General features: G+C 41.3%; 1 long non-coding RNA gene across 2 annotated transcripts; it reads left to right on the top strand.

Moving 5' to 3' along the window:
• The first annotated feature begins 20047 nt into the window (after nt 1-20047).
• LOC115651542 lies at nt 20048-61621 on the top strand. Of its 2 annotated transcripts, XR_004000383.1 has the most exons (6): nt 20048-20128; nt 37945-38037; nt 39006-39089; nt 45276-45411; nt 46710-46816; nt 61174-61621. It is a non-coding gene; the product is annotated as an uncharacterized LOC115651542 (long non-coding RNA). The 2 variants fall into 2 exon arrangements; XR_004000384.1 differs by lacking the exon at nt 45276-45411.
• Nucleotides 61622-72089: the final 10468 nt, after the last annotated feature.

Here is a 72089-nt window from a genome sequence, read left to right as displayed (position 1 = left end):
AAGTTAATGGGAACTACAGCTGGGCAGCACTTCTGAAAATGTAAGGCCATGGAAATAACAGATTTTGGAAGTCCTCACAGCTGATGTGAAAATGGGGTTTAGATTTGGGTACTGTGTTCACACCATGTGGCCCGTACTAACTGAGCTGCTTTGAATATTAGTCAGAGTAGTTTTTGAAAGTAGTCAGAGAGTTGTTATGGGAATAGGGCCTCCTCCCCCACAATCACAATGTGATGGGCTCTTTGGCAAGGGAGTCAGGATTTCCTGCCGATAAGCACAAATACAAAAGCCATTGGTGTTTAGTAGTGGAAGAGATGGACCCTCTAGTGCCAAGTGGCATTCTTTTGTGTGTGACTTTTTTCTTTTTCTTTTGTTTCTGTCTCAGAAAGCCAGGACTGAGTGTTTGCTGAGTGGCTGCATTGTTGCCAGGGGCCTTTGTGTGACAGTGGGGCTCCAACTCTGTAATGCAATAGTTCTGAAAAAAGGAATAATGGAACAATTCTCCTGGGGAAGGGTGCTCCATATAAATTATTTCCCCTGATGTAGGGGTATGGTTTTGCTGGATTGTGACTGGTTGCTTCTCTTCTTTCAATATTATCTCGGATGATTTCAGATTATGCTGTCTGTGATATAAGGGGGAAGAAACCGTGCGTATATGTTTAATGTGCAAATAGGTCAAGAGGACAGGCATATATCTGTAAATATTTTGGCAGATATTCCCTTAAATTCTGGCATTTATTTACTTATTTAGGCATTTGAGCAGCAGCAGCTGACCATTTTGCCAGTCTCCACAGCACATGTTATTTTTTGGTTATTGTTTGTATTGTGGTGGTGCCTGGAAGCCCCGCCTATAATCTGGGCTCCATTGTACTAGGTGCTATCTGTACACGTAGAAAGAGACAACCCTTTCCCTGACAAGTTTACAGTCTAAACAGGCAGGAGAAAGGGTGGAAGGAAGGAAGTATTATCCCCATTTTACAGATAGGGAACTGAGTTACAGAGAGAGTAAGTAACTTCCTTGAGGTCGCATAGGAAGGCTGCGACAGATTTGTGATTTGAATCCACCTGTCTTTAGAATATGTTTGTACAGCACCTGGCACAATGGGGACCAAGCGTGGTTGGCTGATAGGAACTACAGCAGGATAACTTTTTAATAATAATCTTCTGCATAACTATAAGTTCCATCCTATATTCTGGTTGGCTTTCATGGGTTTAACATGTAAAGCAGCAGCTGTATCTAAGGAACAATTCAGTCAGAGAGATTCAGAGAGAGAGGGCCGACTCTCATTCTTACAAACTCTTGTGATATTTATTGTTTTCCTTAAAGTCCTGGGTCCTGGAGCTAAGAAGCTGAGCTTTCATTTTTTAAAGGAAGTTTGTCTTCCTCCTGGTTGCAGAAAAAAGCCTGAAAACATGACCTGAATGTAACCTGAAGGTTCCCAAACCAATAAATGAAATAAAGAGAACCCCAAATGTATTATTTTTAAAATTTAATAATTTCTAAGCCATTCTCATGATTTTGTATAGCCTGACTCATGATTTTGCGTGTCTTGGGCTTGGCAATACTGGACCCTACAGTTAAATATGGTAATAGTTTATAAAGAGAATTGCACCACAGCTAAAAAGGCAGCATTTCTTCCCAGATTTAACTGTCAATATATTAAGTTTATCAAAACTTCTTAGACCCTCTGTAATAGCACCATCTGGTGTCTCAATATTCACTTCAGTTTTGATTTGCACGGATTCTAACAATCCTTAGAACTCAAAATGAAGGTCAGACCCATGGTTTTGTGCTGAAACCATAAAATCAGGCCAGATTCACTGAAAACTGGGCTTGGGTTTGCTCACGAGTTTGTTGAATTTGAACAAATCTTGAAATTGCTAGCTTGTCACAAAGCTTGAAACTAGATGAGTTTCATGTGGTTTTGTGCTTTGTTACAAACATTTGGTACAGTTCTAACAGTGTTCAGTTAAAGTCAAATAAGCCATCTTACATGTCTGTCTTCATCACAATGAAAAGAATGTGGGCATGGTCCAAAATCCATGGAAGTCAATATAATGTATTCAATTCAAAGGCCTTTGGGATCAGTTCTTATCAAGGCCGGCTCCAGGCACCAGCCCAGCAAGCAAGTGCATGGAGCAGCCAATGGAGAGGGGCGGCAAGTCCAGCTCTTCCGCGGCAGGTCCCTCACTCTCTCTCGGAGCGAAGGACTTGCCGCCGAAGACTGAAGCTGATTACGATCAAGGCCTTTTTTATTTATTTATTTTTTTTTTACTGCTTGGGGTGGCAAAAACCCTGAGCCAGCTCTGGTTCTTAAATAAGTAGTTCATTCAAGTACTTGAATTCTAACTTGCATATTGCATTTCATCTCCTTAACGCAGCGTCATTTCGTCCATGTTATCATTTTTCCTTGTTGTAACAGATTTCAGATGGTTTCTAATTGTGGATTGATTTTCAGATAAACATTTTATGCTCATTGTGCAACCATATTTTAGAGATATTATCCTCACTCTCAGCTACAGCTTCCACATCATGAACTGGCCTCTGGTTTTCATTATCAATAGAAGATGGCATCAATAAACTTGATGGCACAGGCCACATATAGTTTTAATTAAAATGGCCTCTTTGAGTAGACGGCTGAAATCGCAGGGCTGAAAATGTTCTGTTTAAAAGTTTGTGTTGAGACAATGAGTAAAACTAATATTTTAATGTATGACATCTATATTGTTTAAACAGTGCAGCTCATATTACTGGTACTAACCTAAATTCTAAAACCTAACAGAAGAAAGCAAGTGTGTTATATTATGTAACCCATGTATTGGATTGACAAAAAGAGGAAACTGGAATAGATATCAAGTTGTTAACCCCAAGGCAAGGCTCACCAGCTGTCTCTTAATTCCATAAACTATTCACTAACAAGGACAATTCCCTAGGATACTTGGTTCTGGTTTGTATCTGCTATTGCTACTTAGATCTTCCTGTGCACAAATTCTGTACTTAACTCAAATATGGTATGTCTGTATAGCAGCTGATTTCCATTGAGGATAGGCAGACTCGCACCAACTAAGCTTTAACTATCATGCTAAAAATAGCAGCTTAAGATGTTGCGGCACTGGCACTAGTTCAGGCTAGCTGCCCAAGTCTGGACCCTGGGGGCCAGAGGGGCTTTGACTCGGGCAGCTAACCCTAGCCACACGTACTGCCATGTTGCTATTTGTAGTGACCTAGCTCAAGCTGAGCTGAGCTGCCATGAGCCTGTTTGCCTGTGCTGGGAATCACACCTCCCAGCTGCAGGGTAGACATACCGATAGATTCCAAGGCCAGAAGAGACCACTGTGATCGTCTAGTCTGACCTCCTTGACAGTACAGGCCATAGAACTTCCCCAGAATAATCCTAGATCACATATCTTTCAGAAAAACATCCAATCTTGATTTTAAAATTGCCAGAGATGGAGAATCTACCAAGCCCCTTGGTGATTTGTTTCAATGGCTAATTACCCTCACAGTATATTGAAGTATATTCAGTGTATGATAGCCTTTTTTAAACAGGCAAAAGAGTAGAACATTTGTATAAATCCTTTGATTTTTCTGGTTATATATTAAGCTAATACACTCTATTTGGCCACATTAGTAATTGAGATGTGGAATAGGAATAAGAGTATGCTATCAGAATTGATCTGTAGTGCAGGTACTTCAAGTATGTGAGATACAGTGTATCCCATTATTATTTCGTCTCCCTAGGTATGCTGGCAACTTCACAGAAGACCTAGATAGACACGGTTCTTGCTGAAAAGCAACTTATTCCAATCTAAAACCTGGATCCTGCAATGTGCCTTGTGTGGGTATGCAGTGCACCCATGTGGAGCTAGTTGGCTTCATGGCTCCAGTCCCACACATCTACACAAGTAGCCTCCTGACTTCAGTGGGCATCCACATAGGGACAAGGGTCTGTGCAGAGCTCCTGTTAAGATTGGAACCTAAATTTTAACACATGAGTGTGACAGTATTGTGGGGATGGATTCAAAAGGATGAAGATTGCAATCGTACAACTATGCCATAATTCAGTGTAGATGTGAAAATCTTGATAATTCAGTTTACTCTCCTCTCCATAAGGAATGGTGGTGATTTTTCACAATGTGCTTGATTTCCATTTTTGAAGAAATATGCCATACTCCTTTTAATCGGGATCCATGTAATCAGGACACCTGCATTCCTGGTATGTTGCCCAGGGAACCAAATTTACCCTAATGATAGTGCAAATGGCATTCACTGCTGCTTAGAGTACTGCTTAATTAAAACAATATTGCATAAGCAACATTTCACTTAATGGGATATGTTTGGCTAGTGCCAATGGGTTAAGTGGGTTTCAACCAGTTGTTAAATAGGTAGTAATATAATAGTACTTTGCACTTATATAGTGGCAATACTTTCTACCTTAAAGTCACAAAGGACTATAAAATATTGAAGGACTGAGCTCACAATACCTTTGTTTGGTAAGGGTATGCTATTGTTCCGATTTTACATATGGGGAGCTGAGGCACAGAGAGGCTAAGTAACTTGCCCAAGGACTCACTCAGGAAATTTGGAGCAGAATAGGGACCAGGTCTTCCAAGTCCTAGGCTAGTCCCTTAATCTTGTCCTCTCGAACAATGTAGCCAAGGTGAGTCTGGGAGAGAGGTGGCTCTTGGAGATAGATCACACAGTTCCAAGTCTGTTTTCTTAACCATAAGATTTCCTGTTCTTTCAGTATGAAAGCTGTAAAAATTAAGGGCCAGCTCCTCAGCTAGCATGAATCAGCATAGCTCCATTGAAGTCATATCAGCTGAGGTTCTAGCCCATAAAATCATAGGTGGATTCTGTAATGAGAAAAGCTCTCCCAAGTGTCCCTTTTGTTGTACTGAGAACATAGTTCAGATATTGTTCTATACAAAGGCCACGTTCCATCAGAGCTAGATTTCAGATTTTTGCTTAGCCCAGTTTCATGAAAAGCAGTTTTGATCTTTGTTTAATCATCTGTAGCTTATCAGAAGGTCTAATGTCAGATTGTTGGGGTCCTGGTGAATAAGAAAAGCTGGACTAGAATTTGGAAACAGGAGCCTGCGTTACCACTATGCTACTTCAGTTCTATGCAGTGGTGATGGAACTGGGAGTGCTCGGAGTACTGCCATGCCACCTGGCTTGAAGTAGTAATAACAAATACCATGGTTTCCATCATCAACACCCCCACTATAAAAATTGTTCCAGCACCCCTGGTTTTATGCCACTGCCACCCCTTTGAAGTAATTGGAGATTCACTGGATTGTGTTTATTGAAACCTAAGAGCATTTTAAGTAGAGATGGGCTGAAGGCATAAAGTTCAGTTCTGGGCTCTCCAGTACTTGGAGTGTTTTGTATCTGGGACTCTGGTTCAGCTCATTAAAGAGATAAAATACAACTGCAAAAAAAAAAGAATTTTGACTAAGAATTTCTCAAGATTCAGGGGTGTTTGGGCCCATCTCTGCTAGACGGCATAATTGTGGTTTTGCAAAACCTTTTAGGTTGGCTTTTGCTTTTGAATGGGGGTGACCTGAGTTCAAATCCCATTTTATCCAACTCCTCTAAGTTTGGTGGGTGATCAGATAAATGATTCTAGCCATGGCCCATCTGTCATGGATACAGCTATGGGTTTGCTGCATTAACAGAATTTCCCATACCTGCAGATTTCTATACAGTGGGCCTGATTCTTCTCTCACTACACTGAAGAAGTTAAAACTGTAAAACCAGTTGAGAGGAGATTTGGATCCAGTATCTGCTCTTCTTTTAGCCATGGTATCTATGATTCTTTGCTGTAGTTCATAAAATTCATTTCTTTTAGCAGTACATACAATCTTGTCTCAAAAATCTTGCTTATGTCAAAATCTGGCAAGACTGGAATATTGAAACAAATCCTTTACACCTTGATGTTTTGCCTTTCTAAACAATATGCCATCAGTCTAATGCTTTGTTTTATTTTCTTGCTAATGCCTGCCTGACCAATGCCGTGGTGGCAAGAGGTACATATTAATTAGGTTTTTGATTGTTTCACAAGAAAGACAATGCAGTAATCAAGTATTTAAAATAAGGCTAGTGAAATGGAAACCATTAAACTCTCTTGTGTGATAATTGTGCCTGTCCATTACTATTTAAAAGAAACCATTTTCTAAATAAGTCATTATAAAGAAAGGATTTATTACAATATAGGACCTTGGACAAATATCCAAGGGGAAATGTATTATGTTACATGAAAATCTATGGAACAATGAACAATTGAATGTTATTTTGTACTTGAAACTTGCCATGGAAGCTGAGCTTATAGACACTGAAATGTAGTCTGCTTACTTTTTTCAGACTTTGACATTTATTTTCGATGGTTTAACATGGAGAAATATAAAAGCTGAGATTTAACATTTGCTACAATGGTTTTTATGTTTCATCCTTCTCTTTTGTCTAGCCATTTGGGACTTTTGGCTTCTTCTTTACTTTTTCTTGGCTGGTTGTCTCCACAAGTAATATCTGGGCAAATAATTACAGATCGTTCTTATTTTAGTTGCAATGAGAAGCTGATGTTTGTAAATGTGTTTGCCTGATGAACTTCTGAAAGTAAATAGGGGAGGCTCTTTGCCAATCTGAGCTGCTCTCTTTTACTCTGAAAGATTTGGGCTGATGAGCTGCTGTGTTGGATTCAAGAAAGGTCTAGAGGACTGAACTTTCACTGGGCAAAAGTACCACTGACTTCTTCAGTGAGGGGAAGATCAAGCCCTAGATTTTCAAATTTTGTTCACATTGTGCTAAATTCTGCCTCCTCTCTCCAATATCTATGTAAGCAGGCTCTGTATAGAGGAACCTAAGAGGAATGGGGCGGGGGAATGACTCCTTCCCTCCATAACTCAGCAGCTCGGTGGAAGGTGGCTAAACAATGCTTCTACTGCCCATATTCTCTAGGAGCACCTGGGGCCACTGTATACCCCATATATGAGGGAGTGAGGGGTTGAATCCAGTTACTTTCCCCCAGCTTGTCTGGCCCTGCATCAAGTCCTCCTCCATACTGCTTTAGAGAGAAGCGTAACGGAACACGGATCCACAGCAAGGTGTTTAAACACCCTCCCAACAACCCACTTCAGTTACCACAGAGCCATGGCTGCTCCACTGTACGCAGGACCTGCTGCATCCACAGTGGGAGCCCATGCTGCACTCTTTATCCATGATGTAACAATGGATGCTCAGATAAGAACAAACATATGTTCACGTTAATATTCAACTTGGTTTAAATATGTACACACATCTGTGCACAGACAGTTTCCATCCTCCCTGAAAAGATGGGCTGAACTGAAAGTCGTTGCATAATTGTTATTTGCAGTGGGAAATTAATGGTGACAATTCCCGTTTTGGCTAGGTAAATTTAGATTAATTAAGGCCAGATTAAATAATCATTTTTTTTTGTATTCAGTAAAGCATGAACGCATTAGTTACTCATTTTAGCTTCTCCAGACATTCATCAAAGAAATGTGGAGCCTGATCCAAAACCCATTGCTGCCAATGAGAGACTTTCTATCTAGTTGGCTTTGGATCAGGCCCTAAATGGATAAGAAGATTCTCTTTCCACAGGGAAAACATACAGAAGAACCCCGTTTTTATGAGTATAATATGGATATAATATTTATTCATATAAGCGGGGATTTGGAGGAGAAGTGTTTTCCCTCCATAACTGAGATCTATATCCAAATACCAAGGGCTTTTAGATAAGAGAAAGAAAGAATAGGTAAAAGTAATTTCTCTTTGGGCAAAAGGCATTTAGCAAGAGGTCTGAAATTTTGGATTTCTGCAAGGATACTTGAAAAAGTAAGCACAAGATACATGGCAGTAATGGTAAAAATGACATAATCTGTCGCCTTTTTAGCAACAAACATATGCCAAGCAGTGGTAGCTAACAGAGGCTTCTCTTAGGAAAACGACTCAATATATACAAGCCATGGATGAATTTGATTAAATCTTAGGAATTTTCAGTACATTGAGCAATACATGTTACCCATAGTGAAATAGTAATAAAGAGTCAGACAAGAAGCAGAAGAGCCATTTGTTTCTTACTATGACATCAACATGTGATACAAAATGTCCTGTTTTTGGAGAGCATAAAAATGCTAAGAGTTAATCTGACAAAAATAACTTATTTAAAAATTATTTCAGAGTGAATAAAGAGAAAATATAATTTAAAAAAATAATTTTAAACAGCCAAATTTTGGCTTTTTAATGTCCTTTGATATGTAGTCTGCTTATGTCTTGTGGAGACACTTGTTTGTCAGTCAGCTCAACTTTCCTAAGTTAGCTTCCAAAGAACGGGTATTCAACAAAATATAGACTGTAAGAGGTTTGATTTCATTCATTCTGTTTGAACTGACAACATCTAAAGTGGGGGTCGGTGGGTTGTTTTTTAAATGCCTCATCCTGGATTCTATGCATCTGTAATGGGGTGTACTCCTCACACTGGCCCTGAAAGAGTTGAATTAGACCAGGTGGGCCCAATCAGCCAATTAAGCAGCTAACAGGGGAGATGTAGGCACTACAAGAGGGACAGGAGGCACTAATTAGAAGGAAGATTGCCTGTAGACTGGGGTTCTATAAAGCCAGGACGTTGGCAACAGGAAGAAGCCTGTAGTCTCTCTCCCAGAGACAATGGATAAGGAAGGGGACATAGGAACTCATGAGGAAGGGTTTACCTAGTACACCTCAGAGAAAGGGGACTGTCTAGGAATAGGAAGTAGTCTAGGGAAGAAAGCAGCGAGGTGAAGTTCCAGACCTTAACTGCTTGCAATTGGGCCCTGGACTGGAACCCAGAGTAAAGGGGAGACCTGGGTTCTCCTACCATCCATTGCTGTGCGGTCTTTCTTTGGGCAGTGAGTGGAAAGACTAGCTGAGTCACTGCAGGAGTGATGTATTTGGGGCAGTGGGTATGAGAACTCTCTGATGCTGCTTGGGGACTTGGAAGGACTCCCCTGGGAGGGGAAATCACAGAGTGACCTGACTGGAGGGCTGAGTCATGAAGCAGCTGTAGTGCAACTCCATGAGAAGGTTGATAGCTGTAATGGTGGAGGAAAAGAAAGGGGGTGCTGAATCAGGCGGAACTAAACCCCAGAACTGCCAGAAAGGTGCACTTCCCAGCGGTGAGTAGAGCATCCCATGACAGCATCCCAGGCAGAACCTATAGAAAAGGTAGTTTGGGTTTTTCTGCTCTCCTTGTCTCATAACACAAGAAAAATGGGACAATCAATGAAATTGAAAGGTGGCAAATACAAAACTGATAAAACACATTGCTTTACTTGTAATTAACATGCAAGTAGACTGTGGAACTCATTACCATAAGAAGTTGTTGAGGTTAAGAAGTTAGCAAGACACAAAAAGGAAAAGAACATTATATGGATAATAAGAATATTTATATAGAAATTGCTAACAAAAATTTGGCAGGGCTTTTAAACTTCATGCCTCAGGATTTAAGACCATATCTAACTGTTTAGGGATTAGGAGACCTAATATGGGGGCAGATTATTCCCTTACACCTCGGTTTTTACACTTTCTTCCAAACCCTTTTGGAGACAGGATACCGGACAAGATGGACATCCAGGCTGATCTAGTATGGCAATTCCTGTGTTCCTATTCCTTTTAGAAACCATATCCCCAAGGGACTGATGTTTCAGAAGAAAAAATGATTTGGAGGCATTTAATTCTTAAAGTTCAGATTTGTTTATATGTGCAGTAGGCTCCATTTAACACTCAATCTTTGTAGAGCTGGTTACAATGTTTTTTTTGCAGACACTTTCACAATTCTTTCCTCCTCATCCCCTTTTTGTTGTTGAAGATTTAGAAATTTGCTGCTCATCAATGACTGCAGTGCCATGATGTCCCCTGTGCAATTATGGGGGTTGCTGCAGGAACATGGCTTGTTGAATTTTTAATGATAGCTATGCAATGGTATAACAGGGTTCAAAAAAGAACTAGATAAATTCATGGAGGAAAGGTCCATCAATGGCTATTAGCCAGGATGCACAGGGATAGTGTCCCTGGCCTCTGTTTGCCAGAAGCTGGGAATGGGCAACAGGGGATGAATCACTCGATGATTACCTGTTCTGTTCATTCCCTCTGGGGCACCTGGCATTGGCCATTGTTGGAAGACAGGATACTGGTCTAGATGGACCTTTGGCCTCACCCTGTACAGACATTCTTATGTTTAGGGTACCTGGTCTTCATCTATTCTGGCTTTGTCATTTTTTTTTCTCTTGGTCAACCATGTTGACAATTAGAAACTGTGACTTTAAGACACACTTTCCTCTTGTAATTCTGGACAAATCGTGTTCAGTTTTTCATACCTCCTTGCTATTGACAATGCTAAACATCTGCTCCTTTACCCCATGTTAGACTGTGTGTGTGTCTGCATGGGTGTGGCTGGGAGCACATTAATGTGCTGGTAGAGGGAGAACTGTTGAAACCTAAATTACCATTGATCAGTTAAAATACAATTCTGTAGCCCAAGTGGTCATTTCACTGGATTGTAAAGCATTGCTTAATGGGACATAGCTGCTGGAGTTCAGGGTCTGAGGCAGAAATTGGTACCTGTGCATCAGTAGTTTCACAAAATATCTCTCTTCCATTAAGAATATGAAGAATTAATACTTTGTTCCCATTTAAGAAAAATAAGCTAGTTTTCAGCAACAGTCTTGCACTCCAGCTGGGACTACTATGGGCGGTGTGCAGCCCAGAAACTTAGTGTGTTCAAGTGTAGCTTTTTAATGCCTTGAGTCCTTGCATCCACACACACGTCCACAGCTTTTCATAACATAATTCAAGAAGTAAATTGAAGAGAGAAGAAAAATAACCCAAAAGTTTAAAAAGTGAGTTTAGCATAATTCAGTATGGCCCTGCGCCCAACTGATACGACAGATGTTGTTCAGGAGACACTTCCATTCTACGCTTCTGGTTTTCTCTCGTTTGTAATTATTGGGGGGAGGGGAATTACCCGATGGCACAACATTTTTTCATATGCATTCTCAGTCCAGTGCTGAATTCCTGTGGGATGTTTGATTAAAATTATCTTCATGGTTTTTTGAGAATATTACTTTAAACCAAAAGTTTTTTTTTTAAACCAGTTAAAAATTCTTTGAGGAATATTTTATAACTCACAGCAACTTGTTTGAAAGCAATAATTGTAGCAATACCAGGATACTTCCGTTCTTCAAATCTGTGGTAGGATAGATATGTATGACTAATGTGGCTGTTCCCATTGAGCTCTAAAAAAGGGTTACCTTATTTCACTAAAAGTGGGAGGTTTTCACACCATCCACCAGTTGTGAGTATTCGATTCTAACACTAACTGATCAGAAACCTAGTTTATTAGGATACTATGTTCCATACATAAGGGCTTGATCCCATTGACTTATGGGAGTTTTCCACTGACTTCAAAGGGCTCTGGATCAGACTCTAAATTACTAGAGTAAATAGATGTGGTGTATAGAGTGCTGTCTGTTGACCTGTGACTCTTTATTTTTTTAACATCCTTTTCCAGCTGACTTGGATTCAAGTGCTTAATATGGCACAAAGGGGCACCTTGTTGATTTGTGACACTCACTGAACTCTTCGGATGAAAATCCTAGCTTCATTGAAGTCAATGTCAAAACTCCCATTGATTTCAGTGAGACCAGGATTTCACCCTGAGGACATGATCCTACATTTTGATGGGTACATGTGGACTGCTGTGCTTGCATGGAGCTCCATTAACTTTGCATGACTGCAGCAGTTGCCCCATCTGACTTACCATGCAGGATCGGGGCCTATGCAGCTTGTGCTGTGGCAGTGGAGGTCTTGAAGGAAGATGTGCAGAATATCACAGAATGTGATCCTGTTCTGCATCTCAGTCCTGTAGTGAAAACACAAGGGAAATCAGACAGAAACGAAAGTGGGCTTCTGTTTGTGTTGGCTACAGTAAATATGTTTGTAAGATGTATAGTGTTTGCCAGGGACATAGGCTGCTATGCTTCCACATCAGCTTAGCATGTTCTAGGAAACACATGCCTGTTAGCATAATCATTTTTATGATTATAATCAATCACCTTATGAAACTTCACAGCAGCATCATTCTGTAGATCAATTCACATATGTGCACAATTCATGTTGGCTTATCAGGTACTGCCCACTCACCGCCCTCTGCATTTTTTCCAGTTTCTTAATTCTCATGTCCCCCCTTTAGCTTCATAGCTAACTAGCTTCTTTTGAGCCAGGTGAGAGTGATCCCAGGGAAATGTATTTTTCGTACATAAAACCCTGAACTGTATAAGAAATAGAGAACTACTCTGTGTAAGAGGCAGAAATATCTTCATTGTCTGTGACAGCAAGGCCCTAATATCAAGAGCTATGATGTGATTTCAAAAGCTTGAGTTTTTTCCTTTATCTGTATTTGTCTTTGTTAGTCTAGTTGTGCCCTTTTAAAAAAAATTAAAGAGGGAGACACAGATCTAACTGTTCCCTTCAACAAGCTGCTTTGCTGAAATCATAGCTAAGTTTAACAAAGCTGTGCCCAGGGTGGGTATGGGTGATGCCTAAGGAGGATGTATGCTACACATAGGCTAAAGTGTATATGGTGTAGGAGGGGAGGGAAAGAGTTGCTTACCTTGGGTAAGCAATCCTCCCTGTGACCACTATCCCATCACCTTGAATGATGCAGAGAGAGCTCCCCCTCCTGTTTTAATCTGCTTTAACATTAGTGCTACCTCTGAGCTCCCTTGAATTTTAGGATTGCTGACTTGCTACCCTCATATAATTTAGAGCAGCATCAGAGCTGCTCTAACGTACACTGGCTTGTAATGGCTCTCTAAGCCCAACCATAACCTGTGACAGAACAAAGTGGGTATATTGCAGGAAAGGATCTGGCCTCTGTGTTAAGATTCATCACTGGTAGAAAGCAAGTTCCAGTTCAATGGAGTGATGCCTGTGTATGCCGGTGGTTAACTTATTCCTTGAACCCAAACACACACTGTCGGTAGTTTCCCTGAAAAGGTCTCTCTCACTTTGTGTCAACTTTCACAGGCATACATGTACATATACAGTGAAGATATAAGAGTATGTAGCAAAATAGAAATCCTTTTTTGGTGTAAAAAAATGGAAGAACCTCAGGAAACCTGAGGCCTCAGGATTTTTTTTTTTGTTTTTTGTTTTTCTTTTGTTATGGCTGGCAATAAGGGGGCTGCAGAAAGGGAAAACGTGGTACAATATATGAGTATGAAATGGCCTTGGTACCATGGAGCTCTAATAACTCCTGGTCCAAAGGAGGGGGAGAAAAGTATCATTTACTAGGTTTTATTTAAGTTGTTTCCCCTCTTCAGGCACCAAGTTCCTGAGAAGAATACACAGGGATGGGCTTCAGCTGTACTGTATCCATTTTCTTGGCAGATCTTTTATGCTGGTTAATATTTTTGTAAAATAACTGCTTTGAAACTGATAAGGAAGCAGTCTGTCCAGGTCCTTGCCTCCCCTGCCTGCAGCTTTTTTTTAGAAACAATCAGAATGAAAGCACTCATGGCCATAAAACCCATTCAAAGTTATGGCCGAGACACCAGCGGCCTGATCCAGGTTTCCCTGAAGTCAGTAGGAGTCTTTCCATTGACTTGTACAGGCCATGGATCAGCCTGTACAAGAATAGCAAGTCTTATGGGACTTTTGGATCTGTTCAACCATATGCTTAGCAGTTTGAACATTCCACAGAGAACTTGCTGATAGAGCAGTAGGAAGAACAGTCCAATAGATGTGGAAAAGCCATTTGTTCTGCAGGTAAACACTGACAAAGGAAAGAAAGGCTGTGAGGAGAAGAGCTAATGTAGACATACAGCACAAGCAAAAATACTCGCTCCATGAAATGTTGAACATAAGGGAACTTGCAGCTACTATTCATTGTGAAGAAATTTTGGTTAAAAAGATTGACATTTTAATAAACTGATCTTAATTAACAGTACTTTGAAATTCTGAGTTGTACGCTCTCTATCTCAAAACACTGGAACCGGTGGCTTTTTAAATAATTTGCTGCTTGTGGGTGATCGCTTTTTGAAACAAATCCAGACCCTCCAGTCACAATTTATTTTTTATTTCAAAAATGATTTTTACTAGCAAATTTTGCTTTGGTTCAAGAGAATTATAAATCATTATTACACAGCCAGAAACTTCAAACATTTTGTAAGAGCTTTGTGCCCAATGAAGCATCAAAGGCAACACTGAAATTCATGATTACAGCATGGGCGCATGTCGATTCATTAATACATTAAAGTTCAAGACTCTAACGTTATTAACAGGGTTTCTAGACTGATGTACATTTCTCCCTTAGAGAAGGTGGCTCTTGCTCCCATATAAAGTAAAGGGGTGGTTCCTTATTAATTCCGATTTATGGAAACTTTTTTTGTAGCCAGTTTAGTGCTGTGGTGGTAAAGTTTAAAGACTGGGATTTCTTAAAAGCTTTTACATTATTATTTATTGAGAAGGGACAGATTTATGTTTTCTACAGTGGAAAAAGAGCTATCAATAGATATTTTTCTCAACCCCGTACATGCCAAAGCTAATCTGTTGTCCAGGGCCACAAATCTTCATGTAGCACCTACTAGAATAAATTCTAAAGGACTTCGAGACAGGCATACATGTATACTCTGAAAGGTGTTCATCAAATGCCTTATTATATCTGGTATAGAGACAAGGTGGGTGAGGTAATATTTTTACTGCATCAACTCCTGTTGGTGGAAGAGACAGGCTTTCAAGGCAGACCTGAAGAAGAGCTCTGTGAACCTTGAAATCTTGTCTCCTTCCACCAACAGATGGCCCAATAAAATATATGATTTTGCCCACCTTGTCTCTCTTATCCTGGAACCAATATAGATACAACACTGCCAACAACATATGTATTATCATAGCTCCTAGATGCCACACTGAGATAAGGGCCCTAATTGCATTAGGCATGGTACAAACACAAAGTAAGAGCCAGTCCCTGCCCCCAAGAGTTTACAATCTCAATAGACAAGATAGAGAAAGTACAGAGTAACTGAAGTGTTTCACAGATGGGGGAACTGAGCGACAGAACAATTAAGTGATTTTTCTAAGGTCATGCATGGAGGCTGAAGCAGAGGTAGGAAATTAACCTAGCACCCCTGAGTCCTAGTGTAATGGCTTAGCCACAAGAGCATCTTTCTCTTTGAATAAAATATATATCCACAGGTGAGAGAAGTGACTTGTATACCTTCAAATTCTGAGCACATTCTGTGTTTTGTAGTTTCTGAAATTCCTAGTTAGCACTTTCCTTTATCATTGACATTAATAAGGTGGCATAATAAGAAAATGATTCCATTCTGTTCCAAAACAATAGCCATGGGTTACCTAAGGGTCTGACAAACTGTTGTGAGATGCCAATTCTTACCAAAATCCACTTGAACCGTCTGTTTTACTTTCATTTTAGTATTCATTCCACCTAATGTTTCATTTTTTTTAACCTTGCATCTTACTCACTAGGGATGAGCTGTTTCTTTTAAGCCATTGTTGCCGAGGGAAGCAAGTGACTCTTTAAATGCTCTGTTCTTTGCAAGACCCTCCATTCTTCTATGTTCTGTATCTCTCCCTGGCTGACTTCCACGACCATTTTATCTCTAGCCTCTTTATATAATTATAGACATGTCGGACTCACCCCTGCGGCGCCTCCTGCTGGTGACTTCAGGGAATTAGCTCATATTCCAGCCCGAAGCGCCCTCTGCAGGCCAGTGATCCACCTGTCCGCTGCTGGCCCCCATGTCCCTCTCTGGACCCCGATGCCGCTTTAACTGGGTTTGCCCCCTCCCAGGGGAACCCTCTCCCCACTATCCCCTCTTCACCTCAGTCGTGGCTACTGCCAGTCTCTGTTTAGCCCCCATGCCCTGGGGCAGACTACAGTGTATCAGCCGATCATCACAGGCAACAAGGGGTTTGAACTGGCTGCCTTTACCCACTCTCTGGCTGTCCCTCTGCAAGCCTAGTACCTTGGAGGCCTAGCACCAGCTCTGCAGCCTGGGGAGTTGCTGTCCTAGGGCTTCCCAGCTCCTAAGGCCTTTCCCCAGCCCTGCCTTCCTCTAGGTCCCCCCAGGTGAGTTCCCAAGCAGCCAGGCCTGTCTCCCTCCCCAGTCAGAGAGAGAGACTGCCTGCCCTTGGCTTCCCTGGCCTTCTGTTATAAACAGATAGTTAAGGGTTAATAGAACAGGAGTACTTCATGTCTCTTTTGCCTGTAAAGGGTTAACAAGTTCAGTGAGCCTGGCTGTCACCTGACCAGAGGACCAGTCAGGGGACAGGATACTTTCACATCTTGAGGGAGGGAAGCTTTTGTGTGTGCTGTTAGTGTTTGGTGGTTGTTCTCTCTGGGGGCTCAAAGGGACCAGATGTGCAACCAGGTTCCTCTCCAATCACTTTGATACAGTCTCTTATATGTCCACAATAGTGAGTACTATGTAGATAAGGTGAGTTAGGCTTATGTTTGTTTTCTTTATTTGCAAATGTGTATTTAGCTGGAAGGAGTTCAAATTTGTACTTGTGTACTTAGGCTGGGAGGGTATTCCCAGTGTCTATAGCTGAAAGACCCTGTAACATATTCCATCTTAAATTTACAAAGATAATTTGTACTGTTTTTCCCTCTTTAAAAACTTTTCTTGTTTAAGAACCTGATTGTTTTTTTATTCTGGTGAGACCCCAGGAGACTGGGTCTGGATCCACCAGGGAATTGGTGGGGAGAAAGGAGGGAAGGGGGAGAGAGAGGTTAATTTTCTCTCTCTGTGTTAGGATTACTTTCTCTCTCAGGGAGAGGGAGAGAGAAAGAGGGGGGAAGGTGAATTTTCCTCCCTGTTTTAAGATTCAAGGAGTTTGAATCACAGTAATCATCCAGGGTAACCCAGGGAGGGGAAGCCTGGGAAAGGCAACGGTGAGGGAAAGCATTTACTTTCCTTGTGTTAAGATCCAGAGGGACTGGGTCTTGGGGGTCCCCGGGCAAGGTTTTTGGGGGAACCAGAGTGTACCAGGCACTCTGGTTGGTGGCAGCACTACAAGTACTAAGTTGGTAATTGAGCTTAGAGGAATTCGTGCTGGTACCCCATCTTTTGGACACTAAGGTTCAGAGTGGGGAATTATACCATGACACCTTCTTATTAGGCCCTGTGGCTCAGTTTGGTGTGTGGCCCCAGCTGCAGCCACTTCTTCAATCAGCCCAGCCTAAAGGCTGCTTTCTCCAGCCCCAGCCCTTTCCCAGGGCTGTTTTTAACCCCTTCAGGGCAGGAGCAGAGGTCCACCCTGCTACACACCTCCCCCCTCAAAACCCCCACCCCTAGGGATAGGGAGGCTTCTTCCCCTGGACCGGCCGCCCATGTGCCTGCAGTGCCACTCGCTTCCTTTCCGGTTCTTCTAAACACTTCCGCAAGTGGACGTCCTCCTTGACGACAGCTGCATGCTCTTTAGTGAGGTCCATCGCACTCGCTTCAGACTCATGGAGGGCCCGCTCTGCTTCCTCCAGCCGTGCCCTTAAATTTGAGTCCCCAAGGCCCTCTTCCCTCAGGGTCTGGGTCCCCTTGGTGGTCTGTCCCACAACCACCTGGATCCATTTTGTTTCTCAGATATGTCCGCTCGGGGCCCCCGTCACTTGCTGGGCCCACCTCGTCTGGGTCTCTCTCTCCCTGACAGGTGGGGCGATAGTCTGGGTCCCAGCCTCCTGCGGGATCTCCTCATTGGCAACAAACCCCGGCCAGTCTGGGTTCCTGCCTCCTGCAGGGGTCTCATAATTCCAGTTGCCACTTCCAGCAGCTTTAGCCCTTCTGGCCTCACAGGCACCTCCTCTGGCCTCTCCTCAGTTCCTCTGAGGGGGCAGTGCCTCCTAATATGCCCGGGTACCTGGCAGCCCCAGCAGGCATCCCACCTCTGTGCTGCACCAGGCCTCGGCATCTTTCCTTCATCCCTCATCGGGCCAACCCTCCCTGGGTTGCCCTGGGTCTTGTTCCTTGGGGCAGGGCACTCCCGCTCGCGGTGTCCTCTCTGCCCACAGGCCCAACATGCCTGCAGCCGCCTGAGTCCCCTTACCCAGCGGATCTCTTGAGAGGTTTGCTGCTGTCCCCATTTGGGGTGAGGTCTCCCACCTCCAGACCCGTAGGGACAGTCCTGTCTCACGTGTCCTCTCTGACCGCAGGTGTAGCAAGCCCTTGCCATGGGCCTCCTGGCCCTGGTAGTCTGCAGCCCATGCCCCCCACGGTGTCTTCTAAACTCCCGCCCAAGGAGTGTCCACAAGACCTCTTCCTGCTCCTCCTTCATCAGCTGGTTCACCTGCTCTTGGAGGGCCCATAGCACCTCCAGCAGTCCCTGTAGGTCATCATCCCCCTTCTACTGGGGCACTGAGCCCCTGTACCCAACTAGGGACCACACCTGAGGTCTCTGAGTAGTAAACCCCTGCATACACAGGATCCATCATCCCTTCTTGTCTCTCCACCTCAACATCCAGGCAATAGCTCCACAGTCCTTGCCCTGACCCCTTGTATCAGGGGTGGACCACTATGCCTGCATTCTCTACCATATGTAGACATGTCAGACTCACCCCTGTGGCACCTCCTGCTGGTGACTTCAGGGAATTAGCTCATATTCCAGCCCGGAGTGCCCTCTGCAGGCTGGTGATCCACCTGTCCGCTGCTGGCCCCCCATGTCCCTCTCTGGACCCCAGTGCTGCTTTAACTGGGTCTCCCCACTCCCAGGGGAACCCTCTCCCCACTATCCCCTCTTCACCTCAGTCATGGCTACTGCCAGTCTCTGTTTAGCCCCCATGCCCTGGGGCAGACTGCAGTGTATCAGCCAATCATCATAGGCAACAAGGGGTTTGAACTGGCTGCCTTTACCCACTCTCTAGCTGCCCCTCTGCAAGCCCAGTACCTCAGAGGCCTAGAACCAGCTCTGCAGCCTGGGGAGTTGCTGGCCTATGGCTTCTCAGCTCTTAAGGCCTTTTCCCAGCCCTGCCTTCCTCTAGGTCCCCCTGGATGAGTTCCCAAGCAGCCAGGCCTGTCTCCCTCCCCAGTCAGAGAGAGACTGCCTGCCCTTAGCTTTCCTGGCTTTCTTATTAGGCCTTGTGGCTCAGTTCGGGGCATGGCCCCAGCTGCAGCCACTTCTTCAATCAGCCCAGCCTAAAGGCTGCTTTCTCCAGCCCCAGCCGCTTCCCAGGGCTGTTTTTAACCCCTTCAGGGCAGGAGCAGAGGTCCACCCTGCTACACAAATCAAAGGGGGAAAGTAAATGATAATTTTTGGCTCAGTCCACTTTGTTACTCCTCCTCCAACTCAGTGTTCATTCTTAACCACTACTACTAGCCTTTTACTATTCATTAGAAATGCTACTATTGAATCAATAACCTACGTACTTGGTGATGTGGCTATCCCTACCCAACAAATAAAAGTATCCAGTTAATTCCTCTCCCTTCATCCCCTTCTTCCTCCTGCTGCCTCTGAGCATAACTTACTGGGACATTCCACTCCATATTCCTTATGAAAATATGCATATGATATGAATATGACATAACTGAGATGTACTTTGTGCAAGATGGGTCTTGTAAGGTATCATTGGAAAGGTTATGTATTACTGAATGTGATTATCCAATTTGCATGCCTGTATCATTTCTGTATCTGAAGTTAGGAATATTAACTATGTTTTTGTATTTCAAATATGTTACTTTGGTTGTCAACCCCAACCAGCCCTTCAGGTACAACAATAGAAAAGCCAGCCAGGGCTAATGAACCATTAGCAGAGACAATGGACTGTAAAAGAGCTTAATCTTCCTGTGGATGCTGGAGACAGCCTAAGAGCAATGGCTGCCACAGCCCTGCAGAGACCGGGGTCCAAGTCACTTGATACTGGATACCCCTCCTCCCCTTTTGGAATGCCATTGGTTTTCCACTGGAAGACAAAGGGTTTCTGCCTTACACAAGAGCTGTATAAGGCAGGAGAGTGACATCATCATTGTTCTCTCTCTGCCTCCTCACCCAAAGAGACACTGAAAAAAGATCTGGAAGCAAAAACTGAACTGAGAGGAGAAGGGTTGAACCCAAGCTGGAAGGGTGAGTAATAGCTTGTGAGTAATAATACCTGGGGTCTCAAGAGGGAGACCAGTGCAGCAGCCTTTCAAGATTTTCTATAACCTGCATTCAATGATATCTAGGGTGAGAAATACTATTTGTAACCAATTTCCTTAGTGAAATTAGCTTAGTTTGCATGTTTGGTTTCATTTGCTTAGTAATCTGCTTTGTTCTGCTTGCTACCCCTTTTGCCACTTAAAATCTGCCTTTTGTAGGTGATAAAATTTGTTTTGTTTATTTTATAAACCCAGTTTCTATAATTTCTAATGAGGTTGGGGGGGGGGAGTGGGGAAAACGTTCCCACACAATAAGGGAGGAGACAGATTTCATAATATAATTTTGGGTCTGCATTCTAAGGGAGGTGGACAACTGAGTGCTGAAGCAAGTCCCTTAAACTGAGTCTTCCCAGAGCTGATCTGAAACTGGGTGTGACCCTGTGGTGTGTGAGTGTGTGTGTGTGTGTTAGAGGAGGCTTTAATAGCCTGGCTTAGCAAAACAGATTAAAGGGGGCCCATGCTGGCAGAACAGGTAGACTCAGGGGTATCTCAGCAAATCAGGTGGCTTCCTAAGAGGCATAACCCGTAACAGACCAGTCTTCATCCCCTTTTTCCTGCTGCCTCTGAGCACCTCTTACCACCCCAAAATGTTCTTTTAAGTCGCTTCATCGAGCTCAGTGTTTTTTAAACCCAGTACTGGGTCGTGGAATGAAAGGCACTGGGTCATGGTGGCTCTGGTCAGCACCACCGACCAGGCCATTAAACATCCCATTGGCTAAGGCAGGCTAGTCCCTACCTGTTCTGACAAAGCACTGTGCCCCAGAAGCGGCCAGCAGCAGGTCCGGCTCCTAGGCAGGGGGGCCACGGGGCTCTGTGCACTGCCCCAGCCCTGAGCACTGACTCCGTCAATGGAAGCTGTGCGGACGGTGCATGAGGATGAGAGCCGCACGGAGCCATTTGCGTGCCTACTCCTAGGAGCAGGACCTACTGCTGGCTGCTTCCAGGGCACAGCATGGTCGACCGTGCCAGGACAGACAGGAAACCTGCCTTAGCACTCCCTGCTGTGCCGCTGACCGGGAGGTGGCTGAGGTAAGCTCGCACCCCAATCCCCTGCTTCAGCCCTGAGACCCCCCAAACCCAGAACCCCTTCCTGCACCCCAAACCCCTCATCCCTTGCCCTACCTCAGAACCGTCACTCCCAGCCCAGAGCCCTGCCCCCCTCCTGCACTCCACCCCCTGCCCCAGCCCAGAGCCCACCCAAACCTGGATCCCCCTCCTGCACCTCAAACCCTCATCCCCGGCCCCGACCCTACCCCACTCCAGAGCTAGCACCCCCGGCTCAGAGCCCTGACTCCCTCCTGCACCCCAACTCCCTGCCCCAGCCCAGAGCCCTCTCCCACAACATGAACCATCATTCCTGGCCCCACCTTGCAGCCCTCACCCCCGCACCCCAAACCCCTCATCCCCAGCTCCGTTGGGTGGCAGACATCAACAATTTACCTCAATTGGATCGTGAGAAAAAAAATTTGAAAACCACTGATATACCTACTTTTATCTATCTGTCAGTGCTCTCCACAAAGAGTATGTCTCCCTGGACAAAGCCACTCAGCCGCTAGACTTCTCTCTGTCACACACTAAGAACTTCAAATCTGTAATATTCCTGAAATCTGGACCCCCTCACGTTAGGCATGGTACAAATGCACAGTAAGAGTTAGTCTCAGCCATAAAGAACTTAGTCTAAATGGATGAGACAAAGGGTGACAGAAAGAAAGTCACCTGGAGTCTGTAGTATAGCTGGGAACTGAATCAAGATCTCGTGAGTCACAGTTCAGTGCCTTAGCCACAAGAATACCCTTCTCCTCTGCATTGTGTGCAAAAGAAAACAGCTGTGCCTAGGAGGCTTAAACTAAACCCACATGCGTCAGATGGAAGAATATGGTGGGACTGGAACAGCCGTCAACATGATCATGGGATAATGTAGCTTTGAGGGGGAAAAGAAGGTTGGCTGATGCCATGGGCAGTTCATTTCAGGAGGAAGATCTTAGGTACAGTTTATCAGAGCAACTAAGTGGATTAGTCTTGATCTAGGGTCAGTTCTCTTTTGAAACAATTTTCAAGTGCATAAGGTAGCTAGACTGCTTGTTAGGGGAGAGGCTGAGAGGACTTGAAATGGTTCTTTCTTCAGACTTGTCTGACCCTTTCCAGTGTTGTGGTGACGGGAGAACAGTACTGTTTGGGCTGATTTGTGCTATTTCTGAAGCAGTTCACCCAGCCTCAAAAACTAGGGACGATCGTTGCAAAATCATTGCTTAGTCATTCTTGAACATGTGCTTTATGCTAACTGAAATATAAAATGAGTTTTAACACTTTGCCTTTGAGTCCTACAGGAGACTTAAAATTTACTTGTAGGGGAAGAAGCTTTGATCTGCATATTTTCATAAGTATTCATAAAGAGACAGAAGTAGAAGCTCCTCTTTATTTACCTTTTCATGTCTGCTGGTTTTAAGATGCATTTGAAGCCGAGGAATTGATTGGAAAAAAGGCTTCACTGAAAAGTTCAGAGATGGGCTGGACTGAAATGCCTGGCATCCCTGGAGGCAGCCTGTATTTCCCGAAACACGGCACCTCCCTACACTCAGATGGTGTAATGGACCCATCTGTGGCCATGTATATACAGACACCACAGTTACAGCTTAACTGCACACATGTGCAATAGGAACAGAAGGTATGTGCTTTCTAAGTGCAGGCCTCTAACTACCGCATTTTAAGTACTGGCTAGTTTAAGTACAGGCTTATGGGCTTGATTCTCCAGCATCTCCAGCATCTCTCACTTTGTGCAGTTATTTATACTTGTGCAAAGAAAGCTGCCAAGCTCAAAACATCAATATTTTACATCTACGTTGTGTTCAGTTATCACAGGGATAAATGACTATAGAAGGTGCAAGGCAGTAGAGAATCAAGCCTTTTAAATGTAAATACTATCAAGAATTAGCAGATTCTTCTTTAACATTAAATGTAAATAGCAGAGGCCAGTGACTGGGGAGCAAATGTTCCTGACATAATTAGAGCTATTTGACATTTCAAAAAGAATTGTTAGGTTTTATTTTCCCAAGCAGCTTATACAACTGATCAAAAATATTGTGTAAATTTTTTTAACCATTTTAAAATAGCTTTACTTCTACTTTCCTTTAACTGATAAGAATATTTGATATTTATAATGGTTTCAATAATGTGGTAAGCAGTTTATGGTCCGGTATGGAGACAAGGTCGCTGCCTTGAAGAGCCCTCCAGTGCTAAATAGATGCAATACACATGAAGAATGGAGGAAGGAATGCCACAATGATGTTGATTTCAGTGGGAGCTAGGTGCCTAAATCCTCTGAAGATCTGGGCCAAAGTAACTGAGTTTATTTAGTGCCTAGGTGTGATTTGACTGGAGATGGTAGTGGCCTTGGTTCTTTATGATGGTATGGTGATATCCATCATGTTTTGTTTAGATCTCTGACTGGCTTATGCCATTCTCTACATCAGTTTCAAATATATTATATTACCGCCCACCTGAGGATCTCAGAACTCTGTCACAGAATCCCTGTGTGACCTTGGTCAAGTCACTTAACCACAGTTTCTACCTGTAAAATGGGGATAATAGCACTTCCCTACAGAGGATTGTGAGGATTAATATGTTAATGCATGAGATGCTCAGATTCTACAGTGAAGTGGGTTGTATACAGAGCCATTCTGTTCATAGAGGAGACTGGGACAACTGCCCCAGGCCCTGCACTTTGGGGAACTGACATAACCTTATTCCCAGATTCTGGACTTTAGCGTCCAAAATTTGGGGGTTAGCATGAAAACCTCCAAGCTTAGTTACCAGCTTGGACCTGGTACTGCTGCCACCACCCAAAAAATTAGAGTGTTTTGGGGCACTCTGGTCCCCCTGAAAAACCTTCCCTGGGGACCACAAGACCCAAATCCCTTGAGTCTCACAACAAAGGGAAATAATTCTGATTCCCTTCCCACCTCCAGGTGCTCCTGGAGAGATACACAGACACAAGCTCTGTGAAACTACGCAGAGTGAGTCCCCCTCTCCGTTCCCAATCCTGGAACAAAAGCACTTTCCTCTTCACCCAGAGGAAATGCAAAATCAGGCTAGCAATCCAACACACAGCTTTCCCCTGATTTCTTCCTCCCACCAATTCCCTGGTGAGTACAGACTTAATTTCCCTGAAGTAAAGAAAAACTCCAACAGGTCTTAAAAGAAAACTTTATATAAAAAAGAAAGAAAAAATACAAATGCTCTCTCTGTATTAAGATGATACAACACAGGGTCAATTGCTTAAAAGAATATTGAATAAACAGCCTTATTCAAAAAGAATACAAATCAAAGCACTTCAGCACTTACATTCATGCAAATACCAAAGAAAAGAAACCATAGAACTTACTATCTGATCTCTTTGTCCTTACACTTAGAAAACAGAAGACTAGAAAATAGAACTACTTCTCCAAAGCTCAGAGGAAACAGGCAGACAGACAAAAGACTCCGAGACACACTTCCCTCCACCCAAAGTTGAAAAAATCCAGTTTCCTGATTGGTTCTCTGGTCAGGTGTTTCAGGTGAAAGAGACATTAACCCTTAGCTATCTGTTTATGACAGGAACCCTGAACTTCAAGGGGATGTAGGGGCAGGGAGGGGGCAGGGCATCCTGGGGGGTAGTGGAGGGCCTGGCACCAGCATCAGGAGTCAGGCCTGTGCCCCACACAAACTGGCCTGGGCCCAGGCTCAGTCTCTGTGGCAGCAGCAACGAGCAACTTGGCCCCAGTCTGCTCCACTGTGCTCTGCCGGCTCCTGGTGTTGCCTGCTGCCACAGGGTCCTAGTGCACCTAACCACAAGTGCTAGGGCAGGCTGACCCTGACTCTGCCTTTCCACCTCAGAAGGACCCTTCCCTTTTCCAGAGGGACCCTCCACCAGCACATAGGGGGGCCCCTGGTACAGGTGAGTATCAGCCAGTAGTCTCCCTCGTCCATTGCCCCACACCGCCCCCTTCCACTGCCCTCTCTCCCCTCTCCCAACACTGGGTGGGGTCCTCCAATGCCACCTCCAGGCCAGGGCTAGCCCTTATTACCCCCTGCCTGAGGGTCCTCCTTGCCTTTCAGCTCTTCAGCCTTGGGGTCCCCCTCCCCGCAGTACTAGAACTTGGGGTCCCACAACTCTGCTGTCTCCACTACTACTGGGGTCCTCCATCCATCTGCTTTTCCACCTCCCTCCCGCCGCAGTTCCCAGAGAAAACAGCTTTTAGAGTCCATCCACCATGCTGGAGGGTCCTGGGGTTCCAGCACTGGGGGCCACATAAGTCCTCCAAGAGCCACCCAGTTCCCAAGACATGAGCTCTCAGTGTTGCGAATGTGTAATTACATTTTAAAAAATCCACTGAGAGTAGCAAGACCATATGCAGCTGGGAAGTGAGTTTGCTGCAAGAAAGCCCAGGAAGGAGGATTTCAGAATGTAAGCAGCGTGATCAGTGAGTTATTTTTTAAATATATGAACTTCATTATAATTATAAAAAAGAACTACAATATAATATAATAACATTATAATTATACAGCTGGGTGCTATCAATATTTAAGCTGCAGCCAGCAGCTGCCCTTGAAGTTCACTGTAACCAGATTTCACCTGTATAAAAATGTTAAGGGAGCCTCCATACAGACTGATTTGCTCCAGGTCCCACAGCCCCGCTAGGGACGGCCCTGGTTGTATAAGTACTTTAGGTAAACAGAACTCTGACAGAGCTCCTGTAAGGAGTTAATACCATCCCCATTTTATATATTGGAAGAGCGAGACACTACTCAAGGTCACGGATAGCAAGTTAGTGACATAGCCAAGAAGAGACCCTAGCTCTCTTAACTCCCAGTGCTATGTTTTGTGTTACTAGATGATGCTTTTCAAATACATTCACTTACATTACTTTCCACAGCAGCAGTACGGCAGACATGCTTTTGTTTACTTTTTTGCTTTTTTCTTTTTTGTTTTGTTACTGCCCGAATCAATAAAATGTTTCATTACAATAAAAATAAATGTTTATTATAAGGCAAAGACCAAAGTACACTCTTTAAAAAAACAACAACCCACAGATCCACAGTGAAAAATCTTACTCCCAGGTGCTTTCTTGATGCCAACCATAAAAGCTGGAAAAGTATTCATTATAAACTAGCAGATGTGTCAAGATCAAGGATGGATTCCTGGAGTGAACAGCACAAAAGGCAAAATGAAAGGACCTCCTTTGCTGTTTATAGATAGTTCTAGATATACATAAGTATATGCTGTGTGTGCATGCACATATGTGTGCCTTTGCGTTTGTTATATCATTTTCTGATTGAAAATATTCACAGAAAGGTTCTCTTTGAAATGTGACTATCAAACAAGTTCTTCTTTTCTTCCTGGGGTTCCCAGAAGAAAACAGCATTAGGGAGAATTTGACCAGTCCATCCAGGTTAATGCCTCTTTGAATAGCTGGTCTTTAATCTCCATGGTATACATGACACCTTTGGTTCCCAGTTGTGGCCGATTTCCCGTCTCTGTAGTGTAAGAAACCTGCTGTGTGTGCATGGGGGGGGGAATTTGGAAAATCATCCGTCTGAGAAATTTGGTAGGTGTCTCATCAGTAATCTTCCACTAGACACAGCTGCCTCATTTAGTGGCAAGGGCAACTGGTGCTCAGAGTGAGTCATAGATGTAGGACATTTAATCCCCTCTTCACATCTTCCCCATCCACCATTAACCCTCATCTACTTCAATGGGCAGCACAACACAAGCTCAGGGCCCAAAGGCTTTGCTAGACAGTATCTTCTCACACTGTCTGCTGCTGGTTCCAATAACTCACTGTATGTCCTTGCATAAGTCATGTGATTTCTCTGTGGCTCAGTTTCCCTAGCTTTAACACAGCGATAATAGGGCTGTTCCACAGGTACACTGGAGTAATTCAATTGGCTTCATAGTGTAATTGAGAGTAGAATTTGGGCTTTGATATTTTTAAGCGTTTTGAAGATGCAACATATTATATAAATATTAAATGTTGCTAAGTACTGAATAGATTTTTAAAAGACTCAATTTATTTTTTAAGTAGGCATAGATTTCCAAATTATAGGTGGGATTTAGCTGTGTTAACCATTTATGATTAGTTACCACTGTTTAAAGGGGAAATATGTCCCAGAAGCACAGCAGTCAAAGTTGTCAAAGGAAACAAAGATCACTGTGTCTTCTGCTGCTTCTAACATGGTTCCTAGCAGAAACCCTCACCTTCCCTCTTGGATGTCGGTGAGTGCTATCTATGCAGAGATTTGATTGCAGCAGATCCTAGTACTAAACTAACTAATGCAATAATTCCAGATGCTATTGCCAATGACAACTTAGTTTAAAAACATGAGGCCTGATTTCTTTGTTGCCCTGCCTATTGCAAAGTCATTTTCACAAGTGGGTAGGGTGACCAGATGTTCCGTTTTTAAAGGGACAGTCCCATTTTTCACAGTTGCTATCTGGTAACCCTACAAGTGGGCGTACAACACTTCTGTTCTGAGCTGGTAGCATTTTACATCCACTTCACATCCCAGGGGTTGGGTTAATCAGAGGGCTTGACCCAACTTCTATTGAATTAAATACTAGAGAAACTTTCCGTTGACTTTAGCTGGAGTTACAGCTAACCTGTATATAGTTTTCTTAAGGTTAAACAAATCCTTAGTGTTCCTAATTACAAAGATAATGAAATGATTAGAGAATTTAAATCTTTGTAAAAGACCAGCAGTTGTGCTGCTTGTATGTACTTGTTTTGTTCAGTTTAATAAATTATTATTAATCTACATTTAGGCTCCCTTTTCATACCAACCCTGATATTTATGTTGCTGCATTATAGCTGCAACATATGCCATGTTCCTCTCCAAACATAATATGTTCCTCTCAGTCCACTTCCTAGGGGACATGTGTACGTCTCACAAATATCACCATCTCATCCAGGACCAACTCTTTGATACTGACAGAATCAACTGTCACTTGGGACAGCAGAACTGTCAGTAACTGTGCGTGTGAGAGTAGGCTAGTAGACAAAACATCTATTGATTAAGCTAGTGCAGCAGTGTCTCCACAGCCACAACTGACTGTAATTGACCTCATGTATTTCCAGTCTCCAGGGAGAGACCAAGAGTTGAAAGTGTGGAAGGGGGGCACCCTAGAAATGGTCTCTCAGGTCAAGGCACCAGGCCCTGCCACTGCCCGTGTTGTACCTCTTCTGTGGCTAGAGGACTTCAGTCTCCAGTATTGTTGCACCATTCTTGTGCCTTCAGCTCCCATGAGAAAGTGATTTTTTTCTTATCATATAAATACAATAAAATCAGGCTATCTTTCTACTTGAAGTTCTGCCACAAATCATGAATAGCTTTCACACCATAGAAAGAATTAAAACAAAATTAACTGGGTAACATAGCACTTCACTATTAGGAATTCAGATATAGTTTAATGCATTTCAGTGGAAGTTGAGGCTGTTGAGAATCTGTCAGGATCTATGATACTTGGTCACAGCAGTTTTCTTTTACTACTGCTATTTTACCCATCCCAACATCTGCTCACCTGGTAGGATTACTACTACTGTTTCACCCATCCCATAACAATCTCACCTGGTAGGACCCTCCCCTATGGATAAGGCAATAGAATAAAACTGCTTATAGATTACACATCCCTGGCAATAGAAAAGATTGCCTCATGGGAATCTCCCTAAATGGAATTTCTGTGTGTCTTCAGGAGAGATGAGTTTTCACTAAGTGTGTTTTTAAAATCTCTAAAAAGAAGGAGGAGTACTGGTTCGCTATCTCTTCATTGAATGTTGCTGTTGTATTTCTCAGTGGGGGGCTGCTGTGTTAATTATACAGCCCTCTGTTCCCCACCAGGAGTCAATTCTCATAATGAGAGCCTAAGATGGAGATATTCAGGTTCATTCAAATACCATTAGAAATCAAAGAGTTTCAAACACTAGTCTGAGATAAATTTTAACATTAACTTCAAATATTTTTTCTTTTAATGAAACAATAGAACTGCCTAAAAATTACTCATAACAAACAAAATCAACAAAGCTCTAAAATGTATCTGAAAACAACTTTAAAAGTGTTTGCATGTCAGTGGTTTCGAAAGGGGCCTGTGTCCTCTCCAATCTAATCTGCCTCAGGATGTCAGCTTCCTCTTTGATTGTTCTCCTTCAGAGGCTGAAACATTTGCATGTGTGATGTACTCCTCTGTGTAGCTAGATGCAGTAGTTAGAACTTCTCCTTTAGTTAGATGCAGTAGTTAGAACTTCTCCGTTCATGACAGGCCTCATTTCTCCTCTCTAATCCCCTCCCACTCCTTCTGGGGATTGTTGTCACAGGGCACAGTATTAGTAGGGTATCCATATCCCTTGATTTTTTTTTAGTAGGCAGGCAAAGCTGAGCCCAAAACCATTCTGGTGGCATCAGGGAGGGGCAATTTGCATTAGGTACCTAATCTCAGATAATTACCCTTTTGAAATGGAACTCTCACATTGGGAAAAAAGTGTTCACACACGATACAATTTACTTGGCTTGCTATAATGTTAGATACTGTTTGAATGTCACTATGTGACACCTCGTCTCTACGGCTTATCCTTACTGTCCAGTCTCTTGTCCTAAAGTCGCCTTTAGGACTTCACTGAAAGCCAAGAATAATAGAAGCTGGGCTTGCTTGCTTAAACACTAAATAGAAAAAGTGTCGAGGAAAGCTGTGGAAATGAAACACTCTGCCTAGTGCAGTGGGGCCTTTATCCAGGATAGGGGCCCCATAGGTGCTCCCACATTATAATAAAATAAAGGTAAAATAGAATTGCCTTTGGTTTGAAGTCATAAAATTTTCTATTTCCCCTGCCTCCACCACTTTCCACGGCACTGCTGTCATAACATTTCTCCCAGATCTAGACCTTAGCATCCAAAATATGGGTGTTAGCATGAAAACCTCCAAGCTTAGTTACCAGCTTGGACCTGGTAAAGCTGCCACCACCCAAAAAATTAGAGTGATTTGGGGCACTCTAGTCCCCTCAACAACCTTCCCTGGGGACCCCAAGACCTAAATTCCTTGAGTCTTACAACAAAGGGGAATAAACCATTTCCCCCCCTTCTCCCTTCCAGGTGTTCCCTCCCTGGGTTCCTGGAGAGATACACAGAAGCAAGCTCCGTGAATCTAAACAGAGGGACTCCACGCTCCCTATTTCCAGTCCTGGAAACAGAAGTACCGAGAGGTCTAATCCCCCCCCCCCCCGCTTCACCTAGAGGGTATGCAAAGTCAGGCTTAGTAAATCTAACACAAAGAGATTTTCCCCCTGACGTCTTTCTCCCACCAATTCCCTGGTGAGCTGCAGACTCAATTCCCTGGAGTCCCCACTAAAGAAAAACTCCAACAGGTCTTAAAAAGAAAGCTTTATATAAAAAGAAAGAAAAGGACATAAAAATGGTCTCTCTGTATTAAGGTGACAAATACAGGGTCAATTGCTTAAAAGAAAAATGAATAAACAGCCTTATCCAAAAAGAATACAATTTAACACATTCCAGCAACTACACACATGTAAATACAAAAGAAAACAATATAAACCTATGGTCTTCCTATCTTTGTACTTACAACTTGGAAACAGAAGATTAGAAAGCTGGAGATAGAAAAATCACTCTCATAGCCGAGAGGGTCAGACACAAGACAAAGAACAAAGAACTCACACCCAAAACTTCCCTCCACCCAGATTTGAAAAAGTCTTGTTTCCTGATTGGTCCTCTGGTCAGGTGTTTCAGGTTACTCCTTTCCAGGTGAAAGAGACATTAACCCTTAGCTATCTGTTTATGACAACTGCACTCAGTGTATTATCTTGCAACCTCAGCTTGGAGTCTATGGCCTTTTTTGCTGGATGTTAGAAACTGAACAAAAGCCTCTCTTAAATTGAGTATATTTAGGCAGCCCTTATACAGGGTGCCCACCATGCCCCTCAGTTTTATTATCTGTTTTGGGCCGGGACCATGGGTCAGATCTTTAGCTGGTATAAACTGACATAGTTCCATTGACTTGAGTGGAGGGTCACTCATTTACACCTGCTGAGGATCTGGCCCTATTTTGTGCTTGTTTCTTGGAGGCACCTAAGAAATAATAAAGGATAATAATGTTCCAGGATTAGGTTGCAAAAGATAGGGGTAGAAACTTCTTTTTCTCTTCCTTAGGCACTTCTTCCTCTTCCCTCACTCCCTCCAACCACCCCTTCAAGGGTCTTAGTAATAGTCATTCCCTTCAAAGCAACTACCAGGTAAGAGATGTTCTAACAAGTTCCTATCTTTGATTTTAGCCAATTGCACTATTCATCTACCGCTGCATTGGATATCTCGGTACAGAGGAGCTGGCTGACAGCATCCCATGTAGTAATGGTATGTGGCGCAGCACAATTCAAACACATTATTATTACAGTTAAAGTGTGATGATAGCATCTGTGAAATTGTAACCAACCCATCAAGGAACGTGCAGAATTGAAGTGAACAGTTACACTGGCTATAGAGACTAGTGCTCATAAATCATCTAACAAGCTAAGTATAGACAAAGCTGAGGATTTATAAAACATCCCAAATGCAGTCTTTCCTTTCCCCTCCTGCTATACTGTCACCTTTTCCACGACTGGCTACCAGAGGATGGTATTCTTCCTCTGAGTTTGTTGCCAGAACATCTCCAACTGGTTACAAAATGATTTTTGGTGAGAATCTTGTCACCTTGTTTGATGCTTTCTTGAATCTTTATACTGTTCAGTGGAGTAATGTAAACTATATCTGAGTGGTTCTCGCATTGGAATATATGTGCCTCAAGGGGTATGTAAAGTCATGAGATGAAAAAAAAAATGAAAGCAGTAGCAGCCTGACAGTGGGGTTGTTTTACTTTCTTAAACTGTCTTTAGTATAAGCGAGTTCTGGGAGCCACTGAAAACTGGCAAATGCCTCGCTAGTGATGGTATGCAATAGCAAACTCGCAGCATGTCTGAAAACCAATGCATTGTGATCAGTAACTTGTTCTTTCTGTTAATTTTACTGCAACCCAATGAATGTAGAAAGCAGCCTAGGGAGATCTCAGGAAAATATAAACATCCTCAGTCATCATAGAACAATTGTCAATGCCAAGTATAAACACTCTCACCCCCCCCCCCAAATCATTAAGGGGATGGTGTGGGGTAAATCCCCCTTCGCATGGGCAGTCCAACCTTATCTGATGTTCCTTTGCATTGCACAGCAACTTCACAAAAGCATGGTTAATGACCAGTCTTGCCTTTTGAGGTCATGTGGTGGTAGGGAGTAGCTTTGGGCTAGGGGTTTCCAAGATTAAAAACCCAGGGGTTGAAGGAGGAACAAGGAATAGTAGCTCACATCCTCATAAGGGTTTAGGGTCCTAACCTGGGCTAATGTGTTTAATCTGTGAGATTCCAGGAGAGTCCAGAAGAGACAGAGGCACAGGAGAGCTGCTTCTTTGTAAATAAATTCCGCTAAGAAAATACTCTGACTCTGTATCATTAAGCTCTCCTCCAACAGCAAATTGACCTGCAAGGCCTCAAAATCTGCCACAACTCTGCAAAGGGGAAACAGTAAGAGGATACTAAAAAGAAGAGGAAAAAGATAATATGGAAGGAAAGACCTATACTAGTAAGTTTTTAATTTAACCCGCAAAAGCTAAATTCTGCCACACTTACTCCCAATAGGTAGCATCTTACTTCATGAACAACCCCAGTGATTTCAGTGGCATTACTTGAAGAATAAGGTATTGTGGGTAACAGAGGCAGACAGAAGTCTTAAAGATGTGTGTGTTGAAAGGAAACAAGAGGTAGGAGCAATTTAGTCAGGTCTGACATACGTACTGATTTTGGATATGTAGCTGGAGAATCACCACATTTAGCTGTTAACTCTTATTTAGTGGTATATATTTTAAAATGTATTTAAGATGAAATACAGAATTGTCTGGTCCTAACTGTTTTGGGTTTAAGTGTTCTATGCTTGGCATGACTCATGACACACCAGAAATGTTTTTGGAGCCACAGCACTCCTGAATGCAGCAGGTGGGAAATGGTGGGAAATTATTTATTTTAATTGAAACAGATTTAAACTCCCCACCGAAGAGCAGCCATCTGCAGTGGCCATTTGAGCAACCTGGGCCTAAATTTACAAACAAGAAGAGGTCAAACCAAGCAGCAGCCACCGTTCTCCCTCCCACAACACATCTTACTGATCAGTAGTCACCAAACCCAACATAGATTAAAACTCCCACCCCAACCTCTACTTTTCTCCCATTCACAAATCCCATCCTCTGTGTGCATTAGCCCCTCTCCCATGACTACTCAGTGTGCTTGGAAAGTCAACATATTCTGGCTCTGTGGGACTGGGGATAGATGGGAAAAGGGGAGAGTGCACCTTTGCAAGATGAAAGATGTATGTCTTGGAACATTTAGGAGACAGGCCGCAGTTCTCTTTAATTTCTTCCCCGGTTTCTCTCCTCTAGAAGTCCTTGTTCATTTCTTTAAGTATACATTAAATGTATTACATAAGAAAGTCAGTAAATGGGCTATGACAAAAAGAACCATAACAGTTGTGTTGTTTTGTTGTTATCTCCACCGTGGCTCTACCTCTACATTATTTCAGAGAGGGAAAGAGCAAACTAGCAAGATGTACATCTCTGGACATAGATGCACAGAGTTGTATTCTGCATCTCACTAAGGTGGGAGCAAAGCCCTGACAAACCAGCTTTGGAGAGGGATGGAAGAGCGATTAGCAGCTCAGCATCATGCTCACCTCCTTCCCCAAGACTTTCAGAAGCCCCTGAGATTCCATTGTGCTAGGTTGGAATATTAGGGATGAGGGAGGGAGATGAAATGTGGTATCATCCCAGTGGAGATTTCTTTGCAGTGAATAATGCTGGCCCAGGATCCCCACTCTTCCTCCTTCCCCCAGCAGTGAATCTCATATGTGTATGTGTGTAATTATATAGATATACCCACACCCACACACATACACATACATGCATCTTCTTGAACAGCCTTTAATAGCACGTCTCTGCAGAGAAAGCAGTGTGAAGACACTATATCTCTGTGTTACGGTCCCTGCTCTTTGTCTATCTCATGAGTCACAGGATTTCTCTGTGGATCTCAGCACATCCAAGATTTTGGTGGGTCTCACCTCCTGCCAGTTCTGTGAAATGGAGGTGAAAACTCCATTCTCAAAGGGAGCAATAAAATGGAAACTCCATAAATACACATTCATGGAGTAACCCAGCCATTGGGCAGGTTTTCCTGTGCAGGGCTGCATCTGGTCAAGAGTGGTCATTGTCTGCTATAGATCTTAGTTTGGATGGGAACACATTTCTGGCTCCCTTCCACTGCACTTTTAAACAATATATCTCATTTCATCAGTAGGCACGCAGACTTGCTTTCTTACCATTTAGATTAGGCTAGCATGACACTTTTGATGACACTTAGGAAGAGATGATTGAGCTACCCAAGTAACTAGTTAAAAAAATTCCTGGGAAACAAAATACTCAGCTAAAAATATACCCATTGTCATAAGTTCTCCAAAAGGATCCTTTCAAGTTTACAACAGAGAATGAATGTGCATCCAAAAAAAGAATAAAGTCAGCAACTGTGTGTACTTTTCATGACTCTCATAAAAAAAACCTGGCAAACAGATTATTTGTTGGCTTAGTAGATTAGACACAAGGGCTTCTGTAAATTAAAAACAAAAGCAGCTTTGGAACATATTTCACTGTCTCAGTTGGAAAACAAAGATCTTTGCCCCCCCTCCTTCATTTCCTTAGGATAATTAAAAATAAAAAAGTGTGCAGAGCTGAATAAATAAAACAAGGGCTGGGACAAAAAGAAAAAAAGAAAATCGTCCTTCAAAGGGATGTCAGCAATCTGAGTTTTCATTTGTCTTTGCTAAGAAGTATTCTAACAGATAGTCTGAATGTAGTTTATTCTTGTCTATTTATGGAAGTTACTCTTTGAGACTGTGTAATAAAAAAACAATCCGTAATTTCAATCTGTTTTAAATGACGCTTGATTTAAAAACTTCCAAATGCCCCTTTAAACATTACACAATGTTCCAGTGTTTTTTAGCATTCCTTATCGGTTCAAATGCATTAAATGCTTCAGTTATGGGGGATTTTCTTGTAATTCATTCCCCAAAAGTGTGAATGCATTCTTTATGGGTAAAATATGTTCTTATGAATTCATGTTAAATCCTTTTTGGCTATTGTACTTGTCCTTGAGTTTGTAACTGAAAAAAGAGCACAGTTTGTAGTAAAGAACACAGAATATATTTAAAATACAATGCACTATTTAAAAAACCTTCAAATGGGAGGGGGGGAGGGAGGAAGCACAGAAACCATGATGGTAGGATGTCCCAGAGTAGTTCTGTCTTATGCCTCAACATGTTATACAATTATTTACTTTACTATTCAATGACAAATTTAGAAATTGCAATAATGTATACAAATACATGCATGGGCCTATTATTAAAATGCCATTTAGAATGGAATACACACTCATTCTGCCTTGATTTTATGTTTTTTCTGCTCCCACCCCATTTATTTTCCCTGTCTTTATTACAGGGCCAAATCTTGTATTTCTAGCACACCCAAAACTCTGACAAGTCAAAGGGAATTTAAAGTACATGAAGAATGCAGGAGCAGACTGTGAATTTGGAATCATGAAATGACTTTAGAATTCTGAGCATATTGAGCTCTTTAGTTAGTTATCAGTTATGCCTTACCTATGGCAATAATTCCTGAAGATTGTTTGAGTCAGACAAATTTTCATATTATTAGCCACAAATTCTAGTACTGTAATCAGAGGCTAGTATTCATATTCATTCAAGATGTGGACTAGCTGGGAATCCAAATACAAATATTATGAATTGGCTGCCCACAAGACCTTCTCCTAATTAATTCGGTTAGATATGAGCCAAACCCTCCTGAAGTATGAGGGTATAGATGTAACCTGGATCAAACTCACCTGCTTTAGTTTTCACAAAGCCCAAACATGATTGTTAGGGATTTGCAATAAACCACCATTATAGAGAAAAGATAAAACCAAAAGTTTTTATCTGACCCCCCCTCACCGCTTCTCCTGGACTGTGGCAGTCAGATAAAACTCAACTCAGATCCAAACTAGCTCTGGTTTTTGGTTTTGCAAAACCAAAACCCAGCGTCCTTGGTCCCTCTCAAGATTCAGCATAGAATACTCTGCACTCTTAGCTTGTACTGAGGGTCTACTGAACTTCAGCAATGTGCCAGAGACACTGTTCAAAGGAGATGTAAAATTCCAGTCCTGACCATTGGCGTGTTCACGCATCAAAGCAATCCTGCACCTAAATTTTTGCACCACATTATTTCAATAGTGTGTGTACCTGGGCATTCAGCCAGCTAGCTATCTACTTGAGTGAGCAATTGCTGTAATTGCATGTGCAGTTATGTAAATAATTGTGCAACTGTAGCTATGCAGTGATGCACACATATTTGCACATGAAACAGGGCCTCTAGTGAAAAAGCCCTTGACCATACAGTTAATTTTAAGCATGTGAACAGTCCCATTGACATCAATGGGCTTTGTATCATGCTCTATGTGCAGCCCCCTGCACTAGGGCAGTAAGTCTCAGTCCTTGCACGATATCTCCCTTATTCTCAAATGTGAATAGAAATAAGAAGCATGGTATGAGTCCAGCATGCAAGGCTGAGGAGCCATGGACTTAATGGAAATCCTCATGCTAATGAGATGCTTAGCTGCACACTCCACTTTACTAGCATTATTGGCAAAGGCATAGCAGCACTTTCCTTGGTGCAGAATCAGGTTTCTCTGCTCCATTTGGCCTGCTCATCAATTTTTACTTTTTGATGGCATGACTGTATTTTTCAGTGCACACTGAAGTTGATAGGAGCCCTTGAAACTTTGATTAAAGACAGCTGGGATGAAGATGTGGAGTTGTAGGTATTCAAGATGGTCAGAGGATTTTGTATGAAGTTATCTTCACTCTTTGCTTCTGCTGTGTGGTTGCCAAGAGAATACAAAGATACGTAAATAGGTTGGATTGAATTCATAAAGCCTGATTCTCTGCTCATTCATACTGATATAAATCCATTAAGGTCAATAAAGTTATACCAGGGTTGTGGTGTTAAATTTGGTACCCAAGGTACAATAATACCTAAGTACAACTCAGTGAGGAAATAATAATCTCTGATGCATCATTTCTACCTAGGCAGTTTTAAAAATAATTTGATTATTGACCCAGTAATAATAATCATGGTTTCTCTGGGGGCTGAAGTCCTTATGGAAATTTTGTGGTGGAAAAATTACTGCAATTGTACAAACCTCAGTAGCTTTACTGACTCTTTGGAAATACTTCCAGACAGTAGAGCAGAACATGGACTAACGCCTTGCCAAGTTTCTTTCTTCTTTATTTTTCTTTTTCTTAATGTTGAAACAATTTTTCATTTTTCAGAAACTAAACAAGTTTCTCAACATGACAAACTTATTTTTCCCTTTTAAACTCACATGTCAAGCTTTCTCTTTCTCTCTCTCTGTCGTCACTGGTAAAATCTCAGTTTATGGCTTAGTTTCAGGTTAGAGGGAATGTTTATGACCACCTTATAAATCCCTAAAATATAGAGGTTCAGAAAGGAAATGCTGGCACAACCTTAACTATTGTATAACAGCAAAGTAATCATTCCCTGTATAACTCCAACTATGAATATGTTATCAGTCCTTCTAGGGATAAAAATGGTGTTCCCCAGACCCATGATTGATTCTCGAAGGCAACTGCGTGTTCACTCAAAGCAGGTCAGCATACATCTGGGTAAGTCTTTAATTTTTCCCTATGAATTACAGGTGCAGTCTACCTGACTCATGTGTAAAAGATCTTTGTCAAAATTGCACAATGCAGTTTAAAACTTTGCTTCATGGGTTAGGTTCTACAGCCTCATTGTCTGAACTGCTGGGATGGCTAAGGTAATTTGAAAACTTAGTTAAAAATGTGGCCTATTTTAGGTGCATTGATTTTCTGCCAGTGATTTGTTGCATTGGTTTTTTTGGCCCCCTTTCCATGAAAGACCTGCTACATTTTCTTGTGATGGTGATTAAAAGCTATGTCACGCTGCACATGGCTGCCTGAATCTTTCAGAATTGATTATTAATAGAGTTTTTGAACAAACAAAACTGAGTTAATTAGCACATCTGTAATCAGTGATAATCAGCTCCATTCATCTATAACAAACATCCAAGCCTGTTCACAGTACAGTGTAAAATAGGAATGGCAACATTTGGATGTCAATACAATTGGAATGAGCTTTGTTTTTACATAGCCTCAGTCTCTTCTCTGATATTTTTGATTTCATTCATGTGTTCTGTCATGTTCTGTCACTTGTTTGTGTACAAGGTTTGTTAGGTGAAAACTCCACTGTAATTTTAACCGATGGGACCCGATAAATTTCCACAATAAATTGGCAATGAGTGCATTATGAATTTCTGGGACCAGCTCTTTTCTGCTGGTATAAAGCAGCAAAGCACCATTGACTTTACTGATTACAGAGTCCATGGGACCTGACACTCTGAAGATGTAACTCAGTGTAGCTCCATTGGAACTAAGCTTTACGCCAGATGAGTTTCTGGCACCATAAGTACTGAGCCACAATAGCTATAACTGGAGTGTTGGTGATAGCTCCAAAGACTGGAATTGTCAAAGATCACTCATGAGTAGGCTGAAAAATCTCTTATCTCCATTATTCTATATATTTATATATTTTTTTTCTTTTCATTTTAAAAAAGTGCTTTAAGGAAGAGGAAGAAAATAATGAAATAACCCTGAAATTAGAACTCATCAGAGTACATTCTGTAGCTCATGCAATTTTGGTGAGTAAATTGTTGACTCAAGACAGTTCTTTTGAATTGATCTGACAAGCTTATTTATAAAGACATAAAAGAAATAAGGGTGCACACTAGGGAAAATAAAGGGATCTGAGAAAAAGAGAAGAATTTAAATCTTCTACACCCTTTTGTGTATATATATATATATCTGTGCCATTAAATAGTATAGATAAGTAAATGCCATTGTCTAATGTCACATATCATGTAGATGGTACTCTGAGCATACTGTTTGCTCATTTATCTAGGTTTTCATAGGATTCCTCATCATCAATAATATCTCTCTGTTTTATAGGGATTTCTCAGAAATAGTTCTGACTATGAAGTGACTATATAGTGATGAATGCATCTCAAAGAGTTCAGAGTCTGGGCTTGGTTCAGATAGGCAACCCATTGTTTTGGATGCTTACCTGACGTTTCCTGAGTCTGCCAGATCTGGCTAGAAGCCTGATTAAAAACAGGCTTACCCTCTTTACAGCTTTCCAGAATATTTTGCTTCCAATTTCTCCAATGCAAATAGCCTTTCCTGCATTTATTTTCAGCACATCTCGTTAAAAATAGTAATCAAAACCCCTTTTACATTTCAGAATCTTTAAAAAGGTTTAGTTTGGGTTCAGTTTTAGAAGGGTGCACAAGTACTTGCACTGGAAGTGATGTATTTTCTATGGAAGGTGACACTATCTGAGACATTAGGATAATGGTTCCCGTATCCCCTTGCCAGAACCATGGCATAGAGGCAATTAAATGCACTAGGTGAAGCTCTGAGAGCATCCTTCACATCTAGGACTGTTCATGCACAGGGTTGCATTATGTTATTGACCCTGATGATAACTACATGCTGGATGTTTTTTATATGGGGGAGTAGAAACATCTTTTCTAAATCCCTTTGCCAGAATCCTAGCACAGAAACACTTAAACAACTGAGAAGTCTTCACCACTAGGAGTGCACACACAGATACTTTGTGTCTATGTGACAAACAAAAATTAAACTCTGTAATAAATCTTACACTCATGCCATTTTTTCGGTAATAGTTGTTTGGGCAAGGCCTGTTAGGCCTAGGAAAGAAGAGGTTTAAACATTTTCTAAGATTCCCTAGTTCCTTTTCTCTGTTCCCTCTCCCTAAAACTGCTGCCTTTCCCTGAGAGATTCAAAGCTCCTACAGGTTTTTCAAACGTGCCTCTTGATATGAGTATTACTATGCTCATTGAGTCAGTGACAAGATATACCATGTGACTTATGTGGCCAATTATAATTCACCAATATGGCTCAGAATTCAAATATTGAATCACACATACTCACTGAAGTGCTTGTGATCATTTTATGGGGAGAAAGAAAAAAACATACAAACACATTTAAAAAATGAATGTAAGTCACTCTGAGGATATGCTGATGTGCTCTGTGGAAAACATGCTCTACTCCTGGATATTCTTTAAAAAGAGAAATAAACTACGTTTATTCAACCTGGATTAGACAGCTACCCAAGGGTGTGTCTGGGTGCAGAGGGGCAGCAGAGAAATGGGCAGTGTGAACTGGAAGAAGGAACAGAGGGTCGACTGCTAAGAGATTCTGCTTTTTAATCCTGGCTCTGCCTGTGACTTGCTGCGTAGCCTTGGGAAAGTCACTTCATTTTTCTGTCTCACTTTCCCCATCTGTAGAACAGGGATGATAATATTTATCTCTCAGAGGGATCACAAAGATGAGTTAATGAGTTAATGTTGGCATAGTGCTTTGATTATATAGAATACTACATTCTAAATACCATATTATTATTTAAAGCATTATTCATTTTCTTCTGTGGAAACCAGAACCCTCACAGTTTAACATCTCCTCTTCCTGACCTCTTCCCAGCTTAGGGGCAGTGTTGGGGGCATAGTTGGAGTGCTTGTGTACTCCAGCAATACCCGGCCACCAGAATAGCCCCTTGGCCAGCTCTCGGACTGGAGAAGAGTGTAAAGGTGGTGTAAAGCCACTTTTGCCTCCTCATCCCAAGTCCTCTACCAAGCAGAGTTTGGCTGAACCAACGAATTGAACCCATTGATGACATTATCTGCCACAAATTATTTGTTCAACTCTAATTTATAGGTACTTAGCCTAAACCCTTGTGAGATAATAAAACCAGTGCCTTTCCACAAACCTAGACAGATTCCCTCATTGTGGAGGAGAGTGATTCCTTTTCACTTGGGCATCAGCTTCCAACAAGCAGGATGGCCTGGCTGCATTTTCAATACACTCACAGAATCACATACTCTAGGACAAAATGTTTTATTTTAAGATATTTTTTATCTCTATTTTTACCAACAAGGCAGCCAAGTTGCCATGGCCACCAAGTCAGGTCCCAGTGTTGCCAATTTTATGTCTCTTTGCATCACTGGAGGGGCACAAAGTAGTTGGAGTGCACCAATGAGCCTGGCTCATTATGCTGAAATTTGGGTAAAGTATTTGAAAAGGCATCTCTATGTATACAGTTGCTTATGGCTACATGTCCAGATGTGACTGATTTTCTTGGGTAACTTAGAAGAGCTTAAATAATAAAACTGCATCCTCATTATATTACATTAATAATATCTAGCTCTTCTATAGCTCTTTTCATCTTTGTCTTTACATAAGAATGTAATAAGGGCCATACTGGGTCAGACCAAAGGTCCATCTAGCCTAGTATCTTGTCTTTTGACAGTGGCCAATGCCAGGTGCCGCAGAGGGAATGAACAGAACAGGTAATCACCAAGTGATCCATCCCCTGTCGCCCATTCCCAGCGTCTGGCAGAAGTGCTTTGCAAAGAAGTATCATTATCCACATTTTCTGGATGGGGAAACTGATACAAAAAGAGGTGAAGTGACTTGCCTAAGATCACTCAGCAGGTCAGTGGCCAAACCAGGAATAGAAAATTTGCCCAACTTGCCTGAATGTTAGTCCACTACTCTTATCTATGCTTCCTTATATATTTTAAGATTCATGAAATGGAAATGTTGCATATGATCTTTAGCAATGTCTCTTTCACATGCGTCACAACTTGATAACTAGATTATGAGCCAGGATTTGTCCATACTACTTTTTATCTGGCTGATGCTGTGAAAGGCTCTTTGTTCTGGGGTCAGATTTTTTCTGCAGTCACATTTGCATAACCCCCTAAATTTATAATGGGTTTCACAGGTGATTACACAGAATTTGTTCTGGTGTCTCTAAATCTTAGTGACCAAAGGTCTTTTTTGCACATTCTGATTAAACTAGCTCTGTAATCATGTCTACCTTGTCCTGGCTTAGTGAATACAATAAGTTCTCTGAACACAGCTGCCCTGACCATACCTGTTTAATAATGGTCTTATTATCTGGCTTCTTTCTAAATACTGCAGGATTTGCATTCTCTACTTCCACAGTGGCACTAAGTTTGCTGTTGTGATTTCTTGATGGAATACAGCCCTGCTTTTGGATTTCAAGCTGTAAAAAAAATCTACTGCTTCATGTAAAATATTACTTCCTAAATCCAAGTGTAGCCAAGTGCACTGTTAAGATATTTAGAAGGTTCTTAAATTATTTCCACTTTAAAAATATTTTTTATGTATTCCATTTTGTTAACTTTTTAAGTTAGTACATAATTGCTTTCCTGGCTTGACAATGACATAAATGTTTTTTCCCTCTACCAGTGGATAGTTAAATTTGTGTCTTGATATTAAGAACAGATACTACCTTTGAATAGGGCATTGTTTCCTGGCCAGAGCAGTAGCTACCTCCTGTTTTCTTTCAGTTGTAGTTCATGACTGGCAACAAAGCAGCACAAAGAGAAGTAAGAGTATGAATGCATTTCACTATTTTTATTGTTTCATTTCAATGCAACTGCAAAAATTGTTATTTTTTCAACTGTTATCAGATTGCCCCTCCCCTGCCCGAGAAACACTATTTAGCCAAGATTGACTATTTGTAGATGTCAGCCTCTGTCTTTATTTTAATGAGAATACCAGCTCTAAATCCTTTCTGATCACTTTCATTTCTTACTGAGAGTAAATAAGGATATTCCCAATGTGTATAAATCTCAGCTGGCACTGTTTAATCAACTGATCTCAAAGAGGCTGAGGCCTCACGTGTTGTCTGCCATCCACTTTGGCTCTTCAATACTGATATGGTTGACTGTGTTAGTGTGTCTGCCGCTGGCACTGTAATTCAAGTCAAGCAATTTTTAAATTCAGGCTTTTGCCATAAGACTAATGAGTTTCTTTGATTTTGTTTTGTTGAATCCTACCTGAAAAGTACAAAGCAATGAGCTGCTGTTATAGTCAGTTTAGAAAATTCATTTAGGACAGCTCAGGAAAATATAAGTTAGTTTTCTTTCTTTCTTTCTTTCTGAAAATTTTACAGTATTGTCATAGGCATTTTTTTAAAAATCTTTGTTTAAGCTGCCAGGCCCAATGAGGAAACAATTACAGGATGTTGGCTTTAAAAGTGTCTGGCTTTGCCAGATAAGTTTATCTTTTTTTCATTGTGGCTTACAACATGCTAAACTCAAAGCCAAGTTGCTAAACTAAAACTCATGGTAGTTTCAATTTTTTGCACTGGGCTTACAATAAATTGGACAGTTTTTCCACAGTCCTTTTGCCAGTGATTAGTTTCGATGATAGTATGTTTTGAATTTGCTGAGAGATCTACTGCTCTGAGCTTAGTTTTAGTACTTTTAAAAAGCAATCAATAATGCCCATTTTGTAATAAGCAAAATTTATGAACTGACAGGCAAAATGTAATTATAGTGGGTATTCTATACAAGAAAAAAGAGGTGATCTTAAAGCCATCTCAACAATCTGTTTGCACTCATTTTCATTCATATAAATGATTAAGTGGTTCTGTATTGAAACATTTCTCTCTTAAGGCTTAACATGAGTCTGGAAAAGTTGTTGCCAAAGATTTCCATAATGAAGTCAATGACCATTTGCATTAGCTTACTATTGTTACCTACGAACTAGATTTTTCACTTTTATAGCTAAGGCCTCAACTCAGCAGCAACTTAGACACCTTTTATTCCTGCTCTCTGGGGACTTCAATCTGAAAATGTGTAAATTCATGACAAAAGTGTAGTATGCACCAAATAGTTGGTGGGTTTCACAATCAATGAAACTGTTTCCCCCAGACTTTCCCTCTACAAAGAAATGGGTCCTTCCTGAATGAACCACTAGAAGGACATTCCAAAAAACAAAAACAAACAAACAAACAAACAAAAATGAAGGGGGAAAGAAAAGCATTTCCTGGGTTATTAAAAAAAGTAAGATATGCATAATAATTGTTTAAACTTATAGGGACTGATCTAAAATCCACTGAAGTCTTTGGAAAGTCTCCCATTGACTCCAGTGGGATTGGATCAAACCCATACAAGGAGATGTTAATTTAAAACCTGTCCAGAGACAGGTCACAGCTACATGCTCTTCACTCTGTTTATTCAACTTTACAACATTTCATGTCTTTCTGGTGACCATTCTCTTGTTTAACAATCAGGAGCCATAGTGAATCTCAGCAGGAGCTCCTCTGTTCAGACGGCTTAGGCAATGCCCACCTACTTTAGAATCAGGTAGATTCTGTTCTTTTTCCATTGTTGGAAATTGATTCCAAGTAGATGACTGACTCCATGCCACTTTTGCCTACCTGCTTTCAAGTATTACCAGCCTGCTGCTAAAACACTTGCCAAAGGCTCCTCTTTTATACTTATTTTTCCAATATTTCCTCTTAAAATATCTTTAGTTATTTAATATTATATTTAGAAAAATACAGATGTTCCACATTAGATCCAGCCATAGGTACATCGGATGTAGTATTCTGCCCCCAGCTGTGACCACTACCTGAAGTCAACGATAAAACTCCCATTGACTGCATTAATGCATTAATGCAGGAACAAGCCCATAATGCACCCTGCCAATGATGCAATATTGGATGGGGACGGGATTTTTTCTGTATACCTAAATTTATGATTCAATTAATTTTGCCCATAATTGGAGTTAAACTGAGTGAAAACTAGCAGCCTCACTCCTAGACCATATTGGAAAACTCTGAGCAAACTCTATTAGAGGAGGAAAAAAAAACTCATGGAAGGCTCTGTGAGCAATGAGCACTCTGTGCACAGATCTGTGTACCTACACAGAGCATCACTGACTTCCCATGCAGACTTAGAGACTGGCCTGCCTTGATCTTATTGCAGGATTGGGACCCAAAGATTTACAATAGGAGAAGAGGCAAGTGGAGGATAAAAGGAGGAATGTGAACCAACTCTCAGATATGCTTTTACTTGGTTTTCAATGTTTCAGAACAGCACAATGAAGACGATTGTTATGCCAGTAAGTCAGATGCAAATTCCAGTTACAAACATTACATCAGTTTTCTTAGTGGGGATTAAAGTAGACCTTCCCAATACCCATATTTCATTTGTGGGAAGCAAAATAATGATGGTGTGTGCTACTAGGCTAAAGATAATTTATATGCTGTGTGTGAAACTTATTTTTCATTAAATCAGGCCTAAAGATGTTTATATGGATTTGACTAGTGAGATTAGTAAGTAGCATATGTTTTATATGCTTATTTCACATCAGAGAATGGTATAAATGTTTTAATGACTAGCTTGTGACCAAGTAGGTAATTTGAAGACATGTGAAATTGATATTAGTCATCAGATCTCATGTTAAGTTTATTTAACAACTTATGATAGCAAAAAAGTCTGCTGAGGTGAACCCCAGTCTCTCTCAGAGGTGAATGCTTATCTCAGGCTCAGGACAAAAGGCTACCTCATCAAATAAAGACTGAAGCTCAGTTTCTGGTGAGGTATTATAGCCAGCCGTCCTGAGTCCCAGTCTGTTTAATAAGAAAGCTTGCTGATCTAAGCCCAGTTTCTGTTTGGTAATGTGGTCTGCTGAATTGAGTTCCAGTGTCTATTTATTAGCATGGACTGCCAGCCTGACTACCTTTCCCTGTTTGGGAAGATAATCTAGATATCTGAGCCTTGCTCTCATTATGGCGTGATTTTGTCTGATTAGTGACTCTGCTCTGTTCTTCAGAACAGCCTGATTGGAGACTCTGAAAACCTAGCTTTCTTGCCACAGGAATGACCAGTGTGTAAAGATCCACCTGGTTTATAATAATAATTGCTATCAATCCCTAAGTGCTACCGAGAATGTACATTAAATATCAAGCTAAGATACCGCAGGGCACTTGTGAGCACACCAGGAAAGAATTGTGGGTGTTGTTTGTTTATACAGTGATAGCAAAGATCCTTAGGCTCTTCCACAAGAGAAATAATAAATAATAATAACAGGCACTTTAGAAATGAAGACAGGCACACAGACAAATAAAATGCATTTTGGAATTAGTTTGCCCCAAAGAAAGAGAAAGGTAATTAGCCCAGTTTTCATTCTGGGAGCTGAACTTTCTGTTTTCAAGTCTTCCAATGCAGAATATACTGGCTAGAAAAATGCGTGCAAGTCTGTTCTGTGGTACTGAATTTTGTGATGTGACTGCAATTAGAAAACATCACTTTACTAAGGCAGAGGCAACAGTATGTTATTGAAACTCTTTTTTTTAAAAGTAAAACAATTTTTAAAATGTAACTAGTTTAGAATCTGTCATTTTATATTGTTTTCAGGCTAACAAAAATGACAGGACAAAGAAGCATACCTTGAAATTAAAATGAAAATTCAGAACAGATGTCAGGAAATATTTTTCATGTTGAATGTGCAGATATCCAACCAGGTAAGGCAAAAGCATTTTCCCATTTAGGAAATAATTAGATGGGCTGCCATGGACAAAATGGCTTCCCAATTTCCTTTTTCTCTAATTCTCATACATTCTTATTATACTCCAGTTGCTACTCGATTTTCCCTGACTGGAAGCTTCATCATATGGACATCAACTTTGTTCTTATAAAAATGAATGAACTACTAGCTGCTAAGTGAACAGCTACCTAGTTGGCTATTACTCTTCCTATATTATATACAATCATGCCACTATGGTTAAGGGTTAACAGTGTTTCCATTTTAAACTCTGGAGTTTTAAAGGGCTTGTATCACAGTTGTAAAATTCAGTCCAGGTGGGAATGTGGGTGACAGAGAATTTATTTCCTTATTTTTATAATCTGTGAGGAATATTATTATTATTTTTTAAATTATAAGAATGTAATGAAAAAATTACCAAGTTATGAAACTATTCAGAAATTTAAAAATGATTGCTGTTGATCAGAGCAACAAAAGATTATTTTTGTCTGTAGCACAGGGTTGGGAGTTAGGAGATCTTACTTGTATTTATCAATTTATTCCAAAATCTGCCATGTATTTCCTATGTAATGTTGAACAGGTCACTTAGTTCATCATCACTCAGTTTTCCTATGAGGACAATGGGATACTGATATTTTCTTACCTTATTAAGGTGCTGTTTGTGAAGTTTTATCCACCAGTATTTATAAAGAGCTTTGAGATCCTCAAGTTAAAATCTGTAGACGTGCAAAGTATTAATTATCGTTATTTGTATTTATGATGATGATCGTGACCCAGATTTCATCAAACCATTATTTTGGTGCAGGTCCACATCCCAAAGTGGTTTTAGAGAGCCTGATCCAAAGCCCATTGAAGTTAGTCAGGCTTTCCAAAAGGCATTGGATCGGGCCCAGAAATAAGACAGTCATTAATGCATCATCAAGTATGGCAGTGACTGTTGGTATTTTTATATAAAAATTAAACACATAAGGAAAATTATTAAGAGGCACTGCTCAATAGAATGGCCACAAAAAAAGCACGCTCTATTTAGAATCCATGTTTTAAGGTTCAAGCCTGCAAGATGCTGCAGTCCCTCAACTTCCATTGGTTTTAGTGTTATGCTGTCTGCTCATGACAGCACTTTCAACCTTATGGGCCTAAAGTTAAATGACTTAAAACTATATTTAGACAACTACATAAAAATGGCCGGATTTTCGTAGGTGCTGAGCACCGCAGAAGTCAATGGGAGTTGCATCTCTGCAAATCAGACCACTCTTATTTAAGGATATAAATATGGATTTAGGAGCCTAATTTTAGTCACCAAGGTTGAAACTTTTGTCCTAAATATGAATTTAGAAAATCCTAAGTGTAAGGGTATTTTACGGAGTAAATAGTGGTTTAGCATGGTTCTGATGGTAGGTATGGATTATCTTGTTTTGGTAGGAATGTTTGAAATTTCTTGGTGAATGATTGTCTCCTTTAAAAATATTAATCAAACAGCCCCCTCCCCAAAAAATAACATTTTAAAGACTATCTTTAATAACATTAAGGGCCAAATTTAATGGGTGCAACTCCATTGATTTTGGCCTTTGGAGGAGAGCTTGCTTAAATTAATGAAAGCAGATTAATTCAAATTTAAGGTTGACACTCCGTCCTCATTTCAGGCTTTCCTTCCTCTGCCTCCACACATACAACTGTGTTAATTAAGGCTAAAATGTCAGTCTTAGCTTTGAATATTTTTACACAGTAGGCAGCATCCATATTCTGAGTTATGTGTTCAATTCCGTTCCAAGAATTCAAAAGGGGATGTGTGATGGGGGCAGCAAATCTCCTTAATCTACTGCTTCAAACACATCCAATCCTTTACTTTATATGTATGTAAAAGCTCTGACTTTGGGCTGATCTGAAACCTATTAGAGTCAATGGGAGTTTTTTGGGGAAGGATTTTTGGGAATCCAGTATAGGAGTGCAACAGCTGTGCCCTTTGACCTCCTCTGGGCAGTAGCTTTCTGGGTGTATGTTCTGTATCTGTGGAAGATTTAACAATGCTCTTATACATGAGCTCATTAACCACAACTACCAGAATCAGACTGTAGAAGAAAAGGCTACTGCTGATTTCCAAACACTGCAATTGCTTAGTTGCAAGCAAATACCAAGTAATATGTATAATGAATGAGAGCAAGCATGTGCAAGTACAATTATAGTGCCTGACTGACTTTTCACACCAATTTTACATTCATGTAATTCCAATGACTTCATTGGAATTATTCCTGATTTACCCCAGTATGAGTGAAGGGAAACTTCAGCCTTTCTACTGAAAAGTTAAAGCAACAAAGAGTCTTGTGGCACCTCATAGACTAACAGACGTTTTGGAGCATGAGCTTTCGTGGGTGAACACCCACTTCACCCACGAAAGCTCATGCTCCAAAATGTCTGTTAGTCTATAAGGTGCCACGGGACTCTCTGCTGCTTTTACAGATCCAGACTAGCATGGCTACCCCTCTGATACTGAAAAGTTGTTGCCCTGGAGATCCAGATTCTCTGGGGTAGAGAAGTCACTTTGTGCTTTATTACAAGCGTAATCTTCCTGTAAAGCCAGGTTAATTGGGTTAGGGATGATCAGCCTAGTGTAAAGCAATGTAGGGGTTCTTTCACTATTTTCTCAGTCCCTGTGCTGGTGTAGCAGGGAAAAGGAGGAGTAGGGGAAGTTCTTTTATCACATTGATCCATGGCTGTGATTTCAGACCCTTAAGGTTGTTTTCAACTGGTGTCATGTAGAGTAGCTCAGGCTGCTCTAACCTGGTGCAGGAGGACACAGGCCTTCTTTAGTATTCCCTTTTCTTAATGCTCACAGGTTTTCTGGGACACTCTGTCCTGTTCAGCACTTGTTACTTTGAGCTTTTATGCACAACACTCATCACCTCCATGCTCTTTAACAGTAATTCCTCTGGGAAAATTGGAACTGCATTTAGTATTGTCAACCCCAAGCATTTGAAAATAGAATCAGGTCCCCACAATCATGCGTTAAAAACTCAGATTTGAAGAAAAATAATAAATGTTGGGTTCTTTTAATTTGCCTTCTGGTGTCTGACCTTTCATTTTTTCTTGGGTCCTATTTTCAAGCTTCCCTCCACAATCGTGAGGACTAGAAAATTGATTTTTAAAAACATGAAAGTTGAGATTCTCATGAAATTAGATTACTCAGAGCTGGGGTGCTAAGAAACACACTAATAGCATGAGATTCGCTATAAAATCACAAGACCTGTCAACACTGTATACTGAAATGAATTAACAGATCAATTTGCATTCTGCTATTTTCAAAACAATTTACATTTGCTCACACTGTGAAAGAAGATACTTAGATATTTGTATTCTTTGTTTTAATCACAGTGATTCAGTTTGGGTGAAGGCACTATCCCAATCTAAAATGCCATGTCCAAAGCTTCCTCAGTGACTTCAGTGTTAGTGTATCTTGCAGCAGTACAATGCAGGAAAACCCAAGCAGGCATGCTTCTCAAGTCACCAGTATGACAAAGGCTGCAAATGTAATGAAATAGCTATACAATGGAGCCATGTTAGCATTGTTAGTTAATGCAATATACCATATTAGTTCTATCACAAACATTAAGATCCTGTGAAATCAAATAAGTGGGGAAAAAATGATGTCAAATCCAAAGTACCAATAGCACACACCTTAGCAATGTGATTTCATTTGCTGTCATTAAACAAACAGGACATGATTCAATTTAAGATCTCGATTATTTTAGATGAGGTTAACCCTTATTGTGCAAACAATTATATAGATGCTTACCTTTACACACATGAAGAACACAGAACTATTTATATGGGTAAAGTTAAGGGTGTGTGTAAATGTTTGTGGCATTGAGAGTATGAAAAAATGCAAGCCAGGGGGAAAAAAGCAGTTATTCTGGAAAAGAATCTGCATCCTACCTTGCAGACAATTAAGAAGATCCACAGCTGGCCCAGTGGAACTCCCTTGAGAAGAGGTCATTGCCTAACCAGTGACAGAGCATGAAACCTGAATTCTGTTTCAGGCTCTGTCACAGACTCTATGTGACATTGAGCAAATCATCTAACTTTTGCATATCTCAGCTTTCCCATCTGCAAGATGGGGATCACAATACTTACCTACAGCAGAGGATGATTAGGATAAAAATCATGAATGCATCTGGAGATATTCAGATGACAGGCTCTATGTAGGTACAAAGTTTTGTGAGTGTTAGACGTCTTACGTGTCACTAGTGTACTCTTGTAGCTACTGACATAGATATCTTCCTGGGGAAATAATTCTAATATCACTATCTATGACCTTTCCCAAGAGGAAATGTTACACACTTTACTTCAGAGTGATTTCTTTTTAGCATATTATCTCCATAGTCACACACAAGACTCTTCAAATTATGGATAGAAATAACTGACCCTCTTGCACCATAAAGCTTTATTTCTATTTCTCTGCCAGCACTGAAGACATGATTATTTTTACTGACTACAGGTCTTCTATGAAAAATTAGTGTATGTAGAGCATTCCTAGTTTCTTCCAAGTAATTTGTTAATGTATACAGAGTTTGAAGAGATCCCTTTCGTGCAATATAAGAAAAAATTATCTTAATTCTATCCAATATAGACATAAGAATAACTGACTCACAACAATCGTAGGCAATCAGTGCTGCCATGAATATCTTAAACATTTTCACCAAATATTATGTCTGTAGGAAATGGCCTTATATGGATAATTGTTACATGAAACTCTTTTTCATTAATTCAAAAAGGTCAAAATTTTAAAATGATACTGTCATTTAAATGTAGTGTGAAAGCTTAAGTGCAAATCACTCTAAGGTATCTTTTTTTTTTTAAAGAGCGGACTAATGCAGTATTATGTTTTATAGCGCAATAAAATTATGTGCTAAAATTATGCTCATAAATGTAGGCAAATGTAACCAAGCTATTAGTTATGTTTTCTCAGATAAAAGTGATTAGCATAGCTATCAAACTCTTCTCCCATTTGAATAACAGAATTATGTCTGAAATCTAAGGCTTGCTTGCAAAGGCTGAGTCTTATAAAGAAGAAATGTAAATCTAGCTATCAATTTTGTATTTGAAAGTAAATGCAGTGGACTACCCATCAGTCAGACAGAATTCTGCTTAACACTAAGAAAAGGGCCATGTGACCCAAATTGTAGCAAAACATGTCAATAAAAAATGGGCTGTGAATAATATTTTAGAAATCATTCTCAACACTTCATCATCTACTTACTGCTAATCAGACTTATTTAAAAACAATTGTCATTCTTTTTAAATGGAGGGATGATGAAAGAGTTTTTTAGCAACAGTCACAATGAGAGAAAGTTTCATGTATAATTCATGAAGTATGTGGTCATCTACTAGCAAATTAATTTCCATTTGACAGCTATAGTAGTGGTAGTGTCCTGTCAGGAAGGCCTATGGTATATAATTAAAATCTGAACAGAACAAATTAATGCTGATTACTTTATAAACAATTTCAGAGCTTGAATACTGTTGCCTGTCTTATAGGATCAAAACAGATATTTCAGAGATGTATAGATATTTTTCCCTATCTTATAGTTCTGTTAATGAATAGATGTTGTTACAATGTCTTGTTCACTGAGTTGATGCTGTAAAACCCAACTGTGGAAAATCACTGAGACCAAATTAAAACTGTCTTTATTTACGGGTCACCTTCATGTAATGCTGAATTTCCATCAATGTTGGTTGGTACCAACCAATATTTAATAGTTTAGATGCGATTCACTGCTTGAAGCAGCGTAGCATTTCCCCCTACCCCCTCCCAAAACCTACCAAATTCAATTAAACAATATCAATTGAGGCATCTAAAACAAGAGTGCAAAAAGCACTAGTAAATAAACCATAGGGACACATCCTGTACTGGCTTGGGGATGAACTAGATAACCTATAAAAGGTGACCTTATAAATGTTCCTTTCAATATTTTATCATTAGGTAAGGTAATATCAGTATTTGCAGGCAGTGACTGTACTGAATAAAGACTACTGCTGGTACAATTAATACCTAGCAGTAAAAGGAAACTTTTAAAGGGTTCCCAGTATATTTTCCATTACTAAATTCTATTACCCTGATTTTACAAATCAACAACGTACTTCCAGACTCCAACAATAAGGTTTTCTGTCTGTTTTTTTCTCCTTAAGATACTGTAAATTCACATTTTAATAAACTGATTTTAAACTTAGGTTGACACCGTGCTTAAAATATACAGGAGACATTTTATTATGTATAGATGACAGAGTCTGGCCCTAATATTATTTTAGATTTATTGTGTCACTGTCTTTGCAAAGACATCATCGCTTCCGAAATTTGGAACAGATAGAAACACATCCTCAGCTGGTGTAAATCAGAATAGCTACATTGTCTTCAGTTTATTCCAGATGCGGATCTGGTCCTTGTATTCGTCTGAAAATGTTTTACTGACTTTTTGTTCAGGGGCTGTAATGTATTTATCCAAGAAAGCTCAGTTCAGGTATTACTGCAGTGGAGTCTTGTTTGCACTGAGGACCAACTATTTTACTTGTTGAGCTAACAAAGACACAGGACCAAGTGACTTGCCTAGCATCACAGTGAATAAGTTGTTCAACCTAGATGGAAATACACTCCAGGCTCCCAAACCCACTCTAATACTAGAGCACCCGGGCTTCCAAAAATTGGGTTGTTATTAATTTTTTTCAAGGTGTAACCCACAGTCATCCCTAGTCCTGGCAATGGTCTGGGTCTGTTGTGCAGTGTTGGCACAGTAACACTTATGGTTTACATCTGCTTCAGAAGGGTTCTTGAGTGATATGATGATAGCATCTCTCCTTGGTTCTCCCTCTTGAGAATTCTAAAGCACAAACTATGCAAAAAAGTACAGTCCCCATCCCAGGAATCAATAACTAAGTCTAGGAACATCTCAGTAGTCAGGCAGAAGAAGCACAGTTTATTTAGGCTCACAAAAAGTTTGAAAAATGTGACAAGGTTAAAAAAGGGATACATATACATAGAAACGCCGGTGGTATAAAAATGTCATATATCAAATTTTCTCCTATTTTAAGATGAACTGCTGCATATGAATATTTTAAAAAATCCAAGATTAATAAATCAAATAGAGACCCACACATTTGAGGCCTAGATGATCTGAATGAAGACCCAATTAACATACTGGTATTGATTAGAAGAAAAAACAGTTGTCACTAATCCAATCACTGCTGGCTCAGGAAGAGACTTCCCACATGCAATGATTAGTCAATCCCTATTCTAAGTGTTCTGTTGATTATGATTGGATAACCCACCATTTAGAAAGGGGTTACCAAATCAAAATATAGTATAAGCGCTAGAAAGATACCAGTGGTAATCTAATTGCTTGCCTCTTCTGCAGAGGACTCTGCAAAATAGCAATCAGTTCTTCACTTTATTTTACAACTACAGTGTCCTGGACCACGCTTACATTATTAAATTATATTCTATTTATCTGAATGTATTTAATAATGAAATCACACTGTGGTGGAGGTGGGTGTCGATTTGGAGAATCTATATATAAATAGCATATGAATTCTGTTTGATATTTAGGCTTTTTATGTGTATCTGGGTCAGATTGCAAACTATCTTTTTAAATGTGAGAACAGTTTATGTTCTCAGCTGTTCTTTTACCTCCATGTTGGACTGGAATTCCAAGGGGTAATGGCCGAAGGGTAACAATAGAGGGTCATTAAATCTTGATGGTCCTCTAGTCAAATAGAAGTACCTTAGATAAAAGGCAGGTGCCTACTGAGGAGAACTGATTAAACAGGGGAGAGGTCACCTGTTGAGGCTGATCAGTAGTTCACATGCAGTATTGTTGTAGCCATGTCAGTCTCAGGGCTTGTCTACATCAGAAAGTTGCAGCGCTGGTGAGGGAGTTACAGCGCTGCAACTTTGAAGGTGTACACATCTGCAGGGCATCACCAGCGCTGCAACTCCCTGTTTGCAGCGCTGGCCGTACTCCCATTTTGTCTCGGGTGTAGAGGATCCAGCGCTGGTGATCCAGCGCAGGTAATCCAATGTAAACACTTACCAGCGCTTTTCTTGACCTCCGTGGAAGGAGGAAGCCTCTGGTAATCAAGCTGGTCTCCTTTCCCGGTTTGCTCTCTCGTTCCCGGAACCCCGAGCAAGCAGGTAAGGAGAACCGCTTGCTCGGCGGTTCGGGGAACGAGAGAGCAAACCGGGAAAGGAGACCAGCTTTGCCGCGGTTTGCTCTCTAGTTCCCGGAGCCACCCTGCAAACCGCAGGGAAGGAGAACCGCTTGCTCGGCGGTTCGGGGAACGAGAGAGCAAACCGGGAAAGGAGACCAGCTTCGCCGCGGTTTGCTCTCTCGTTCCCGGAACCCCGAGCAAGCAGGTCTCCTTCCCTGCGGTTTGCAGGGTGGCTCCGGGAACGCGAGAGCAAACCGCGGCGAAGCTGGTCTCCTTTCCCGGTTTGCTCTTGCGTTCCCGGAACCCCCCTTGAAGCCGCCCAACAGCGCTGCAGTGTGGCCACATCTAACACCACTTGCAGCGCTGGTTGCTGTAAGTGTGGCCACTCTGCAGCGCTGGCCCTATACAGCTGTACTAATACAGCTGTAACAACCAGCGCTGCAAAATTTTAGATGTAGACATGGCCTCAGAATATTAAAGAGACAAGGTAGGTAATAGCTTTTATTGGACCAACTTCTGTTGGCAAGAAGGAAGCTTTTGAGCTACACAGAGCTCTTCTTGAGGTCTGGAAAGGTGCTCAGTGTCACATCTGATGGATCAGGCAGTTTAGCATAAGTAGTTAACACATATTCTAAGGGACCATTCAAGGTGAAGTGGTCCTTTAACACCCCTGTAGTCCTCAAACAAAAAGGGAGCATAGTTGGTTACAGATTGCTATAATAAGCCATAAAGACAATGTCTTTATTAAGAGCATCATGATGGACTCTTTCATCAACAGAAGTTGGTCCAATAAAAGATATTAGGTCACCCACCTGGTCTCTCCAGTAGGTCACATGACGGGGTGACTGAAAGTTTATAAAAGTGCAGGGACCTGCTCTAGGTCTTTGGCCATTTTCACCAGCTCAAGCTGAGGGGGAGCTACTGCAGCATCCTGAGGAGCAGAGGGATCCCTGCCTACCTGAGCACCTTACCAAGAGGAAGGTGAGCTAGAGTGAGGGGTGCTGTGTTCAGGGGTAAGTTTTTGACCCTTAAATGCTCACACTGCTTTGTGCTTTATTTCCTAAGTAAAGAGTAATGTCGTTGTAGAATCCTGTGCAAAGCCTATCTCCTTGTGTGTTTGCTTTCACAATTGCATACCTGCGAAGAAGTAAACTGTAAACTAGCAGGCTCGCACTTTTGTTGGGGTTCAGGGGAAAGTGCAAGAACTGCTGTGGAGGCTTGTGGGAGATGGTACTAGTTTCTGGGGCTAGGCAATTGGACCCTGGAGTCCTCACTGACAAGAGATGTGAGACTCTCTTAGACACAGGGTGTGTGCCTGAAGCTCATGCCTAGGAGCCCAAAGCCATGCACAGTGCCTAAACTCAGTCCAGCTCTCACAAACTAAGGTCACATGGGATTTAGCATTTGGATCCCCTCTCAGCAATCTGGGTGTCCAGCAGGGGAAGCTCCACCCGATCTATGACAAAGGGTAATCACAGATTCATGCTTATGCTTATGGAGTAGCCAAAAGCCAGACTCTAGCTAATGGAAACTAAGAAGGAATTTGTTTTTGAGGGTAGGTTACCCTAATACTATCTACTGCGGATTGTCTTGGATCTTCCTCAGAAGCATCTGATTCTGGCCACTGCCAAAAGCAGGATAATAGATTAGAAGGACCACTGGTCTGGTCTAATATGGCAATTCCTATGTTCCTGTGTTTGAGGATTGCTACAAGGACCTGGTGAAGAAGAAAAATGTTATATTATTACTGGGGTTGTTTTGTAGAGCACTCTTCTCCTCTCACACTAATGTAAACCAGGAGTTACTGTACAGAAGTCAAAGGAGTTATACTTGTGAAAAAGGGAAAGGGAGGTGAGAGGAGAATCAGGCCCTGAAAAAGTGCAGAAAGGGGTCTGACAGGATAAAGCATCAGAAAAGTAGTCAGCAGTTGGACAGACATGGTGTATACTGAGCAGTATTCTAGAGTGGAGGAGAATGTGAATAGATAGGGCAAATCTTCAGGTTAAAGGAAAGCAAGACAAGACTGAAGAACATCTGAGGATTAGAACACCACTCTTTAAGCTAGAACTGGGTGATGGTGGTGGCAGCAGCAGCAAGTCAATACTGAAATATATTTGCAAACAGTTTATACATGATATCAGAGAAGCAGTTCTACAGGATGAATTTGTGTTTATGCAATACACAATTTCATGAAACCTACTGGACAATAATTATAGTCCATAATGCTATCCCATGGCCAGCACACAACATTGTTACAGAGTCTGAAAAATCTATCATGCTGTAATGTCTATTTATTTAACAACAGCAAAGTGGAAGAACAATATTAACTGCCACTAAATGTAAAATGAAATAAAAACAAATACTGCCGTGCATGACTTCCTGGGGGATTTGATATGAATCCCCACTTGTGACGAGTAGCCTGTATAACATATTTTCCCTGCAGGGCTTATGTGTTATCTAATTAATCCTCATTCAAGGCATATGACTTTTATCCGGCAAAAAATCTCATACAGTTTGTTCAGTCAATTTCAAATATACAGTATTGCTAACAAAGCCATGAACAGTCGCATATAAAATTGAAGAGAAACTAGCTTAGTATGCACATTTCACTGTGACATGTTCTGTATGCAGAATAGACTAAGATTATTGTGGGTAAAAATTTATATATCTGAATATCATCTTCTAAATTCTGCATTTGCCCATGATTCCTATCTCCCCCTCCCCTTTTTTTCAAGCATTCTTTATTCAGTCATTATCCCTTCTCTTTTCTGAGAATGGTTCTTAATTGAGTTTTCCTGTACAATTCCTCTCTCAAGTTCTAGTGAAGCACTATCTGCTGGGCTTCCACTCCCCAGCCAACCACCTGCTCTTTCCTGCTACTCCTACTTCAGATTCTCCTGCTTGATAAATCCTCATTTTACCAACCAGTGAGGTGATGGGGGAGAGGGGAACTCACCCAAGCAAAGGAAAGGGAGAGCAGAAGAAATTCTAACTTTACTTTTATCAAAGGAGGAAGAAGATTGCTTGGGTGATATCAAGGCACCAGTCTCTTTGAGGTCACTGATTTAGCAGCTTCACCTGGCTGCTGAAGTCAGGGCACAGTTCTTTGTTAGATTAAGATCACATACTATACTAAACTTATCTTAAGCTATATTTCTTTCTTTCTTTTCTTGCTTAAATAATTAGTGTGATATTTACTGGCAACTGCAATTAGATTAATCCTGTTGGTCTGTGTGCTAAAACTATTGCTGCTTGTACATCTGGAAACACAGACATTTCTGCCTTCAGGGGAGGAAGAGCAAACAGGTGGAGGAGTCCAGTGACCCCCAGCTGTCTGTTGACAAAAAGTAGTTCGGGGGGGCTACCAAAGATGGCAGAGGAGGGTCAAAGTGGGCAGAGAGGGAGCCCTCTGTCCCTATGGATGCAATTCTTAGTTGCCAGCTCATTTCCCAAACTATTCCTGAACCTATAGTGGTGCACTGTAAACTTTAACTTGTGTAAAAATATTTCTCAAACTTATTTTTCAGATTTGGAGACAGGAATTCCTATGTAATTTTTTTGGTCAGCTCCTCCAGATTTTGCATGGTCTTTGCTCCTTTGGAACAGGTAAAACAGTTACATACATGGCAAGCATTCAGAAGACTAAATTTTAGATTGAATTTACAAGTATCATGGAATTTTGATACTGTATGTTTAAATTTCATTAAAAAGTAAATAAAAATAAGCATCCTCAGATGTACACTGGGGTGGAATAAAACCAAGGACAGTTTTTATTTCCCAGAGTGTACTTACCATGTATAACTGATTGAGCAAACCTTTCTTTGCTACAGAAATGAACTGAAGTTGCCTGTTGTCAGAAATAAACAGCTGACTCTTTTGTCGTTTTCACTGAACTGTTTTATATTCGCATGGGACAAGATCCTGCAAATGACTCCTGAGAGATGCAGAGCACCCTCCACTCCCACTGAAGTCAATGGAACTCTAAAGTGCCCAGCACCTTGCAGGATCTAGCCCTTAGAGGGAATGGTCTAAGCACAGCTAATGGGTGCTTGGAGCTCCTGAGTTCTGTTACCTGATCTGACAAGATCTGTCTATGGCCTTGGGTAAATTGCTTAACATAGCTATCTCAGTTCCTCCATCTGTAAAAGGGGGATAATAATGCTTCCTACAACTGTGAGGGTTTATTACCTAAAGTCTTATTGTCTTCTAGTCTCATGATGGGGACAGAAAATTCTAACTTTGTACCTGAGAAGTTTCCTATGATTTTTTTCCATGTTGTGTAGATGTGCATGGTTTGATCTTCTTCCCTCATCTCCTGGAAGTGATAGGAGTCCAGCCCCTGAAACCAATGGATTCCCAAGATCCACACAATCAGGGAAAATGCCACTGGAGAATTAAAGATCATATGTGGTCAGGAGCCTCAGTTTCCAATTTTATTCCGAACCACTATCCCCACATTGCCTCTTAGCACTATGCTAAGACTGCGGATCACTACTGTTAGAAGGAGGAGAGCCCTCTTCTCTGTCATCTGCACTGATACCTGCAGCAGCCAGGTTTTCCTTAGAGGTCTTCCATCCAATTACTGACCAGGCCTGACCTTATCTTATAAGGCTGACAAGCGAATAGTCTGAGGTGGTACGGGTACATGAATGCTATTCAATGAAGGAACATTAATGGAAAAAACCCTATTCATATTATGCATCAGACTTTTATTAACTTCCTTAGATGATCAATTCACCGTTAGGTCTATAAAATGTTTCGAGCATTTAGCAGTTCTGTAAAAAGAAAAAAAATTCTAGGTTGGCTGAGGAAGCCCATAAATTTATTAAAAATCAGGAAACAATGTGTGTGCCTACCAGTTGGGAAGCCATTAACTAATAGCTTTTCCCCCTTGACCATTGGAACTGAAATGCCATGAAATGGTCTTTCTCTTGGTCCAGACATTTATGTTGTGGATTGTATTTCATTGTGAAAAGAACTCCCTCTCTATAAGTAATTCCTGAATGTTTTGATGGAAGAGAGGGCAGAAAATTGTATGGCAAATCCAAAGTCATTAGCTGCCCACTGTGAATAGGAAACTGGGAACTAGTACTGGGTGCTTATCTGCATCTGTTTCCAAAAATCAGAATTTTTGCTGAAAGTAATGAGTTAATCAGTTACATCAGCAATTCTATTTGCTTTTCCAAGTACTTACAGTACTTCACTGTGAAATAAGTCTTATATGTCATGTGGTGCATTGTGTGAGTCCCGAATTGCCTCAAAATACTTAATTTCTCTGATGATTTAACAATCTATACAACAGTCTGAATGTCTGGAAAGAGAACCCCTTTTGTTCTTCACACACCATCCCCCTAATGAAATGGCAGCTAGTAGATGGAAACTCTGAGAACATGAGATTCTTGCCAATATGAGGTTGGACTCATGCTGATGGTTAACTTACTGAACACCAGGAACATCATAATAAGTGCCAAGACTATTTCCTCTCTTTTACTGCATAATAAAACTGCATCACATTTTAAATGTTTAAGTCTTTTTTGTGATCAGTAGATAATCTCATAGTCTTGAGGTCTTTTCATGCTCAAAGTCACAGTTGCCAAACACTGGTTAAAAAAGAAAACGACCTCCCTGGTAATATTACCCTGCACACACAGTTGGAGATGACTATAAAAACTGTAGGATCAATTTTTCGACACTTACTGATTACAAGTTCACTGCAATGTGTTACTGTAATTTGCAGTAGTCTGGATTCCACTTAAAAATGAACTCAATGTATGGCCCTCTAAGGTAGGGTTATTGTCATAATCTTTCCTTTACTCAGTCAGTTGAATTCCCAGATCAGGAAAGTGTTTATTGTGTAAAAGCCACAAAATAAACACTTGCATATTTGGGAGTTGCCTAATGGACCTACGGTTAGGAAGCCATCTGGGTAATGGATTGTAAAACAGATAGCTATACCTCTGCCTACTCCCAAAATGTACTGAAGTGCTTAAAGGCTGCGGAAGAGACAGAGTTGCCTATTGGCACAGCTTTGTCAAAGTAATGCTGACCATTCAAATGGAATCTAAACAAATTGAAATCATCTGGATGAATTGGCAGAAGCCAAAAAGCTGACTTTATACTCTTTTTTTTTTTTTCCAACAGAGCAACCAGACCACAACACTGGACCATGTGGGTGGTCTCCTCCAGCTATACATATGACACTACTGAATGGGAAGGGTCTATGAAATCACTAACTGATTTGCCCACTGCATAACATAGCTAGTCTTTCCCCGGGACCTGACAAACTGTGGTGGGACATCTTTAAGGCTGTGATTCTCAAATTCAGAAGAGGAAAGTTTGAAAATGGCCCAGCTATTTTCAGACATGCGAGCAGCCATATCTTGAAGGTCTGCTCTTATAAAGAGGGGCCAGTGCATACTGTGTGCATATATGTTTTAAACACACCAGTAAATTTAATGGATTTATATAGTCTTCTTTACAGAGTGTTTCATTTATTTTTTGTACAGGTCATTTGCGGGATTAAGGATGTAAATAGAGAGGTGTCTGACTCCAGTTTTCAGCACTCCAATCTGTGCAAGCATCCTTCAAACAAAAGCCCAAAGATAAGAGTAAAGCCAAAGGCTGTAGTCCTGCTTTTGGTTACACTATTGTAAATAAAGTTACTTTGAATTTACAAAGTTCATTGGAAGCCAAATTTGGCCCAAAGACTTTGGTTTATACTTAAAAACAAAAGACATTTTCTAGGTGAAGAATTCCAATGATCCAGTCGCCCATGGTGCAAACTTTGACAACTGATTGACGAATACTCCATCAAGTCTCAGAATTCACCTGGGAACTGATCCTGCCCCTTCCCAAAGCTCTTCAATGGTTTGAATGAAACTGGATCATGCACAACAAAAGTCTACAGTGTTTGAGTGAATTTAAGAACCAAGGATGGAATCCTGGCCTCATTGAAATTGATGGCAAAACTCCCATTGAATTCAATTGGGCCAGGATTTCACCCAGTATATTTAATATATGCTTTGAAGAGGTATATGATAGGTAACAGCAGAAACTCATATCAAGAGTTTTAAAAGTGATTAGGCAAATATTTATATGGAAAAAAGGTTTTGTGGATATTAAAAGGAGGAGATGTACTGAGAAAAGCCTACTTTCTCTCTAAATATTGTTGTTATTGTAATAATTTAACTTTTTATTTGCATTACAGTAGCATCTATAGGCCCCAGAAGGGACCGGGGCCCCACTGTTCTGAGTAGGATGACCAGATGGAAAGTATGAAAAATTGGGACAGGGGCTGGGGGGTAATAGGCGCCAATATAAAAAAAGACCTGAATATTGGGACTGTCCCTGTAAAATCGGGACATCCCGGTAGTTCTGAGGAGTGTGCCCACACACAATGAAAAATCAGTCCTTGCTCTAAAGAGCTTGCAAGGTAAATAGTGATATCTTGTATGACTATTGTTTTTGCTACATTTTCTTTGATTGAAGATCAGTCACATAACATGAATTCTATTGTAGGTAGCATCAATTTTCTTAGGAGACTTTTTTTTTTATTCTGAGACACCATTTAACCTTAGCGAGACAAGGTGAGTGAGATAATATATTTTATTGCACTAACTTCTGTTGGTGAGAAAGACAAGCTTTTGAGCTTACACTCTTGAGTAAGCTTGTTTCTCTTATCAACAGAAGTGGTCCATTAAAAGATATTACCTCACATACCTTGTCTCTCTAATATTCTAGGACCAACACGGCTACAACTACACTACACAACCATTTAACCTTGACTACTACAGTATTTCCATTTGCTAGCCTTACAACTATGAGCACTATGGTTACACTCATATCTTATAAACTGATATTTATACTTTCACTCATAATGTGTAAAAGAGCTGAGAATGCCAGCTCCAAACACAGCAGTTTACATGTGTCCCTTTGTGTACAGGAGACAGAAATAAAAAGCTGGCTAAAATGAAGTCATCAATTCTAGTAGGAGATCTAAATCTAATTTGCCTCAGGACAGGAATGATTCCTCCTTCAGTAGCAGCTTAAATTCCTGATCATACTGCAGCCAAGACATACCCCCAGAAACACAGTGACTGAGCCTTCCTAATTGTATTTATATGTTTAAACAGTACTGCACTTCTTTTATGAAAAACATTCCCTGAAAAAGCTTGGATAAACAAGACACACACATGTTCAACTGACTGTGTTCTTTGGCTGTCTTGCAGTATTTGTTGACTCTCAGTAGGTTCTTTGTGTAACCCTTTAACTTCACATAGCAAGGAGGCTATTCCTTTTTTTTTTTTTTTTAATATTTGCTTCATGGATTTCTGTAATGTTCTTAAACAGTAGTTGTTGTTTCAGTGGTTGTCATTCAAATGTCAACATTTGCTAACTTTTCTCACCTAGTGAAAAATAGTACCTGAAAGACCACACAGTTTCCCATACACTTATGATAGGAAATAACTACAATATCTCATTTATCATGCTCGTGACTGTAGTTAAATGTTGAATGTTGTTCAAGGGCACTGACTGTAAATTAATAAATGTACCAGCAATCTTCTCTTTTGACTTTTACTAGTAATACTGTATGATTAGTCAATATATTTTTGAGGCTTTGGTTGCAACTATATTCCAATTTTGCATTTAAAGCAGGGTTCGACTTCTATGTTGTGTATGTACACACCCCAGACTTACAGCGCTTACTCTTTGAATGATGAACAAATTTTCTGAGCATTTTTTTTTGTAAGCCCTGATGCTGTTAAAGCAATATAGGCTTCTTCATCTTTAGCTTTGAGAGCAGGAAGATTTGATTAATATGCAAGAAATAATACAGGATGGAAAGGGTGTGTGGTGTGTATTATATTCTACATTTGTCTTTTAGATTTATTCTGGTGAGGTAGTGTGGGTTTTACACGAATATCAATTTTTTTAAATGTGTAAAAGCCAAGTTAATTAATGCACTATTCAGGAAAGATATCTTTCCATAATGAGCTTTTCTATATCTGTGAATATTGTATTTGTGCACACAAACTTGGCCCTATATTGTTGTTGGTTTGATTTTTTAAATTTGTTTTCTTACAATGCTTTTAAATGCTTTGTTTGTTTTGCCAGTGTAGACCAAAAGCTCTGTAGGGCAGAGACTGCCCCTTACTAGATATCTGTAAAGCACCTATCACAATGGCACTCCAATCTCAGTTAGGGCCTCAACCTTACTACATAACAGATAATATTAAAGAGAATATAGAGAATTTTTCCTGCACAAGTCCTCCATTTCATTTTCTTCCTTTCTCAAAATAGTTTACTTTTGTGTTTCTGGCATGAAAGGAATGATGAATACAAGAGTGTGATGCCCTTCTGTCTCCATTTCATTGCTGCTGGGGAAATCTTTCTGCAAGAATTTAAAAATACAGGATCTGTCTACAATGTAATCGGACATGCAACTGCAGCACATGTAGACATACCTGAGCATGATTTGCTCTAGCTAGCTCCAATAATAGTAACAGTGAAGTTAGGGTGACCAGACGTCCCGATTTTATAGGGACAGTCCTGATTTTTGAGTCTTTTTCTTATATAGGCTCCTATTACCCCCCAACTCCATCCTGATTTTTCACATTTGCTGTCTGGTCACCCTAAGTGAAGTTGTGGCAGCACGGGCCAGCTGCTTGAGTAATATACCCAGTGTCCTGGGCAGGCCTGCTGCTGCCCATGGTGCCATGGCTTCACTGCTGCCCATGGTGCCATGGCTTCACTGCTATTCGAGCGAGCTAGCGCAAATCTAGCTTGGATATGTCTACGTGAGCTGCAATCCCAAGGTACCGCAAGCTGTAGTCTGATGATGCCCATGTTGGTTTCCTGAGCAACTGGCCAACTCTTCTTGGCTAGGGGCCAGGTCCACAAAGGGGCCTTAGATTCAGCATTATGACACCTAACTCTAGGCACCCTGCTACCTAGTGGAATTCGCTACTGAGATAGGTGCCCAGGCTCCCTATACAATGTGTGAGGAGACTAGGCACGGGAGAATGGGATCCACAAAAGCCAGCAAACTGAGCAGGTAGCTGCCTAAGGTAGCCAGTAGGAAAAACTGAGGAAATACTCAGAGACATAGATACCTAACTCTGGGCTGGAGGTGCCATTCTTTGCTTTGGATTTACAGCCGTGAACCCACTCCTGGAGTTAATGGCTAAGCCAGATCAGCCCTTTCTTGGAAAAAAATGGTTTGTGCTGCTTTTCCCATCATAGCCCAGGAGTTAGCACATTCATCCAGGATGTGGGAGTCATTGGTTGAAATCCCCACTCTGCCTGAGTCTGAGTAGTAACTTGAACTCAGGTCTCCTACCTGACTCCTCTAAACCCAGGACAATAGGGTATTCTCTCCTGTGGAAACTGTTCCAGTTTGTCTGGAATACTTAAATATTCTATGCAACTGGGACCAAACCCTGGACTCTCCCTCTCCCTGACCATTGGGCTATAGAATCATTCACACAGTCTCTCTTTTCAGTCCAACTACTTTAGGCAGGGCACCTAAAGTTAGGCATTGCAGTGCTGAGTGTCAGACCTCTTTGCGTATGTAGCCCCAAGTCACACAGGAAGTCTGTGGCAGAGCAAGGGAATGAAACCCATTTTAGTGTATGATAAAGCAAAGTGGAGAGTAAGATTTACAGGCATTTCTTTAAATTTGGAAGTCAGCTCTGAATGAGGAAAATAGGAAGGAGCACAAACTCTGGCAAGTAAAATGTAAAAGTATAATAAGGCAGCCAAGAAGAATAGGAGAAGAAATTTGCTAAAGATGCAAAAACAATAGTAAATGTTGTTAAGTACATTAGAAGCAGGAAGAGGCAACATGTATTTTGTAAGAGGAAGTCATGCCTCACCAATCTATTAGAATTCTTTGAGGGAGTCAACAAATGTACATAAAGGTAGATCCAGTCAATATTTTGGCAAGGGTTTAAATTAATGATGGTGGGGAGCAGGGAGCTAATTGGCTTCCATTTCCTCTGGCTGGCCAATGGGTAGCAAAATGCGCATGGGGATGGGAGGCTTACCCCAGCATTGACTCACCCTTTCATACTGATCTTCCAGCACCTTGCAGATCCAATCAAGTCTCCCATTCATTAAACAGGGTGGGTGGCATCCTTGCAACCTTATTACAGTCTTCCATCCAGTCCAGGATATGGAACAACCGGAAGGCTCCATGCTTCATCCTTGACAGTAGTACATTCTGTTATCTGGATATTTAAGAGAATAATGAAATGCATGTTCATTTAATATGCCACTTATGTTTGCTGGATCAGTTGCATAAAAACTCCAGACTTCAGCATCTTCAACCTTCATAGGTATGGGCTTAGGTTCATTGCACTAAAGATAGTGGTCAGATGCAGAAATAGCTTGAATCTTGAACTGTTCTAAAGCTGGGAGACTAGGGTCAATGTCTACACAAATCTGTTCACAAGGATAACAGGCTAAAAACAAGACCTCAGAAACTGAAGCTATGAAGTGGTCAGGCACTAAGGAGTTTAAGAGAAATGTCTTTATACAGAGGGTAATTAATGCATAGAACATATTACCAGAGACAGCAACAGAAGTGTTCACCATTAACATTTCCAAATAGACTAGACAAGCACTTTGGGGAAAAAGACACAAAGCTGTACAAATAGTAGGCTGATAGGAGTATAAACTCAAACCAGCTTGCATATAACTGTCCATCATAAAATATTACATCATATACCATAACTAAATATCTAGTGTTTTTTTAAACAAAAGTATTATTTGTTGATGTTAAACTGTCATATGAAACAAGTGATTTTTTGACCCAAAAGAGTGTTATAGCTACTACTAGCCTTTCATGTAAATCCATATTTTGACAGCCATGCTGTATGCTGTATATTTAGAAAAATCATCCTCCAAAATTAAATATTTGACAAAAATTCTATACAAACTAATGCATTTCTGGGTTTAATGATTTTTTTTCCCCAGTTAGTTACGTGAGAGTGAGCAAGTGCCTGAAACTGAACTTAAATTGATTTTCACACTTGTGTAACTTGAAAATAGAGACATAGTATTTTTAGGAAAAATTAAACATTTTCCTGTGCTAACTCACAGGCCAGACTTTAGCCCAGAGCGTCGTGCATAACAGTGTCTAAAAACCCTCTGCAAATAATGATTCTGGCCCTGATTCTGATCTGTCTCACATCAGCTTTTTACAAGTTAATTCCATTGACTTCGGTGAAGTTGTTATTCTTTATTTACACAGACATAAGCATGCAATCTGGCCCACATAACAAATGCTGCCATACACTTACCCAAAGCACTGTCAAGCTGCTTTGCTATGTTATAATAAACTCAGTACCATTCCTAGTTTTTCAAATTACAGCCCCAATCCTGCAAATTTCCCACACAGGTGCAGGGGTCTATCCTCATGGAACAACTTGCAGGATCAATGATTGAGGCTCTGTGTATTCCTAGTGCACCCAGGACACCCACCATTTTTCAACTAGAGCAGGATGGTTGTAATTTAGCACTTCTACAGGTGCTTTCAACAGGGTTCATGATGGGTACAACTGTGTATCCCTAAAGGATATTTTAATTAAAATATGTCAAAAGAGGTATTCCTGAAATTTTGCTTTGTTTCTTTATAACAAAAAAAAAAAACTATGGAGAGGGGAAAAATAATCCTTCTGCTGAATTGCATGACCTCATGGGCTATATTTCATGTCCTCACTGAAACGTGGTTAAAATAATCTTGTATTTAACCGGTTCCAAACCTTCAAACAGCAACATTTTTTTTAATGTCAACTTAAAAAGCAGGCTATTTTTTTTCTTTGGCTGTATTAATCAAATACTTATATATACAAAACATTAATCATTAATTAATACTAGCACTGTAATTCATATAAAACAATTACAGCAGTTAGAGATTTTAAAGTAACTACTATTGCTGCTTTGGTCTTTTAAAAACTATACTCCCCAAAGGACAAACTATGATCCATTAATATATATGTATTATTACTTTTTTGTAACTGTAAGATTGCTGATGTCTGTGAATATGGAAGCAGTTATAGGTTATAGATGGTCTGCTGTTGACTTGCAGTTCTAAGTGCAATATTTTCTAAAACCTAAAAAGCAATATTAATTACCTTTCTGCATATAGTTGAGAGTGTAATTTTTTTCTTTGGGAGATTTTACATTTCCTATGATCCTGCAATAGCGATGCCTGAAGTTGTTAGGTTATTTAAAATAAACACGGTAAAAAAAAATACAGGTTGATTGTTTACTGCACACATTAACAAAATCATTCATCACACATCAATCTATCTAGCCTTTAAGATGTTTTCTTTCTTTCTTTCTTACAATCCCGCAGTTCTGAGATGATGAATTCCAGCAGAAGGCATATAGCCTCTTTTTGCATTTAGTAAAGGGAACAATCTTTTTACAAAAACTTACATCAGGAAAAATAGGACTAATTCAGTAATGTATCTATTCCTCCCAACCTAAAATGAGCTTTGTATTTGTTATGTTATTTTATTTTTAGTTTATACTCTATTCAGTCTCATTCCAAAGGATCTTATGTCCTACCAATTTAATGGGGTTGATATAAAAGGTTTGTTACACAGGTCTGGAACTGAAGGGAAATGATTGGCTCCTTTTAAATATATTAAGTGTAGTCAGTTTGCTTTTTATAAATGAAATAAAAGAACTACTTAAAAAATTTCCATTCTTCTCCATGATCAGTCTATTGTCACATGCATTTGGCATTCATTATATGTTAGCCCCAGGCGCCTTCAGTCTTGTACTCAGGCCAGCAGTAATTTGGTTTATAGAGATCATATGGCAGGGAAACAGACCTTGAAAGACAGAACTCTAAGAAGCATATTTGATGAATTTCCTATGATTTGAGTCTGGGTTTATTCTTTCCTGTTGTGGAGCAGACACCCTACAGCACACGCACTGAGGCCCGATGCGCCCGAGTGAGGGGCCAATTAAACGACAATATGCACACTGTTTTTTCGCACATTTCAGATTGCATTTCCTATCAGGGACCGGGGGAGGGGAGAGGGGAAAGAGAGGCCTTGTAAAGGATCCAAATATAGGCAGGAAACCACACAGAGTGAAGGTTGCCTTTGTCATTAACAATTAATGTAACCAGAAATGCTGGAAAAAATATGCTGCTGCTGCTAGTGGCAGTAGTGTATCCAGAACAGCTTGTCTCCTGTCTACTTCTTCCCCACAAAACTGGGGTCCTGGCACAGCCAGCTCTGGGGCCTCTGCTGCCCTAGTAGGCAACCCAGCAAATGTCTGTCCCTACCTGGTAGTTACAAAGGCAGGGGCCAGTCCTGCAGTTTTACTCGTGAATAATCCTAACGGTTGTAAATGCAGCATGACTGGGCCTGAAAACTTTGCTGCACATGATATTTTGTTGCTCTGAGTTATCACCTCTTTTGGCTTGTATGGTAGAACCAATACCGAACTGCCCACTGACGCCATTTGGGAGTCTTTCCATAGATTTTGATAGGGCCAGGATCAGGCCCCTAGCTGAGCAGGGACTGATACTGAGGGGTGGATTCGAATACCTTATTCACTGACTTCAATGGGATTCCTTCTGGAGGAAGATACTGTTCAACATGAGTAAATGTATCACCATGTGCCCCTAACTGAGCAGTTCATCTGTTTCCTTAGGACTCGCTGGCCCACCAGGGGCCTTTTCAAACATACGCACACATACAAAGTTCATTTTGGGGTTTATTTCATTTTAAAGTCCTAATTTCTTTGATAATGTCCAGAGACTGCCCAAGTCCCTTTGGGGTTTTGATTGATTTTAATTCCTCTCCCACTTCTTGCTTCCCTTCTCTTCCCCTTATTTTTTTTCCTTAGTTTATAAATGCCACTTTTCATTAATGTGACCAAAATGTCATCAAGTAGTTTAATGCTCTTTAATGTCCTTGTATCGTTTACGTTTTTCGAACAGTGTGGAAATGAATCCCATCTGTGGGTTCACTAACATCAAAAAAGTTTGACAGGCTATTTAGACGTCCTACTTCACATTGCATTAGTGTGTACAATGTCAGGGAGGCAGAAGCCAAATCGAGGCCATACTGAGCCACCTCCCTCCCCAACCCTCCTTTCACTAGTCCGAAAGCAACAGATCATTTACCTCAGAAAATCAAAGTCAATCATGGAGTATCTTGGCCTGGACAGGAGCCCAGAGGCCCCAGGAAAAGTGTGAAGCCTAAATAAAAATGTGAAATGAATCAGTTAAAACAAAAGAAAAAGGAAAAGCCGCCTTCTTCATTGGTGCCAAGTGACTCCCACAACAGCTTTTTCTTCACTTGGGGATGCAGGCTTGCTCTCATGCTTTCTGACTCTTTCAGAAGCGACTGAATTTTGTTTTTGTTTTTTTTCTCTTATATTTGAAAATTCTCTGTAGTCCTCTGGGCAAGTTTAGTTTTGTAGAACATAGTTGAGCTGAGTGGCAGGTTCTGAAACACTGACATTAGATCCATGCATCATCAGGAACTCTGTAAAGCAGTGATCTTGCTGCCCGGAATAGGTGATATCAAGATCATTTTCTTTATTGAAATGATGGTGTTCTTCTTTGAGTGCTTGCTCATATCCATTCCAATTAGATGTGTGCGCGTGCCGCGTGCACGTTCGTCGGAGGCTTTTTACCCTAGCAACACTCGGTGGGCTGGCAGGTCGCCCCCTGGAGTGGCGCCGGTATGGCGCCTGATATATACCCCTGCCGGCCCATCTGCTCCTCAGTTCCTTCTTACCGCCCGTGTCAGTCGTTGGAACTGTGGAGCACGGCTAGCTGTTCTCCACCTCTCTAGCGTTTCACTCCCATGTAGTAGCGTGTATATAGTTCTTTTATTGTAGTTCTAGTTAGTGTTTAAAATTAGTAATTTATAGTTCTGTATATAGTTATAGAGGATCGGGGGTTCACCCCTTCTCCTCCCCCGGTACCGGGGCCCATGCCTGGTTCACTGGGTTTCAAACCTTGTGCGACCTGTCATTGGCCGATGCCCACAGGAGATCCGCATGACTCCTGTCTGAGGTGCCTAGGCGAGTCCCACCTTGCGGACAAGTGCCGGATCTGCAAGGCGTTTAAACCCCGGACAAAGAAAGAGCAGGACAGTCGCTTAAAGCAGCTCTTGATGGAGGCAGCGCTGACTCCCCGATCATCGGCACCGACTCCGGCACCGGGACCAAGCTTTTCTTCCGCTCCAGACCGCCCGGCACCGACAAGGGCTTCGCTTCCCCACCCTTCACCGGCCCAACACCCCAGCCGGCACCACTCCCTCTCCCAAAGGAGCAAGAACCACAAGGCTCCTGCGGCACCTACAACTGCACCGCAGTTGGAGCGTACTTCCAAACCGGACTGCCCGGCACCGTCATCTGCCGTGGCACCGAGTATCTCCGCACCGTCGATTCCAGCTCCTCAGGAGCCGTTGAGTCCGGTGCCTCTCAGCTCCCCAGCATGACCTGCGGTTGAGCTCGTCGCGCCCTCCACACTGGATACCTCCGTGGCACGCGACCTCATCGCTCTTACAGAGCCCGAATTGCCCCAACCCCAGGCACCGCTGGTGCGGGTTATTCAGTCGATGGGCAAGCCCACCATGGTGCGACTGCGTTCGCCGGGCACTACCGGGCACCGTCAGTCCCGCTCCAGATCTAGAGACTACTCTCGCCCTCGTCGTCGCTCAAGATCCCGGCGCCGCTCGCAGTCCCGGTACCGTTCCCCGCGGCACCGGTCGTACTCGCAGCACCGCTCGAGATCCCGGTCGCCGTCGTGCTACTCTCAGCACCGGTCCAGATCGCGGCACCGACTCTCCTACCGCAGCCGTTCCTGGCACGATGGCACACGGTACTGGTCGACCTCCTGGCACTGAGCTGGTAGCAGGTCCCGGTCCCGATCAAGATACCGCCACGACTCCTGGTACCACTCACTGGCACCGCACAGAGGTGAGATCTATGGGCGCAGAGGCCTGGCACAGTCATCGTCAGCTCCTCCGTGGCCTTCACGTCACTCGTCCGCCTCTCCACATGCGGACAGCGCCTCC

The sequence above is a fragment of the Gopherus evgoodei genome, chromosome 4, assembly GCF_007399415.2.
Source record: "Gopherus evgoodei ecotype Sinaloan lineage chromosome 4, rGopEvg1_v1.p, whole genome shotgun sequence".
NCBI classification, from domain to species: Eukaryota; Metazoa; Chordata; order Testudines; family Testudinidae; genus Gopherus; species Gopherus evgoodei.
This window is presented reverse-complemented; position numbering and strand designations above follow the sequence as displayed.